The sequence below is a fragment of the Nelumbo lutea genome, chromosome 8 (assembly GCF_056320005.1).
Source record: "Nelumbo lutea isolate HS-2025 chromosome 8, American lotus-T2T, whole genome shotgun sequence".
Lineage (NCBI taxonomy): Eukaryota > Viridiplantae > Streptophyta > Magnoliopsida > Proteales > Nelumbonaceae > Nelumbo > Nelumbo lutea.
The window spans coordinates 1,263,465-1,324,412 of record NC_142691.1 but is presented as its reverse complement, the minus strand read 5'-3'; the positions used below and the strand labels follow the sequence as shown (position 1 = coordinate 1,324,412).

Genomic DNA, 60,948 nt, shown 5'->3' with positions numbered 1-60,948 from the left:
AAGGGTTTGTTTGATTTGTTGTTGGAATTGAAATTGGAATTAGAATGGTCTATTCTTATAGCCTATTTGGTTCAGGCAGAAATTGGAATTAATAGGAATGGGATAGGAGGGAGAGGGAATCACCATCTATATCTATATTACTTATAAAAGTGTGAATAGGGTCTGATTTTCTAGAATTTTCATTTGACATAAATTACCCCTTAATCACTGAATTTTTTGGGGATAAATGTGTACTTTGACAAAACACCATAAATAAGACATTTAATATCGTAATAGTCATTGTTGAACCATATATAAAAACCATTTATGTGGATAGATGCCACTCATTCTCCCGTTAAAATTCACCCTATCAAAAAGAAATGTATCCTCACCTTCACATACACCATTGTAGGTGTAAAATTTTACTTTTATTCAAAATGAACAAAGTTTATAAACAGAAAAATTAATTATAAATATATAACAGGAAATAATGATTAAAGGAACCAAATCTAAATGTGAAAAGTTACATAAAAATATAACAAAAATATAAAAAAAGATAAAGCACTATTATCATCATCATAAAAGATTACCACGTGCAAAATACGTGTACATTTACTATTCTCTCAAATAGGGGAATGACATCCCACCAAGAATGGGAATAGAATTCCAATTTCGCCAAACCATACAGTTGAAATTGAAATAACCCATTCCAATTCCACTTCTGATTCAGATTCCAAACCCCTATTCCCATGAATCAAACGGGCCTATAATCGGACTCTTATCAATGAAGGCGATATCATAGATTATTTGTATACTCCTATCGGAGAACAATTTGATTCCTTCAACCAACCTGACCTGGTCGGGTTACCTTAACTTGAAACCAAAACTGACCTGGTCGGTTTGAGTCGGTTTGGGTCAGTTTCGGTTCTAAGTTCAACCATGCCCCCCATGTGCCTGTGTGGTGCAAGTTTGGGTTGTTAGTTTGAGAATTTATTCTCGCTAGAAGTGAAGACGGAAAAAAGAAGACAAATTGATAATCATCTGGGATTAAATATTAGTTTCATCACGAAAACTGAAATCATGAATTTCAAACATTATATCAACTTGTATGCACTGCACAATGGATTATGAACAACTAAACAATGTATACAATAACATGCTTCTTTAACTAAGTCGGTTCGTTTTGGGTTGGTTTTGATTTTCACACAAGAAAATCAAAACCGACCTGAACCATCGGTTTATGATATTTTACAATCCAAAACCGACTGGTACTGAAGATAACCCAGTCGACTCGAGTTGGATTGGTCGGATTGGACCTTCTTATGACCAACCCTAATGCCGATTCAAGTTAAGAGGGGAGCAAAGAAAGCCAATCATAAGCTTGCTAGATTTGCATTTTCTTGGTCCACGCCTCTATTCCCCTTAAAAGGCATGATAACTAAGAATTTTAGTGAATAGAGCTGATAAGTTAACATTATTATTGGGGTGATCATAAAAAATCAGAGGAATCGAAAACTAAACTGAAACCAATAATTCAAACTAACTGAACCAGTTTGTTTGGGTCAGTTCTGACTTTTTATTTTGCAAAATTTTAGTTTTTCGGTTTGGTTTCTATTAATCTATTAAAAAATATTAATTAATTAAATTGATCGGTATAATAAATAATATAGAAGGTATAATAAGTAAAGTAAAAGATAATATTTATAAAATTTAAATTATAAAGATAAGCTTTGACCCATATATTAATATATTATGATAATTTATATATTAAATTAATAATTTAGTCAATAAATATAATACAAATTTTAAATTAATGTTGTTGTTATTATTATTGAAAGTTAAAATTTTAAATAACATGTTACGTTATTTTGTATAAAGAAAAATGGATTCAACAAATAAGCCTTTATAACCAACCTTGAAAGATTGCCAAATCCAAAATTAACCTTAGGTTTCCTCAAATTTTGAAAAATCTATAACTATAAGTAGGGGTGTTCATGGGTCAGGTTGGGTCAGTTTATTGGGGTTTTCCCAACCGACCCGACCTGATCGGGTTACCTGAGGTGGAAACCGAAACCGATCCACTGATTGGCTAAATCGACTTGATCGGTTTGAATTGGGTTGGGTCGGTTTCAGTTTTGTTCCTATACAAAAGGATACCTAATTGAATTCTAATTGTAATTGCCTAATGAATTGCCTATTTGGTGTAAAAGATTATAGAAAACTATAAATTATGATAGATTGTCTATTTTAATTGTAATTGCCTAATGGGCCTTTTATTATAGTAGAAGACTAGTTATAATCAAGTAGTAAACTACTCAAATAGAAACTACTAACTAGTAAAATATTAATATTGATTTATATATTTTCCCAACCCGAAATTGACCCTATAACGTAAATTTCAGATTTTGCATCGGAATTGAACCAAATCGATCCAATCTTAATAGCACCCCGGGCTAGTAAAGCCAAGGCAAATATAATAATAGTAATAAAATAATGATTATTATTTTTTCCGCATATTCTCATGTTGCTCGCTGTAACCAGTTCAGGATTTGCTCCTTACACCGCGTGCCTCACACCGATCTTACAGACACATCTCACCATGTATCAAGAACATCTTCCGTAATTTTTATTATTCATTGGAGTAACAGATCTAGTTTCATTGAAGGGTTATCGTGCACTTCTTACTTTTTATTTTCCATTTTCTTCTCTGTCCAAGTACTGTTTTCTTGCTGCAATAAAATGTCGTGAGATTTTTTTTTTTTTTTTGCATTGTAAAAAGAAATATAGCTTGGTTTTATTTTTCTGGTTGTAGATCCTCTTGTATTGTTACTCTCTCTCTCTCTCTCTCTTCTTAGCACTTGGCACTGTTCTGCCTGAACAACTCAGATTTACGAAAACTCCGCCATTTAGAATTGCTTTTAATCGATGATAGCTTCGATTTCTTTGGTGGGTTTGCCTAAGATTGAAAGCTACGAGCTTATTCGTCTTGAGAAACCCAGAAAAACGCATCTCTTCTCATCAATGGAGGTGGCGTTTTTCTTGGTATAGACTATAGATCGCATTTTCCCGAGCAGAAACCTCATATATCTTCTTTAACCAATCTGAGTTGCTGATTCCTGTTCCGCTTTATCATTTGGCCTTCTGGGTTCGTCTCTATTTCTCCAATGGCGGCTTCCTCTGTTTCTTCTCCTCTCTGTACATGGTTAGTCGCTGCTTGCATGTCAGTTGCCTGCGAGAAAGATCACTCTCCGAAGCCTTCTCTATTTATGTCTTCTAAGAGATTGAGCAGGTGGGCTAGGAGGAGGAGGGTTGTTTCGAAATGCAGTGGTGGAAGTGATGATTTACCGAGAAATTTGATTTCGTCGTTCTGTGGGTCGAGTATTCAAGGTCTCATGAGCTCTTGCTTGGCTTTTGAGCCCTGCGAGGAATATTACAGTTCTAAGGGTATCTCTTCTTTAACACTTTTTGGTGATAATGGCTTCTCGCTGTTCAGTTCGAAGAATGGGCCGATGACACGCAGGCAGAAGCGGATAAACCGAGCCACCCACTCAGGTAATCGGTTGGGAAATTACGTTGGAGGCGACTGGTATAGTGATTTTTGCATCCTTACGGTTCCTTCATTTTAATTATTTTCGCTTGTTATGTTTGGAGTAGCTATCATGTTTGAACTTTAAACGATTCTCTACTGCTGCTCCCAGATTTGGCATATATTATCTATTTTTCTGTCGTATGCTGTACTGCTAGGTGAAGCTTAACTTATTTATTTCATGCCTATATTTCAGTTAATTTTTATGTAATTTGTAGAAGTCCAGCATTCGTTTTATTGTCTTTAACTCCATGTGGTATTTGTTACCCAAACCTTAAAAATTTCTCCTGTTCAGTGTATCTTGTACTTATTACCGGAATTACCTGGGTGCAACCGTGCAGGGCTTGAGATGCAAGTGTTCTGTGTGTCCAATTTAGTTTAATATCATAATAGCTGGTTTATTGGAAGTAACCAAAAGCACTGCGATTTAGGTGGTTTCCCTTCTCAGCTGTGTATGAAGTAGCATTGCTGTATCACCTCGGTTGCTGGCAATTTAGCATGTTTTCAACTAATTGATGGGGATATTTTCCACTATAATGAAAAGTAAAAAGTTAACAAATCACCTTGACTAATATCCCATGAACTTCTAGGAAACATGTCTGTGATCAATTAACCAATGGAGAAAAAGAAGTTAAAAAGCAGATTGCATTTTTTGTCCACTTTTGTCACTTTTACCTGAACCCAAGCTGGTTTAGGAGGTTTTGATCCATATGATTTGGTGGACTTTTCAAATTGATCTAAGAACATTGGTTTCCTGCTCTTTAGTTAAAATGTGAACATGATTATTTGTTATCTGCATCTTATCCTTATTTTGTGAATTCAAGCTGGTTTAATAGGTGATTCATCTTTATCCTTGGTGGGAGCCTCCTGCACTGGGCTGCCCTTAGATGGATCTACCTACCCCTGAGTAGCAGGTCCTACATAGTCCTTACAACTAATTGTTTTTAACCTTTACCTTGCTAAGGCATTGAGAAAATTTTACCAATCATGTAATTAACATGAGCGATTTGTTACACATTGAAGAGGCTAGAAGAGCTCGGAGTAGACCAAAAAGGACTTGGCTAGAAGTAGTAAGAAATGATTTAAACACTCATAATTTAACAGTGGATATGGCTTTAAATAGAACAGATTGGCGAAACAGGATTCATGTAGCTGGCCCCATATAGTTGGGATAAGGCATGGATAATGATGATCTTATTCACTTGATCAAAATATTCAGGTTTCTGGCCGGAAATCTACTTCCTTGACTTGAGTCACTCTCCACTTCCAGCTTTAGCATGTTTATTGATTAGCAAATCTTAGGCCTTGAAGTGCTGATAAGAGTTCTGCCCCAATTGAGTTGCCTACATCGATTAGCCCTAATTACATGATGATGACTTAACTATGGTGATCCCTCAAAGCACCCTCCCAATACCTGGATTTCCAAGGCAGCAACCATTAAAATTCAATTTGAAAGTACTTTCTAGAATGCCAATCTATTTGGGATACCCCTCTTCTTAAAGGACGAGAAGAAGCCATCACTTGCCAATTTCTGATGATGTTCTTTGTAGAAAAAGGACCAAATTCTTTTCTTGTTTTTATTCAATGCCAACCAAATAAGGATGAGATCAATCAAAGCCTCCTGCATATTCTCTTTTTTATTGAAGATTTGGGCATTCCTCTCCTCCCAATTAGTCCATTGAATAACAGTGGTCTGAATAAGGTCTTTGTATTTTCATCTTTCTCACTAACTTTTTCCTTCCCAATCATTAGTTTTTGTTTGATGAATAACTCATCTTCTATTGAAAGAATGAATAAAATATAATATTTACAAGAAAGAAGCCCCTCTATGATTTTTTTGACAAGTGAATGAATTTTATTAATTAGTGAATAGCAACATTACAAGTAGACAATAGTATGCATATTATCAATACAAGCATCCCTAAGAGAGGCACAAGGTGCGATCTCTTCCAACATAAAGAAAGAGTTACAACTACAACCATGCTTAAAACTAGGGCTAACTATTTTGACCCTAGCCCATTTGAACAACCCATACTCACCCATTTGAGTAGTGGGCCAATATGGGTCAAGTAACCCATTTGGATTAGGGGAAAATGGTCAGGATGGAAGTAGATAGGAAAACTTAGGATTACGTTATCAATGGAGGAATAGTGCCTAGAAGTGGTGTATTCAAGCTCCCAAACAGAACCATTCCAATATTTCTTTGATGACGTTTGATGACGAGGACTGAACTAGAGTTTAGCGGTGGAAAGATTTGGCTCAGTCTAAACTTGAATTTTGAGCTGAGCTCTGGCTCAATATATAGGCTTGTTTGCTAATTGAGTTAAGCCTGAGCCCAATGAAGCTCAGGAGCCTAATTGAGCTTATGTTATATATAATGTTTTTAATTTTTGATGTTTTATATGTATAATTCTTTTACTTGTATAATTGTTTATTTTGTATGAAGCTTGGCTCGCTATTGAGCTTGAGCTGAGCTGAGTTCGAACATATGAGCTTTTGAGTCGAGCTGAATTTGAGCACATTTCTCAAGTTTGAATCGAGCTTGAGCCCGAACTCGAGCCTTTCTTTCATTGGCAAAGAGAGGAATGCAATGAAAAGAGTAATCCTTTCTTTAATCATGTTTCAATGAAAAGAATAATCCTTTGATATAAAACTAGATGAGCCCTACCATTTATCTTTCTGCCTTATTCCTACATTCCCTTAGCGAGTAGACCTGGCACCAACTAATATTCCTCTAAATGGCCAATGTTTTAAAGGCTTCATTCAGCAAGTGTCCTACTATGTCTCTTTCCATGGACATTTCCCTCATTCTTCCTTCTCATTCACCATTTTGGTTTCTGATGGTAGCTTGGATGTGTGCCAATTTTGCATTGGTTTTCTCCCAAAATGCTCTCTGTTCCATCTCTTTAACTAAATGTCTCCATGTTCAAAGCCTTGAACTTTTTACAGAAAAACATAAATGACATGCCCTCAAGACAAAAATGCTTCATCAAGAAGTGAGGTTCACAATACTTGTAGCTTCCAAACAAATGTTCTTGAAAGGTTCTCCTCTTATCAAGACGGCACAAAATCTAATAAAAGAGCATTATCTAACACAAGTATTAAGGGTCTTATATTAAGATCTGAAAATGTCCCTCCTGTCTGGCTGCTACATAAACTGGAATATTTTTGTTTTCATTCATGCATGCACTACCTCACTCAAAGGAGATACCATTAAGGACCTGTTATCTATCACATCAAAGTTTCTTCCAAACACCAAAGAATCTACTATCTACTTGATACACCATTCAACTTCTTACATAACTCTACATATTGGAAATTTGGCGTCATTTTTGGTACATATTGGAGATGGGATTTCCAAAGCAAGTATGAAAAGGGCATCTTTGTATCGTGAAAGCTCAATGTCTCTAATACATAGTTGTCAAGGCGGCACCTAGGTGACAAGGCACCCTTGGAGGCTCGCCTCACCTAATTGCCAAGCAGTTTTGTACATTGTTTTATAAAATACTTTTATATTCTTATTTTTTTTTTGAGATTATAATTATAAAATAGACATTATTAAACGAAAAATATTCATTTTGTGTTTTTTATACTAATTTCTTTTTGTTATTTTCTTGTTTGTTAAGGTTTAATCAACATAGACATTGCTAAATGTTGTATTGAACCCTCAAAGACTTCAAAACCTGAACCAATAAGTAAGGAAGAACTTAAATTTTATCTTTTGATAGGAAACAGTAACTTTCATTAATTATGAGAATTATAGAATTACAACTACCACCTTCAAAAAGGTGACCCTCATTGGATAAAGTGTCCCTATTGACCCCTTGCTTTGCTAAAACATCAGCCAACACATTTGCTGTTCTCCTAACCCAGTTAAACTGTGTTCCTAACTCCAGTGTCAAATTAAATATTTCCCTTATATGCTGTTTAAGGAGCCAAGCGACCACATTCCTTGTTTGCATCCAGCCTATGACTAATCTTGAATCCCCTTCCACTTTTAATAGTTGGAAGCCCAACTGTTTAGCCAATCTGAGCCCTTGAAGGAGCGCAATTACTTCTGCTCTTAGTGAGTCACCCTCCCCTAAAGGGTCAGAGAAAAGGGCCAAAACTCTTCCTTCCGTATCTCTAATCACACCCCCGATTCCAGAAGGACCAGGGCTTCCCATAGAACTGCCATCAAAGTTCAGTTTCACAGAAAAAAGTGAGGGTGAGGTCCACTCCTCATTAACAATAGTAGGAAGATGGAAGAGCTTGCTTCTATGTTCCAACCTCTAAGCAAGTCATCTGCAGAAAAATACTTGAAGAGGTCCATAGTTTTCAGCCAATGTATCACCTTGATGGTGATGCCTTCTATAACTTGAAGTAGTGATTTTTCTTGGCCTTGGAAAATCCCGTTATTTCTCTCTCCCCAAACTGCCCACACAATAGCTGCTCTCGTTGTTCTCCACATCACCTTTCCCCACTTCTTTGGTTGTCGGAAAAAACTAGAATCAAACAGCTCCGCAACTCTTGAGGGGGGATTCCACCTGCAATCAAAGAGAGAAGAGAGCCATTCCCAGATATGAGTAGCAAAAGGACAGCATAAAAGTATGATTTATTATCTCACCACTATTCAAGCAAAGACTGCAAACATGTGGGGATAAGCACCAGTTTAGTCTCTTTTTTTGAAGCACATCCAAAGTGTTAATTTTTTGGAGTACCACTTCTCAACAAAAAGCCCTTACTTCGGGGGTATTGGAGCACACCACACTTCTTTATCCGGAAAAGAGTTAACCACATTGGTATTAGTCAACAAAGCATTGAAAAATGAGGAAATAGAGAAGCAACCTGGTGAAGACTTTGACCAAATTCTACTATTGGGACAGGACTGATCTAAGAAAAACTGAGCTTAGAAGAGAAAGGAGCTCATTTGCCGAACCCATTTCTGAGTCCCTCAAACCTCTCCTTGAGCCTAAACGCCAAGAATCCCTAGAAGCACGGATGGAAGAGATGTCTTTAAGCTTGTTCAAGGAGAGGGAGTAGATAGTCGGGAATTTGTCCTTTAGAGGGGAGTCCCCAAGCCACGTATCCTCACAGAAAAGAATTTTATTACCTGAACAAGCATCAAATCTGATGAATTGAGAGAACAAGGGTAAAATATTGACAATAGCTTTTCACGGGGAGGAAGAAGAGGCCCTGGGGTCTAGCCTTGCATCCCATCCATTTGCTGCCAATCAATGGATACTCCCCACTACTCTATGCCATAAACTTTCCTGCTCCTTGGGAAATCTCTACAACCATTTGCCTAGCAACACTGTGTTTCTTGCTCTAATATTTCCAACCCCCATCCCCCCTTTATATTTTTCTCTGGAAACCACTTCCCACTTTACCAAATGATCCTTTTTTGAGCCTCCTGGTTCCCAAAGAAAGTCTGTCAGTTTCATTATCTTCTCAATCTGGTTTCCTACCTTAGCAAGTACTTTGAAGGTAGACAAGAAATACACTGGCAGTTTTGCTAATGCAGACTTAATTAGGGTGATTCTACCCCCAAGTGAGATGTACTCTTCCAACCTACTAACTTCTTTGTGAATCTTTCCAAAATTGGGTGCCAAAAATTCTCTGACCTTGGATTTCCCCCCATAGGTAAATCTAGGTACTTTAAAGGCCACTCACTTACCTCACAACCTAAGGTACTAGCCAAGTTAGACACCTCCTCCCCTATCCTATTTATTCCAGCTACCTAGCTTTTGTTCCAATTTACCCTCAAGTTGGAAAACCTTTCAAACTGATCCACCAACACTTTTAAATTTCCAACTCCTCTGGTTCTCCCTCACAAAAGATAATTAGATCATCTGCAAATTGTAAATGGATGATGACTACTTCTTGTCTTTCCACTCTCCACCCTCTAATCAAATTCCTAGAATTAGCTCTAGAGATCAAGGCACTTAGGATATCCACTACTAAAGTAAAGAGGAATGGGGAAAGAGGGTCACCACTTACCAAAATAGAGTAATGACAAGTTCTGTACTCTCTTCTTTCTCTAAGTAATAAAATTTGATTTTGATTACTGATAAAAAAATAGAGTAATGACAAGTAGTCACATATCCTTTGATCCATTTACACCACCTCTCTCCAAGCCCTCTTTTTTTTTTTTTTCAAAACTTCAAGCAGAAAATCCCAATTGACTAAATCATAAGCCTTTTCTAGATTAAGTTTGCACACCAGCCCCTTCTCCCCTCTTCTTTTTTTGTAGTCCACACACTCATTGGCAATGAAGATCTGATAATGATTTGTCTCCCCAAAATAAAGGCTCCTTGATTTGGAGAAATTAGGGAAGGAAGAACCCTTTTGATTCTCAAAAGTTAGGGACGGAAGAACTTAAAATTTTGTCCAATCAACACATTTTCTTCTATTTTCTTCTTTTCCTATAACAAAAATAGGGGTTCGGCCCCTATAATTTTTGAGTTTTCTGTTCTTTCTTCTTTTTCTTCTCATGAATATGTTGATTTTCTATACTTTAACATGGAGTTTATACTTTTCTTATGAAAATCATGGATAATTATTAAGGAAATATGGTTATGTAACCTAGGGAACTACCCTAGGATATATGTTTTTTCCATTGCCTAGGTGACCAGGCGACAAGGCGCTCCCCTGTTGTCTAGCCTCACCTTTGGTGCCTTGAAAACTATGCTCTAATGTTTTTTTAGATGATTGGGTTGTATGGGAAATATCATGTACAATATTGTATATTGTCTTGTCTACAGGCTCTTAAATTTTTGATTAATACAATGTGGTTTAAATTAGGGGTCATAATGCCGTTACTTGATGCAATGGTACAGTCTTGGGCTGGCAAGTGTGAGAATGTGGTTTAGAGTCTGGGGTTGGTCACTTTATGTGAAAAAAGATGCCAAAGGTTAGGACTATACCCAATCTACCCCTCCTAAGACCCCAGATAGCTCAGACCAACATTGGGTAATGGTCTTTTTTACAATGGTTAAATTCTCAAAAAAGAAAAGAAAAGAAGGAAGAAAGACATACTTCTTTGTGAATGCCATTTTATTTTACATTTCTTCATGCTGCCGACCCCATATGGTTGGGATAAGGCTTGGATGATGATGATGATGAGTTATGCTGGATGTGGTTTTAGATCACTTGTTAGTTATGTGCTGTTTATACACAGTCACCAATTGGACCACTTTAATTTTGATTTTGAACTTTACAAACATGTGAATGTGATTATCTAGGAGCCACAATCAATTAGGTTCTAAGTTCTAGCAGATTAGGCCAAGTCCTTGGACATATGACATTTGCTCATTCAGTGCAGATTTGTGAAATTGATTTGGTCTTTCTTTTTCTAAATGTACTGAAGATTGATTTTCAGTTCTCATCCACCTGATATTCCAAAATTACTCATTTCTTTGTAGTTCTATGTTCCATTTTTATCTGATGGTAATTATAGGAGAAGAGAAACAGAAGAATCTTTGGTGGGGAAAGAAGAGATAAGAAAATTACTATTGATATTGGATCATTTATATTATTTTGATCAATGACAGTAAATATTGGATCTTTTGTTGTGGACTGATTAATTGTTCTTAAGTTTGAATAGATATTTCTAAATCTTCTTTTGGATTTGATTTATGGTCTATGTTGGGCACTATTGTTGACGATGTATAAAAATGATACATATTCATCTATGTTCCGAATAGGGACTGAAGTTCTGTTAAGGTGTTACTTGACATTCTTCTTGTAAACCTATTTTTCTTCAAAGAAAAATTCTCTTGATTTTGCTATTACTAAAAATCAAAAGATTAAAATTCCTTGATTGACAGTTTGACACAGCTAACTGGTCCTCCTGAAGGAATGAAACTCAAAACTAAATATATTGTTCCTATAATAATTTTTGCACAATCTGTTGCAGATAGTGGTATCTGGAAGTTATTTCAATTAGTAATTTTGATTTGATGGTTAACTACTTGCTTTTGCAGGGAAAGCCATGGCTGTAGCTGTACAACCTGCAAAAGAAGTTGCAACCAAGAAAAAGCCTCTAAAAAAACAAAGGAGAGTTGTTGTAACAGGGACGGGAGTGGTGACCCCGATTGGTCATGATCCAGATATCTTCTACAATAATCTACTTGGGGGGATAAGTGGTATAAGTGAGATTGAGGCATTCAATTGTGCCCCTTTTCCAACGGTATATCTTCACAACTAATTTCTCTTATACTGAAATAAGCAGCCTTGTTTAGGTTTTGATGTCAGTTCTTATTATAGAGAATTGCTGGAGAAATCAAGTCTTTCTCAACAGATGGATGGGTTGCACCTAAGCTTTCTAAAAGGGCAGACAAATTCATGCTTTACATGCTCACAGCTGGAAAGAAAGCCTTGGCAGATGGTGGGATTACAGAGGAAGTCATGGAGGAGTTAAATAAGGCTAGATGTGGTGTTTTAATTGGCTCTGCAATGGGTGGCATGCAGGTTGGCTTCAACCTTTCTGTAAATGTAGATATGGATTTCAATCTTGGAATGGATAATGGAAAACAGGTTTCTAGGGTTGGTAATGTATCTGAGGATCTTGCAAGGTGCCCCAACCAGCGGGTTGGTAAGGTCTCCTGTTGGTCATAGCAGAGACTTGGGATCAAATCCCACCTTCACCTGGGTTGGTTGGGGGGGGGGGAGTTATGGGTTGGGGGATGGGCTACAAAACCAACAAGCAACTCCATGAGCGCTAGGTGCTCATTCTGTTGCTTGTTTCTTTACTTGCTCAAATATGTTATTATACCTTTCCCTGTAAGTCAGTACGATGGACTGTGCATCTTTCACTCGGCAGGCTGGAGAAAATCCCTGTTGCTGATAGTTCTTTGAGTCCTGTGATCCGATGAATCAGATCTTGACTTGCTTCTCAAAGAGAAATAGTGTTTCTATAGTGACTGTAGCATCCCTTCAAAAGAAATAAAAAAAAGCATTTGAGGATCTTTGTCTCTATGACTTTGGAAGGTTTTCTTTCTGAAATTTTGAATTTAAGGCTGCAGCATGGAACTTGATTTTCCACAGCAATTGGCTGCATGCTGTGCATGCAGATTGAGTGCAGAAGGAGCATTCTGGTTACTTGCCTTTTTTTCAAGGGCGCTTCCTACCTGTGAACTACAAACTAAATCACCTTGGATGAATTCTTTGGTTGTCTCCCTTCTTTTTCCTTATTGAATCTTTGAACTTTTTATCAGGTTTTTAATGATGCAATAGAAGCTCTAAGGGTTTCATATAAGAAGATGAATCCCTTCTGTGTGCCTTTTGCTACTACGAATATGGGTTCTGCCATGCTTGCTATGGATCTGGTAAGATATGAAGCTGATACTACGGAAATATTAAGGGGTTAATAAATTTTGAATCCAACCTTTTAAGTGTTTCTTTAATTATGTTACTGCAGGGATGGATGGGTCCAAATTATTCAATCTCAACTGCTTGTGCAACAAGCAACTTTTGTATACTTAATGCTGCAAACCATATTATCAGAGGTGAAGCTGTAAGTGGCCAATTTCATTTCACAGACTTCATTCACTGGAGGTCTTATGCTGGAAATGCCTTTTTATTTTTTCATTTTCTTGTGTTCAATTAAAGTAAATATGATAATAATATTCTGATAGTTGCAGTTTGGGCAACTGATGTCAGTTATTGAGGGAATAATTAGAGATGAGAGGGGAAACATTGTTCTGAGATTTTCAGGACCATCGGGGTTAGAAATTCTTTAAGAGTGAGTTTTTAGCAGTTCTATAAGGACTAAAATTTGGCAGCAGTCTATACAGGAATACAAGTTGAGTGAGACTGTTAAGTTGCCGTTAACTGATTGAAAATGGGGATGATGTGCCATGGACACTGCATTTTCTTGTTAGACATGCTAGAGCTTTGGGATCTAACCTGAACTGCTCATTCAATTGGGTTCCTAGATCAACAAATAGTATGGATGACTCATTAGCTAGGTTTGGTGTATCTTGGAAAAATTTATGTTGGGGTGAGCCAGAAGTAGGGGGATCACTATAGAGAAATTAGTTTAAAAGGGAGAAAGAAGCTGACCAGCTTTATACTGTATTTTTGCTCTGTATGACAACTTGTACAGATTGAGCATTGTTCTTATTATTAATAAAATTCTATTTCTGTTGCATCTAAAAAAAGTTTACCTTATAAAATGAATAATTTTATTATTTGCCATGAGCCTGCAGGACATGATGCTTTGTGGTGGCTCTGATGCAGCAGTCATACCTATAGGTATCTATTATTCTTTTCTCATTCTTGATGTGTATAAGGGTTAAGCTTTGTAAAGAATAGAATCATTATTTTCTTTATGGTGGTTGTCACTGCAGGCTTGGGGGGCTTTGTTGCATGCAGAGCACTTTCACAGAGAAATAGTGATCCAACTAAAGCTTCACGCCCTTGGGACATTGTAATATAGTCAACTTCCCTTATTCTTTTCATTTCAAGACATTAGGAATTAATTATGGACACTCTTGTCGAAGACATGAATAAGTCAACTTTGAAAGATAGAGCTTTTTTGTTTGGTTGTATGCCGTAAGAAATCAAGTTTGATGCAAGAGGTTTAAGTGAAAACTTATAGTAAACTTTAAGTTGTGTTCAAAACTCAGGAAAGTGATATAATTGGGCCTATCCAAAAAGAAAATAAATAAAGAAATTTTTGGTACATAAAAAATATTTTAAGAATAAATTAATATCCAAGAAGAATCTTATTTACTTCTGTGGCTTATGGATTCCATCAAATTTCTTCCACAGTTTGTGAATAATCAGTGTCATCAAGGTTGATATTCCCATAAGCCACTATCCACTTTCATCCATCCATCCGTCCATCCATATTCTTCTGGTGAAGGTATTTTATGAAAAGAATATACTTTTTTTAATCAATAACAGAATTAAAAAAAAAAAGAAAAGAAATATAGCTTACAGAGGAAACTAAGGGGAGAGATACAAACTTTTAACCCTCCCCAAGAAAGCCAAAAAAACAGTTACAACACTGCCCAAAACAAATGTTCCCTTCCCACCCCTTGTTTAGCCAGAGCATCTGCAAAGGAATTTGCAGATCTCTTCACCCAATGAAAAAAATATACTTTTTGTATGCTTAATGTGAGAAACGATTTATGGACAGGATCGTGATGGATTTGTTATGGGAGAGGGAGCTGGTGTCCTGCTTTTAGAAGAACTAGAACATGCTAAGGTACATTTTACCAAGTGTTGTTTTTATGAATAATTCATTAGACTAAGTTCCTTAAAGAAGTGTCCTTTTTGGTTATGAATATTTTCCATTTGAAAATCCTATTTCTCTCTGCAGAAAAGAGGTGCAAATATCTATGCAGAATTTCTTGGTGGAAGCTTCACTTGTGATGCTTATCATATGACTGAGCCTCATCCTGATGGTATGTAATAAATCTTATGCCAATAATTTTCTGTGTTTGAAACATTTGCTACGTTGAGAAGGGGTTGTGAAGATGCACTTCTTAAATGATGAATAAATAGGAGAGACAGGCATGGGTCCTCAAACTTCCACTCTTGTTCTCTTGGCACTTCTTCCTCTTCCTTTTCTCATCTACAAATAAAATGTAAGTTCACAATAAAGCCATTCAGATAAGACATGTGAAGATGCCTCTTACCCTTTTCCATTGGAAAAACAGGGGCTGGTGTTGTTCTTTGCATAGATAAAGCCTTAGCTCAGTCTGGGGTAGCTAGAGAAGATGTCAATTATGTAAATGCACATGCTACATCAACACAGGCTGGTGATCTCAAAGAGTACCAAGCACTTATTCGTTGCTTTGGCCAGAATCCTGAGGTAATGTGAATGCATTTTATTTCTGTTTCCTTTTCTTTCAGTTATATAATGAGTTTTCACAATCACCATATGGCATGCTTGGCTATACCTTGATTGTTGCAGCTAAGAGTAAACTCCACAAAATCAATGATTGGTCACCTACTAGGAGCTGCAGGTGCTGTTGAAGCTGTTGCAACAGTACAGGTGATCAGTTATATGGTTTTTGATATTTCATACTTAAAACTAATGAAGGTGCCCTTGTAGTTTACATCACACCAAATTCTCTAATTTGTGTATTTAATTTACATGATGGACTTAATGGATATTCAATCATCAGATGCCTTTTATGAGAAATTACAATAAATTGTAGTACTAGACTTCCCATGTTATATTTTTGATAGTAAAATAAAATGAAAAATTTATTAAAGAGGAGTAAATATCTGGATAGGGTGATGAGACGGCACTCCAACCAAAAAGGCCTAATATCAAAAACATTTCAAACACAAGTACAATCAGAATATGAGCTATCTGAATACAATTCTAAAGTGGTCCAAAAGGAGGGCTCAAAAGTTCCACTATTGTACACATTCTTACATGACTCCTTAGCACCTTCAAAAATTATTGTATTTCTCTTCTTCAGATGCACCAAACTACAACAAACATGATGCAACTCCAAAATGTTCCTGGATGATAGGCCAAGATTGCAAGTTTCATTGGGTAGAATTTCATGCCAGCCACTTCTGAATAGGATAGGAAAAAAGCTACAAATAAGTGTAGATACATGTGATGAATAGATGACATGTACCCTTTTCATTGCTGTTACACAAACAGTGTAGACAAGGTAACTGAAACCCTCTTCTTTTCAGGTGGTCCATTGTAAGTACACTGTCAATGGCAACTAGCCAGGTGAAGGCTTCCACCTACTTGTAAAATGCCAAAGCAGGTTTCTTCAAATAGCAGCAATAGAAATCAATAAAAATAGGTAGAAAAGAACCAGAATAAGAAGAAAAGAAGAAGAGAGAAAAGGAAGAAAGAAATCAGTTTGGGATAGAAGGAACCTGGGGCCTATCTGCGGCCCCAATGTCTTATAATCCTAAAAATGTTTAACCAAGAGAGTGTATGGAGTGCAACGTTACTAAGGACATGCAAAGGATATCAGGAGACATGCTTGGTGAGAATGTCTATTCTGTCGGTCCTTTTATATGTAGAGGAAGAAATTGAGGAAAATGGAATACAATGATTTCAGTGGAAGATTTGTTACAACCATGATAAATCATGTTGGGGGGGTTCATGTGTGATATGTTTATGGGTGTATGCTCATAAGAGGTTCTCCAGCCATTGGATGGTCTTAATGAGGGGAGCATCTTTGCTATATGGTTTGATTTGGTATCAGTATTATATTTCTTTCCTAACCATGTTATAGGATATGTTTGCCAATAAAAGTGATAAAAACAGTGAAACCTAGGCCTCGTAATAGAGAAAAATAATTTATTTCTTCCTCTTCCCTTTTCCTTTCTGTTTGTGTCCATTACAATTTCACACTTGTCACCAAATCATTGACACATATACAACTTAAATGCATCTGTATCCTTTTCTTGGCTTAACCTGAACTGGGATACCTTCTGCAGGCTATACGGACAGGGTGGATCCATCCAAACGTTAATCTTGAAAACCCTGATAAAGGCGTGGTATGCTTTCTTCTATGGCTTATCTCTTTGTATACATTTCAAAAATGTATTGCTTTATGTTATATATATATATATATATAATATGTTATAATAATTATTTGTTAGCATAGGATTTAGAACATTCCTGATTACACTTAAAATCATTGTAATTTCTAATAAATAGGCAATACTATAAGAAACTATTATATTGGATTGGGTAAACATTGGAGCATGTTTGTATTGGCTATGATCTAAGAATAATTCATCCTCAGGAGATGATCTTATCTGCCAGTTGGTTGGCTTTCTTTCTCTTTCTCTGGTAATCTTGGTGGTACAGGGAAAAAGGTCAATTATTTGAATAGTTAAGCCAGCTTTTGGGCTGTGGCCCATTCAATAGTTGCATGATATGACAAAAATTTGACACTGGAATGTATGAAATCAGGATACAAGTGTGCTGGTTGGCCCCAAGAAGGAACGGCTGGACATAAAAGTAGCACTATCTAATTCATTTGGCTTTGGCGGCCATAACTCATCAATCTTGTTTGCTCCTTATAAGTAAACCTGGTGGGCAACTCCAACTTTGGCTCGAGGGTGAGGGTATGTTGTCTTGGCATTCTCTTGGCTTATTTTCATTGTCCAAAATTTGAGAACAGGAACAAGCCAAGATTTGTGTATTGTAGATGGGAGTCCCCAGAGAGCTTTTCAGCTCTATTTCTCCTTGGTTGCTTTATAAACCTTTACATGATTAATGATAGGAACTACAGATTGATTACGCTCATTTTGAATTCTTAAAGAAAGAAAAGCGAATTGTAAAAAATAAAAAAGAAAATCCCTTTCAGAAATTTAACTTACTAAAGCAAGAGGTCTGGCATTCAAGTCACTTGGGATGATTTGAAGAGGTAGAATATCGTTTTGGTTCTCAGCTGTCTAATAGGTGTGTCCATCTTGACCATTTAGTTGGTGGTGCAAATTTTGGATGAATAGGTAGTCTAACGGTTTAGTTTCTCAGCAAATCCTGTTGGGTAAATGCAATCGGTTGCCCACTTGTATGGTTTTGTTTTTGCTGATGTGGCAGATGTTTTAGATTTCTTTAGCTGTGTTTGGTTTGATAGAAAAAATAAAGAGGAACAGAAGGTTGAGAGAAAGTTTTATTTATTTATTTATTTTTGGGTAAAGTACAGATAGCCACCTGTACATAGGGATTATTGAAACAAAGTTGAGAGATATTTCAGAGTTGTGATTTCAGAAAAACTGAGTTAAAAGGGTAGTGTAGGGTTTTAGAAATGTTTAATGGATTATTTCATGAAGTTAACTGATGAAATGTTAATAGTGGGGGCAAGGCATTGCCTGTTGGAATCCACAGCGAAGGTTCAAAGTATTGATACTTGCAATAGGAAAATTTGATGTATTCAGAGTTAATTCAATCGATACCTTTTTTTTTTTTAATTCTTTTTTTTTTCTGATTTGATAATCAGTGAAAATCGTTACACCAATCATTAACGTATAAAATAATAAAAATAACCAAATTCTTATAACTTAGCGTATTTGTGACCCTGAAAACTGATGCATATGGTACAATACCCTGCGATACGTGTTGATACTTTGAGGCTTGATTCAGGGAGGGGGGTTGCCACGAAACAAGGTTTGATGGGCTATGAATTTTTCATCCGCTTCAATTTAGAAAGGTCCTGTTTGTTTGCACTGCATTCATTTGTTTGTAACTATGATTTGTACTTTTACCTGATATAAAATTTGTAATCTTTGTCAGGTTTGCACTCTTCAACGGTTCAACTTTTGTATCCCAAAAATTGATGCAAAATTTGCACCACATTCCTCCTGTCTTAATTATCTCATATAAAGTGTGGATAACGTAATATTGCATCCTACTTCACTCCCAAATAAATATCCCTCCTCTTATCTCCATTCTCTTTCATGTAAGATAATTTAAAGCAAAAATAAATAGGAATTTACACTCAACCTGTTTGCATTCAGCATTCCCATGCATTTACACTACAGTGTCAGTGTGCAAAAGAAATTTGTACTGAAAACAACAAACTGAGCATAAGCAAAGATTAGTGCGTTGCGTGGGTGATTGGATGGTGGACACTGTAAGTTCGGGTTAGCATTATAATTAAGTGCAAGCATACAAGTTGTCAAGTTGAGAGGGGGTTAGGCTGGGCATATTACATATAGGCCGACCGATCTATTTTTTCGATTCCAGACATGGGTTTGGTCGGATTAGGCTCGGATTGCAAAATTGTACAAACCAAAAGGGGATTAACAGTTGAAGTTTCATGAATGGATTTGTGGGGATGTTGGAAAATGCGTTCGAGTGCTTTTGACGATAAATAAAACAAAAGCAAAGCATACATGATCAATGACCAATTCAAGGATGATCGTCCGTTATACCTGTTACCTGCTGATGTTGCCACAGGGCATGATCACAGGGCACATCAGGATAGCCAGGTGGCATGAAAGATCATGTTCATGCCCAAGGTTCAAAGTATTGATACGTATCGTATTAGAGCCTTCCCGATATGCCCCTACAGGCGGTGTTTTGGGTCGGCAAGTGGTTCAGGGCATAGACCAGCTTTAAACCGGATCCTTTGAATGAGATTCGAAAAAAAAATAGAGTACCGATACAGGCTGATATGCCCTACCGGCGTATCACCCTGTATCGATACTTTCCTTGTGTTAGATTGGTTTTTTTATTTTTTAATTATTATTATTATTATTTTTTTTTTGGGGTGGGGGGTGATTAAAAAAGCGATTGCATCAGATTGGATCGGTTAAATTGGGTTGCAACCTACATACATGCTTGACAAGTAGGTAGCAAATGGATTGGGTTTGGGTGGTTGGCGAGGGGTTGGCCTTCAAGCTTCACTCAAGCTCACCTAGCTGACATTCCCACTTGGATCTGGATCCAATAGGCAAGATCCATATCTGATCCAGCTTAACATGGCAGTTGGCAGAAATCAGATCTCAACCATATATAATCCAGAGTGCGTTAATTGAGTTGGGTTTGGTTATAAATCTGACACATTTTTAAATTTACTAATTCCATATTTCATATAAAAATTTAGCATCACCATCATCGTCATAATGGAGTGAAGACTTATAATACGAAATATTGAGATTTATAAGCAGTTACAATCTAGTACTTGAAGCCATAATAGCATACCAGCAGCTAATCTAATATATAAGATATTAGGTCTAATAAAGACATTCAGATTCAAACATGTTTTACAGCCAAACCATATGCTTCATATCCAGTCTAGGTCGGGACAAGATTCACAAAATTCCAGTGTTTTTGAACCATCATTGATCCAGACAGTTGGACTGTTCGGCTTGGGAGCTATCTAGACAACCATTTTACCCTTAAAATGTTCTTTGGCCATAAGTCAGTTTGCTGACCCAGGTGGTCAAACTGGTGTACGTACAACCTGGATATGGTTTTGATCATTATTTTGTATTTTAATTTTTTTTTAAATTAAAACAAATCATCCATTCAAACCGAATGATCAAACCACTAACCTAAAAACCAGTGGCCAAAGCGATTTCAATTCCGAGTCGTTGCAAATTCTAACTCATTTTAAAATGGGTCATTTAATAGCCCAAATCCAATACAGCTAATTGGCCAACCCGCTCAATCACATACCCCAACGTCAAACTGATGTTCCCGATGCATCTATGCAGGATCAAATTTCATTTTTGTACAAAATGAACACCAAGCATACATTTTTCCACTATGATGTGGCTAACTGTGAACATGCAATACAATAAAAAAAAAGAAAAAAAAGAAAACAAAAACACGGGGGACAAACATCTTCTGAATCAGAATCGACAAGCTTCCAAAATCTCCTATCAAAGACTGTCGGCAGGGCTGATGCATTTTGTATTTTGAACTTTTAAGCATGTTTTGTAGTTAAAATAACCCCCAGCATAAAACGAACTCGAGAGTGGGACACGACACCACACCACATGTGGCTTGTAGGGCCCCACCATTCTTAAGTCTTACATTGCATTGCGAATTTGCGATTGAATGAATGTCGGTGCGAGGGTCAGGGACTCGGGGCCTGCAACTGCAACATCAATTCTTTGGAATGATCGATGCCAAGACAAAACATAATGGTACATTTTGCTACACTTGATCATTCATTCATAAAAACCATAAATCAAAAATCAAAACAATACATTCAGATTCCATACATCCCTTTTTTTATTAGTTCAGGCCTTCAGGGGGTACGCCGATTATGATACCGGAAAAACTTGTAACAACTCCGTCTCCGTACACGTACAATTGCATACTATATATATATATATATATATATATATATATATATATATATCTGCCTATATATCATACATAGAATTGAAATCAAACCCATCCATTTTCAAGGATCAACGACAGCCCTCGCAGGGGTCTCGTCGAGAAGATTAATAAAATAGAGTGCATTGCTCGTAATCCTGGCTACATTGTTGATCTTCTGCTTCACATCGGATTTCACCTTCCCATCAACGTTCTGAAATCCATCAAGACACGTGTCCTCATTTGTCAAAGCAGCGCTGACCCACGTCTGGGCGTTACTCATCTGCTCCCGGAATGTTCCGCGGCGAAGGTGCCGAAGCTCTGAAAGCGTTTGCTGCAACTCGTCAACCGAGTCGGATAACTGCTCGACGCAGTCACTCACTGCACCTTGCTGCCTTTTGCTCCCATTGTGAAGCTTTTGGAGTCGGGCGAGATACAAGGAAACGCTTCGAGCACGACCGAGGCTGATGGTTACGGCGGCTTGGGCGAGATCATTGGGGGTGTTAGCGGAGCCAGCGTAGGAGGAGAGAGTTCGAAGGCAGAGGTTTGGGTAACTGGCATGGATGCATGATGAACGGACGAGATCTTGTTTAGCACCGGATTTTGTCGTTGCAGCCCCGTAAAATGTCGCGGAGGAGAAACAGAGGAAGAAAACCAGGAATGTAAGGAAAGAGAAGAATGGAAACACCATTGCTACTGGCTACTGGTTTTTAGAGGAGAAAGAAAAACTAACTGAACGATCGAGTGGAGATAGGCGACTGCTGAGTGCTGATTCGAAAAGAGGAGAGGAGACGTCTCCAACTCTTTCAAGTTTCAAGTTTGAAGCAGGGGGACCGGAGTGAAGTGAAGACTGAAGAGCATACTCACACTGATTACTGCATAGCTAGGGTTGGTCGTCACTTGTATTATTATTATATATATCAACCCAGTGGCCACTGGCCAGTCCCAACGTACCACGCAAGTGCGTAGAGGATAAGCAATAGATACATTTGTGCCAAATCCTGAACGCAATTACAGAACTGCCATTCTACTTCTACTGGTTGATTTGTTGGATTATTTCGGGCTTATAGTCGGGTCGTTCAGAGTTCAGTCTTCAGTGTGAGTAGGAGTGTACTGTACACGACCAACGAATCTTTCACGTGGCAACAGAGTTCGGGTTACTGCTGCTATACTGCTATTCTGCTATTCTGCTAATGTGGGCCACGTAATCCAACACGTGACCAAACAATTCTGCTAATAGGAAAACCCCTTTTCCTATTGGGTCAAGTACAGCGAGTCGCCCATGGTCTGATGTGGCTAAATTTGACAACTTTTGGAGGTTCAAACGTCGTTATCTTGTGAACACGTGTTTAACAGGGACGAGGAACTTATTCAGACTTGAGTATCAGTGTACTTGGTACTTACCGAGAGTTCGTACCAGAATCCAGATCCGGTTTCGTGTTAATTAAAGGGAAAATTCTACTTTCCCTCAACTTTGGGGTGGTGTTGAAGTTAGTATTCGAACTATCAAATGTAAACGGGCCTGAACACAAAACCTAGGCCCAATACCAATATTATAAGGATGGGATGAAAATAATCACCACTACCAGTGTGGTTCCGATTCAGAATCTGAAACGTTTTTCTCAGTCTTCATCTCTGCAATTTTGCTCTTCGCTTGCAAGAAATAATGGCTTTTTATATGTCCTAAATTATTGATCCTGGCAACACCAATCAAAATTATACTTTACTCCTTTGCAGCAGACTACGCCTACATCTACCAAATTAATGCTTCCTTATACCTACAATTAAGCATCTGGATTTTGGTGGTGTTTGGTAAGATCGAATTTGATATCTGATTACTTATAAAAAATCCTCCGAATTTCAAGAGAACAAAAAAAATATCTGTGTGGTTCTACACTCTCAATGGCCATAATTTTCTCTCCCTCTTTCTTTTTTGCTTTTCTTTTCTCTGGATGCAGTTGGGTTTTTTGAAAATCTAAATGCTATAATATCTGAAAAAGACATCTGAATTCATGTGTTTTTGATTTTTTTTTCTGATAAAAAGGAAAAGAAAAAAATCGTAAAATTCAACAGTTTGGATGAATCATGCTCGAGAATACCTGTTTATGATTGGGCTCGGTTTTACAATGCTTTCTTTGGACAGGGTCTATTCAAATTTTGGCATTGACACATGAACACTATGTTTTTGTTTTTCTTATTTTTGATAATGCATCATTAACAAAAAAAAAAAAATCTTTTTAGTGAACTTCAACGTGTTGATAGAGCAACCTTATGGAAACACAGCCCTTGACTCCTACAAAAGGATCTAATTTTGAGCTTTTCTCTCTTCTGTTTTCAAAACGAAAAATTTGATATGATGATGCTCTTGGTCATTTCAAAATTTTCGTATTCTGTATTCTGTATTCTCGTATTCAGTTTGAAATGAGTACAAATATAAATATAAATATAAAATAATATAAAATATAAGATTTTGCGCTCTACATATTTGTATTTGTACACCTTCCAAATGGAGCCTATTTGCACTCTATATATTTGTATTTGTACTCCTTCTAAACTGAACTTAAATAAATTTTGTTTTATTGCTTTCAAAAACCAGAATAATAGAACACATTTTTTGCAGGGATGACTCGGCCCATGAAAACAGAAAAGTTGAATTAACCATGCTTTGAATGTAATAATACATAGGGAACATCACCACAGAGCACTACCACCGTGTATTGAGAACATCTCCCATGAATAACAAGAGAGATCTTGTCGTGGGTAGAGATGTGAAAGTATCTCGTAGGTAGCAGATCCGAGCCCAATAATCAGGAGTTGTAAATGCCGCAAAATCGAAACCAAATTGATGCTTAGTTCTATTTTGGCTACCTGATGGAAATGCTAGGCTATTCTCCAATCTCCACTATATGTGAGGATGAGGCTTACTGATTTGTATGTTTCTATTTCGTGGTTCACGGAGAAAACAATATGACTAATGGCAGGGCGGTCACGGTCAGATCAGCTATCGACACATGATCCAACAACATCCCAAGCTGCCAATGCCATTGCAGCCACACATTAAATATCTTACCATGAATCCCAAGAAATATTTCCAATATGGGGCTGCATGGCCTGTTGGGACAGTGTTGGAAGTGTTGGTGGTTGCAGATTCATACCCAATGGAAGGAGGTATGTGTTTTATCTACCCGTGATAGAATGATGGGCCTCCAACTCGAATCTGCGTTTCTGCTCTTTGTCGTTTTATTGATTATATAAAAGGGGAAAAGCTCGTTTTTTGATCCATTTATCTTGATTTTTATTTTGTTTATTTAAATCTTTGAGTTGGCAAGAAATCAAGGAGTGCTTAATGAGATGACATGAATTTTTTAAGCTATTTTAGATAAGAGATATATGAACGATAGAATATTTTAAGGAGTACAAATACAAATTTATGGGGTACAAAATCTTACATTTTATATTTTGTATGTATAATTGTATATATTTGTATGTATACTCCTTCCAAACTGAGATAAATTAAAGGAGAGAGGAATTTCCATTTTTCCTTGAGCTCTATTTCTTTATTCTACATACAAAAAGAGGAAGAAAATATCTCATCCCACACTGGTAAAAACTTTGTTTTGCATCATTCAAACAAATAAATGAAGAAAAACTGTAATGTTGTGTTTGGATGTAAAGAAGAATTTAAATTGAAAGAAATTGTCTTTCCTTGGTTTTGCCCCCACAAAAATAACAAATTGGAAAACAAGTTTACACAAAACAGGAAGGTGCAATTTCTCTTTGATGTATATTGTTTTCTCTCTCGGAAAGCTAAAAGAAAAGTGAAAACCAATAATGGAGAGCGAGGGGAATCTCCTTTTTTGTATTTTATTTTCTTTTTTCATTTTGATTTGTAGTTGGAGAGATCAATATAGAACTAGACGTAGCTTAATCTTGTGAGTGTAATACCTCTTAACAAAATGATTTTAAGCGTGGATGCATGGCCTTTTCTTTTCTACTGTTTATCTTTGTTATCAAAATATGTCCTTCAATGGATGGAATGTTAAATTTGTGAGACTTTAGCCCATAACTTGACCCATTATTGGCCCATTCGTATGATCAATTATTCCCTTAAAAAGGAATAATCTTCCTATATAAATGATTATTTATCCATAAACCAATGAAGCCATACATACACGTGTATTGTGAAGGGTGGGAGTCAGATGTATTTATTTCCAAAGTAAATCTAATTATCATCATCCAAGCCAATTATAGGAGAGTCCCAATCACCTGCCAACAAAATACATTCCAACCCTCTACAAATATAATCTTATATCACACATCTTATACATGGTGGGTGGGACCCAGTCTCATGGTTAAAACAGGTCCCTTTGGATGATCACAGAGATATCTATCTATCTATCTATGCTATATTATAAAGCGATTGGGTCCCACATCAGCAGCCCTCTTTTTCTCCCATTCCCCCATTCTCTCTTCTCTCCTTAAACCTCTCTCCTTTCTCCCTTACCCCTTCTAACATTTTCATGTAGCCACGTGTCAACCCTCTCTTCTACACTAGAGTGCCACTCCAAATCTCTCTCTAGACCTGGCAATTGGGTTGGGTGGATCAGGTTCGGGTTGGGTCAAGGTACTTTGGGTTGATTTCGAGACAGGTTGTCAAATGCTAGACCCTAACCCTAAATGTTCGGGTTAGGTTTGACCCATGGGTCAATTTGGGTCATCCCAAAAAATAATTGAATTTAAAAAAAATAAAGAAAAATTACATGAAAAGGTCAAAATTAAAAGAATTAACCTTAAAATTCTAAATATAAAATAAAAAACTTGAACATTAACAATTTAAAAAGTAAACAATAAAAAGTAAATGCTAAATAGAAAAAAAAAATTTTAAGAGTGGAAACTTCTAACAATGCATAAATAATCCCAATTAGACTTGATAATCTGGTCAGCGGGTTGACCCATGACCCAACCCAAGCCAACCCAGTTTTTTCTGGTCGGGTCATTTTCACATTCGAGTAGCTGAATATGAGACCCTAACCCTGTTTTTTCGGGTTGGGTTGGGCCAACTTTTTGCTAGGTCTATCTCTCTCTCATGTTCTCAATCACATAGCCAACCCCCTCCTAAAATTTCTCCTAAACAATTTCTCCCATATTAAATTCCTCATACAACACCTCTTAATGTGTATTATAAACCATCTAAAAACCAAAAACATGGGTAAACTAATTTGGATAGTTAAATTAAATTGTGAAATATTTTTTATAGTTTCAATAATTACTGATATTATTGAATATTATTTAGTAAATATCAACACCTAAACTATAATTTTTTTTGTAATTTTGGTAAATTAAAAATTTTAATTACTAAGAGTTACTTGCTGAAAATTACGGATTTTGGTAGTTTAATTTCAGGTTTTTTTGAAAATTAATTGTTGAAATCAATAATTACTAAAAAGTTAACAATTAATTAATATATTAATAAATACAAATTTAATAATTAAAAGTTAGTAATTTTTAGCAATAAGTAGCTATTCATATTTTTAGTAATTTTGGTCAATTTATTAATATTTAATGATATTATCAAACAATAATTTATAGTGGAAAATTAATTTCAATAAATATAAATTTATTTTTACATTTTCAGTAATTTTGATATTTACTATAATTTTTGAGCAATAATTAGTGATTTTTTTTTATTTAGTGAAACTTAAATTATAAAATTTCCAATTTTCAAATAAATAATTGGAAAAATTTAATAATTTTCATAAGTATTGGATACTACATTTATAATTACCATAATTAATGAAACTATATTTATGTGTTTGGGGGGTGTTATAGGTTTAGGTGATGACCCTTAGGGTAGGAATGGCAATGGTCAGGTTTTGGGCAGGGACCATACTCCCCATCCCGACCTCGAGTTGTAAATTAATTAATGTAAATAGCATGCATCCCCGATCCTCAATAGAGAGGGCTTCCCCATTGGGGACATGAATCCCTGATTTTTTTAATTAAAGGTTTGTTTTTAGAAAGGTATTTATTTAAAATAAAGGAAACATTAAAATGTAAATAATATTTCAAATATATTTTGATATATATAAATATATAATATTATAAATAACATAAATGATATTATATATTTAATATAATATATATACACATATGTTTAATATATAATCGGGGTTGGGGAAGGGTGTGGACTTCACTCCCCGTCCCCAGTCAAGTATTCCTATTAATTCCATCCCCACCTTATCCCTGCTACAGAAATCTCCATCCCATCTCTACCTGATTAGGGAGGCTGGGTACTTGGTGGGGATGGAGAAAATTGGTACCCCTACCTCCCGGGGTTGTATAGCTCCATAAAACAATAAGCTTTGAGTCCAACTCCATGCATCACACAGGGGCCTGCATATATATATATATATATATATATATATATATATATATATATATATATATATATATATAATGTTTAGCCAAGTGACACCACTTTCTCCTAAATTGTCTCTAACTCCTATTTACTCCTAAATTATCTCTAACTTCTATTTTTCTCATAAATTATCTCTAATTTAGTAGAGAGAGTCCCTCATAAACTATCTCTAAATCCTATTTATCCTCTCCACCACTTTTTATCTACATCTATTTAAATAAAGTTTAAATTAAAAAAATTCAGAATCATTTAAATATTATAATGAAATTATATATATAAAAGACAGTCCACATCGCCATACCTTTCCTTCCTCGAAACCCCCTTCCTAATTTCCTCTTTTTTGATTTTTTTATTTATTAATCCCACATAATTACCCATTAAACCAATAAGGAAATAAAATAGGCTTAACTATTTCTAACAACCATAAAGAAATAGGGATTTGCTTTTATGACGTTGAGCCAAGTGGCACCACTTTCTCCTAAATTGTCTCTAAGTCCTATTTATCTCCTAAATTATCTCTAACTCCTATTTTTCTCGTAAATTATCCCCAATTTAGTAGAGAGAGTCCCTCCAAAACTATCTCTAATTCCTATTTATCCTCTCCACCACTTTTTATCTACATCTATCTAAAGAAAGTTTCAATTAAAAAATTTTAGAATTATTTAAATATTATAATAAAATTATATACTAACTTTAAAATATTTATTCAAATAAAAAAATTATTTATAAAAGATTTCATAATATTCATATTAGTAATAATTCTATATTTTTACAAAATTCATCATGAAATTATGTAGTAACAATATAAATTATAATTTTACCAATTATTCAATTTAAATGTTATTCAAATAATAAAAAATTAACATTAAAAAATAAAACATTATTTAAATATTTCAATAACTAAATACCTTAAATAAAAAACATTAAAAATAGCTAAATAATTTTATAACAAACTATTTAATATTACGTAATACCATTAAAATAAATAAAATTTCAAAAATTTTAAATATTATTTAAGTATTTAAATAACGAAATATTTAACATGACTTAAATAGCTAAAATAACGAAATTATTTAATGAATAAAAAATTCTTAAAATTAGAAAAATAATTATAATAGATTTCATAATGTTCATATTAATAATAATTTAATATATACTTAATATTTTAAATTCAATATATAATTAATATTTTAAAATTTTAAGTAACAATATTATTTAAATAACTAAATAATATAGTAAATAATTAAATTCACTTATATAAATTAATAACTATAGAAAATAACTTTCAAAAAAATAATATTTATTAGTAGCAAATTTTACAATAATAGTGTATATTCATTATATATTTATATTTAAACATAAAAAAAAAGACTTTTCTTTTCAGTAATTATTTATTGTATTTTAATAAATATAATTTCAATAATTACTTATAAATCTATTTTTGTTTTGTTATTTACCAGTAAATTGTCAATAATTATTGGAGATTAAATATCTATTATTTAACCTTTGAAATTTAATTTATCATATTTATTGTATTTTTTATAACTTATTTTTAGTAATTATGTATTTTATAATTTATTAAATAATATTAATTAGAAAATAAACTATTGAGTACACTATTTATTAACTAATTTAATATATTTTTAGTATTTACAATATTTTTGTAATTATTATCATTTTATTAGATATCAATTGTATTTTCATTATAAATTTATTTTCAATAATTGTGTATTTTTGCTATAAATTTTTAGTAATGATTGAAGATTAAACTATTCTTATTTATTTGAGATTAGATCATTAATTTAGGTGAAATTAGGAGTGTTCAAGGATTGGTATAGTTCGGTTGTAGGCTATTTCGCCAACCAAATTGACCTGTTTAGGTCAGGAGTTTGCCACCCAAAACTGATTGACCATTAATGAAAAACCGCCAACTCAGGTTGTATCAGTTTGGGTCTATTTTCGATTTGGTTTGTTTGTTCAAAATATTTAAACTTAAAAGTTAAATTTAAATTTAATAAATCACAATGGTATTATTAAGAAATAAATTTATGATACAAAATATTTTAGACTAAGAAATATGAGAAATTTTCCACTTTCCCGTATTAAAAAGTTATATTTAATTATATATATAATTGGGTCGACTTAGTTTTAGTTGGTTTATAAATGGCCAAATCAAAATTGACCTAACTTAGTCGAGTTGGAAAATTGCTAGACTAATGCCAAATGGAAATATTAGAAAATTGATCAATTCGAGTCGAGTTTGTTGGGATTGGTTATTAAAAATTAAAATTGAAAACAATTATATACTCTTATGTATTTCTATTGTTTAACTTTTGCTTAACAAATCCTATGTATCACAAATGTCACCACTAGTACTATATAAAACTGATAGTTACCTTTGTTTTTGTATAGACCATAAAAACTAAATCAAAATACCATGAATTATATGTGGTTATTATTTATTCCTTTTTATTAATGATGGTTAGTACTTATTTGAACATGTGAGTAGCATGTGATATTACATTAGTTTTTTTTAGCCCCAAACTTTACTCCAAGTAGAGGAGCAACCACCTTAAAATTTTATTAAAAGCAAATCACTATCAAAAAGATGCAGGAAGGACATAGCTCACCTTGCCCCAAGCCCAAAATACAAGGAACACTCCTTAAACTCTCGAAAAGAAAAAAAAACCTTCCCACAAAAAAAAACAAAAAAAAAAGAAAAGAAAAACATTACATGTAAATTATCTCCAATTTAGTAGAGAGAGTCCCTCCTAAACTATCTCTAATTCCTATTTATCCTCTCCACCACTTTTTATCTACATCTATCTAAAGAAAGTTTCAATTAAAAAATTATAGAATTATTTAAATATTATAATGAAATTATATAATAACTTTAAAATTTTTATTCAAAATAAAAAAATTAATTTCAATAGATTTAATAATATTCATATTAGTAATAATTCTATATTTTTACAAAATTCATCATGAAATTATGTAGTAACAATATAAATTATAATTTTACCAATTATTCAATTTAAATTTTATTCAAATAATAAAAAATTAACATTAAAATAAAACATTATTTAAATATTTCAATAACTAAATATCTTAAATAACAAAACATTAAAAATAGCTAAATAATTATATAACAAACTATTTAATATTACGTAATACTATTAAAATAAATTAAATTCAAATAATAAAAATTTCAAATATTTTAAATATTATTTAAATATTTAAATAACTAAATATTTAACATGACTTAAATAGATAAAATAACAAAATTATTTAATGAATAAAAAATTCTTAAAAGTAGAAAAATAATTACAATAGATTTCGTAATATTCATATTAATAATAATTTAATATATAATTAGTATTTTAAATTCAATATATAATTAATATTTTAAAAATTTAAATAACAATATTATTTAAATAACTAAATAATATTGTAAATAGTTAAATTCACTTATATTAATTAATAATTATAGAAAATAACTTTCAAAAAAATAATATTTATTAGTAGCAAATTTTACAATAATAGTGTATATTCATTATATATTTATATTTAAACATCAAAATAATACTTTTCTTTTCAATAATTATTTATTGTATTTTAATAAATATATTTTCAATAATTACTTATAAATCTATTTTTATTTTTTTATTTTCCAGTAAATTGTCAATAATTATTGGAGATTAAACAACTATTATTTAACCTTTGAAATTTAATTGATCTTATTTATTGTATTTTTGTTATAGCTTATTTTTAGTAATTATGTATTTTATAATTTATTAAATAATATTTATTAGAAATTAAACTATTGAGATTACACTATTTATTAACTAATTTAATATATTTTTAGTATTTACAATATTTTTGTAATTATTGTCATTTTATTAGATATCAATTGTATTTTCCTTATAAATTTATTTTTAATAATTGTGTATTTTTGCTAAAATTTTTAGTAATGAATGGAGATTAAACCATTCTTATTTATTTGAGATTAAACCATTAATTTAGGTGAAATTAGGAGTGTTCAAGGATTGGTTTAGTTCGGTTGTAGGATATTTCGCCAACCAAATTGACCTGTTTAGGTCAGGAGTTTGCCACCCAAAAATGATTGACCATTAATGAAAAACCGCCAACTCAGGTTGTATCAGTTTGTGTCTATTTTCGATTTGGTTTGTTTGTTCAAAATATTTAAACTTAAAAGTTAAATTTAAATTTAATAAATCACAATGGTATTATTAAGAAATAAATTTATGGTACAAAATATTTTAGACTAAAAAATATGGGAAATTTCCCACTTTCCCGTATTAAAAAGCTATATTTAATTTTTTATATATATATATATATATAATTGGGTCGACTTAGTTTTAGTTGGTTTATAAATGGTCAAATCAAAATTGACCTAACTTAGTCGAGTTGGAAAATTGCTAGACCAATCCCAAATGAAAATATTAAAAAACCGATCAATTTGAGTCGAGTTTGTTGGGATTGGTTATTAAAAATTAAAATTGAAAACAATTATATACTCTTATGTATTTCTATTGTTTAACTTTTGCTTAACAAATCTCCTGTATCACACAGGTCACCACTAGTATTATATAAAACTGATAGTTACCTTAGTTTTTGTATAGACCATAAAAACTAAATCCAAATACCATGAATTATATGTGGTTATTATTTATACCTTTTCATTAATGATGGTTAGTACTTATTTGGACATGTGAGTAGCATGTGATATTACATTAATTTTTCTTTAGCCCCAAACTTTACTCCAAGTAGAGGAGCAACCACCTTAAAATTTTATTAGAAGCAAATCACTATCAAAAAGATGCAGGAAGGACATAGCCCACCTTGGCCCAAGCCCAAAATACAAGGAACACTCCTTAAACTCTCAAAAAGAAAAGAAAAAAAAAAAAACCCTTCCCACAAAAAAGAAACAAAAAAAAAAAGAAGAAAAGAAAAACATTACGTGTACATGGGAATTGGTAAACCAGAGTTATCTTCGTGGATTAAAGGTCTACCTTGTATGGATATTTGATTGATTGAGTAAAAATAGACGTTTGAGGACTATCTATTCCAAAATTCGCAAGATAATTTGCCACACAATTAGCCTCTCTGTAGATATGATTAAAAGAAATCCTAAGTTGGGCTGCCAATCAAGAAATTTCTTTACTTAGTAATACACACACCAAGGAGTCATTAAACCTGAATTTAAGAGGTTCACTAAGACCATGTTATCACTCTCAGCCAAAATATTATTCAAATTGAGATTTGAGTATAGTTGAAGACCATCTAGAAGAGCTTTAACTTCCGCTTCCAAGGAGATACAATGATCACAGAAACAAAAGAAGTCATCAATGAAATTTCCTTCGCAATCTCTAATGACCCCACCACCCCCACCCAAACCTGGGTTGCCTTTACATGCTCCAAGAGGTGATATTTTTAACTAGAATATGAAGGCAAGAGGCCCAAGAGATATTATGATCAGCAACACTAGGCGATGGTGACATATTATTTAGTTGATTAAGCCAACACGATTATTAGCCCAAGAGGTGATATTACATTAATTGAATTAAAATATTTTAATTTTTATTTTAAGGAATACGGTAAGAAATCTTTTAAATTTAAATATATTTTATCTTTTCATCATTTTACTTGCACACGTACGTGCGGCCATGCGGAGCACTTACCCTTTACAATAATATAAACATTTTTAATGAGATCGGCTTCTATTAGGGCAAAGCTGTGCTCATGCCATTTTCACAATTGCATTGAAAATATCTCCTCATAAAATACAACATACAAGCGTGGAGATATTCTCAATGCAAAGCAGTAAAGAGTGCTCTCATTTTTAATACGTACCAACTCAGATCATATCTCATATGAACGTACGGTCTAGATGAAGAGCTGAGGCTTCGAAAGAGCAAAAAATGCAACATGGCTTCTTCAGACTTGAAAAGCATACATAATCCCTACTTCCAAATTTTAATAGTATACACTTAACACTTGCAGCAAAAAAATGAAAATTAATAATAATAATAATAATAATATACACTTTACAATTACGCAATCTCCATTATGCCCCTAACAGTCTAACCAGCTACGAACCTGACTGACGGCGACTTCTCCGTCTATGATTATCCCATAACCTAACAACGCTGCCGTTTAGCATCGTTAAATCCTGATAATGGTACCAACCCAAATCTCCTGTATTGGTAGTCCCCAGTCCCACCCAAATGCTTCCAGTTCCACCCCGTCGCAGCTGCTCCTCAACGCCCCATGTTGCTTCCCACCAAACGCCACCGTTGCCATCAGCACCCTGGTCATCCAAGCTCTCCGTTGGCGTAGATTCGTCGTCGTCGAGATCCTCGTAATAAGAGAGCGTAATCTTTCCTCCTTTTGTCCTGTTGTCATCTGCATCTGCAACGGCGCAAATAGCCGTTGATAGCTGCGTTGTTGCGCAAGCGCTAGCTAGAGATGGCTTATCCACCAGCAAAGATGGTTGAGACGATTGTTTAGAGAAGTCTGGGTTTGAGGGCGTTAATTCTGAAGATGCTCCATGGAGAAGATTGGGAAGAGAAGAAACTACTTGCAATTTTGGAGGGTGAGAATGGGAACCGGCTGCTCTGATTTTCCAAACACTAAAGGCAGCGGTTAAGACGGCAACCCAAGCCAATAAGTTGTGAATTGTTGATAGGAAACCGGCACTGACATAGTTATAGAGCAGAGCTTCTAAGGGAGACCCCAAAACGTCCATGGCCAACCGCTTGAGAAATGAGATTGATCTATTTCTCTCTCTCTCCCTCTTTCAGAACCAACTTTCGTGTTCCGACCAGAACCTGCCTCTCACTCGTTAGAGATTTTATATATAAAGCAGGGGAGAGGTCCAAGATTTTAATGGCGGGCGAAGGAATCTGATAGAGAGATGCCGGGAATCGAGAGCAGAGATGCTCGGTAGATCCGAAGGTTATGCCGAATTTACAATTTTGGTGACTGAGTTGCGTCAAATGTCAGAGTGGGGCCCGCAACAGTCTTCAGGAAGCGGGATCTGCTCGTAAATAATAAGTACGGAAGATGTTACCTTCTTTCGAAACACCATTCAGCACTCAGCACTCAGCACTCAGCACTCAGCACTAAAGGCATGTATCATCTTCGAAACACCACTCACAAATAAACACGTCAGTGATAAAATATACTGTTGACACTTGGCAAATATATAATTAACCGGCGTGTTTAGGCAGTTTTTATATCCAGGTTTCCTCATCCTCGATTGTAGGGATGTTGACGGATCGGTTTGGATTAGTTTACTAGTATTTTTTCAATTGATCCGACCTGATTGGGTTACCTATAGAGTAAATCGAAATCAATCCTCTATTAAGTAAAATCGACCTGGTCGGTTTGAGTCGATTTGGGTTGGTTTGGGTTTCAACCAACTCCAAGCTTGCATAATGCACATGAAGTCAAAGTGCTAATATTATATATAATATTTCAAAATATATTTTCTGAAAGTATATATTTAAAACCAAAATATATATACAAATATATCAAAATATATATTTTCTAATTTCTGGAAATATATATCTGATATATTTCAGAATATATATATTTTCAAATATATATTTATTATTTAAAACCAAAATAGCTATATTTAATAGATATTTTTTCTGAATAGATATTTTTTCACATAACTTGGTTTGGTTTTGATTTTCACATATGAAAACCGAAACCGAACCAAATTATCAGTTTGTTTATCTTTACAACCCAAAACCGACTAGTAGTAAAGAAAAACCGGCCAACTCTGGTTGGGTTGGGCCGAGTTGGTCGATTTGGATTTATTTGTGCAAAACCCTACTTGATTGAGAAATATCTACTGTAGCAATGGGCGTAGCATTGGGCTAAAACCTGTGAATCACACACACAACCTTCAAATTTCAATAATTGATATTAGAGGTGTAAAGTGTGCCAGGTCAGGCCGTGCCGTGCTGGCCTGCGGGCCATGCCGCCCTCCCCAGTGAAAAATTTGGGGGTCAGCCTGGCATGACCACCCGTGGGCCGAGCCTTTGGCCAGGTTGGGCCGTAAACCAGGCCAAAGATATTTATTTAAAAAAAATTGACACAAAACTTAAAATTTTAATTTTATATGAATTTTGTGTATAAAATTGCTTATATATATACATTAATTAAATAAATTAGTACAATAAAATTAAAAAAAATATTTATTTTATTAATATATTATATACTATATATTATTATATAATTATAATTTATATAATATTATATAACTATATGTAAAATATATATATGGGCCATATCGGGCCGTGCTGGGTAGGGCTGCAGGCTGGGTTGTACCGTCCCACGAACCTAAAACCCCAGGTCCTGCACGGTCCACATAGTCATACCGAACCTAGCACGGCCTGTGGAACCTCGTACCAAGCCATGGGCAACACGACCTGATTTACACCTCTAATTGATATGAGTCCACCTTAAATTGGGATGATCTCAAAAGGCCGTGATTTCAAGTTCTAGCCAAATCATCATGTGGAGTGGAGCATGTATTGAAGTCCGGATTCACCTCCACCAATTCATGTTGGGGGCTGTTGGCCGGTTGGCACTCAAAAGCCAAAGTTAACTCACTAACGAATTAACACGTCAGATTCTGATGCAATTGTGAATACGAATTATTGATATTATTTTTTTTTGTAAAAATATGAATCACTGATATGTTTAGCGTATATTTGACATCGATGCCGTTACTATAAAATCAATGACACATTAGTGTTACATTGCAAAAAACAGTGCACCACTAAATGTTTGGGACCGGTTTTTTTTTTTTTTTAATATAAAACAGTGCTCCAAGTTGTGCCTTGAAAATTGAGAAGGCATAGTTTGGAGCAATATTAAATTCAACAATTTTTCAGATTAAAGCTTGTTGTTGTCAACGAGAATATGATGTAGTAGTGATGTAGACTTTCTATAATGGATATTAGTGTTGAAAACAGATATGAAGCACTGGTACTAAACAAAAGGTGTTGTTGTTCTTCTGGCAAATGTCTTATCCGATAGAAATATTAAAAAAAAAAAACAATATTTTTTCAGAAAATGATACTTTTAACACACATCAACAACACCATTTTCAGTCCGATTCTTTAATTCAACTGACGGGTGGTTTTGATTTAAGAATAACCAGAAGAGGCGAAAGGGAACTCAGCTTCACTCAGTGCAAGGTCCATTCGAACAGACTTTATGATCTTGCACTGCCCATGAAATAAAATATATAGGCATGGAGATACTTCCAATGATTATAAAGGCTGTTCAAACGGGCGTTACATTGACCGAAGCCAATCTTGGCAAAAGAGATAAGGGGTAATCATTTTCTGACTCGGCCTGGACTTTGTTATTTTTTGTTCAAGCCCAGCCCTTAAAGTTTGTCCTGGGCCTGGCCCATGATCACCACTGCAAAGAAAAGAAAGGATGTGCTGCATATAATGTGGCTTCCTATAAGAATAGGGTGAGTTGATCCAATAATTGATGCATGGAGAACCTATCCTTGTATGGATTTGAAATCAGGACTGCTTAGAGGGAGAGGTGCTGAGTGACCAACTATAAGTATTGGGTCATTGGTTAATCTGAAGATTAAATTAATAGAACTATTGACTATTAAGACAATACCTCATACGTAACTTGATAAGCTGACATAACTTCATTATTATATTAAATTATTTGTATATGTCATATGTGTTTTTTACGGACATTATATATATATATATATATATATATATATATATATATATATATAGTATTACTTTTATTTTCTAGTAGTAATTAAGTAATTTATTACATAAAAATAGGGTGTGAACCATTGAAAATTGGGTGCCTCTGTTTTTATCTTTTCATGGCCACGTGATTCTCAATATGACGATGACAAAAATTAAATTAATTGTTACCGTAGGCACTTATTTTTTCTATATTATTATTATTATTAAGAAAAAAATGAGATTTGATGAAAATGCAGTACAATTAAATATTAATTTCAGGTACTAATAAGGATTTAGGTAGCGTTTGATTGTAATTTTCAGACATTTGAATCTGAAAATGTTGTTTTTTAGACACCACTTTGTTTGGTGTTGCATTTGAAAAAGGGTCTGAAAAGTTTTCAGATATTAGCGCTCAGACGTGACCTAAACTAAAAAATTTGACTCTCCATTCGACATCTCTCTCACTTATTCATACAACTCTCTCTCTCTCTCTCTCTCTCCCCTGTCTTCCCGCCATCGCCACTGCAACTTGCAACGGCGACACTTTCTCTCCCCCCCTTCTTCCCGCCATCGCCATGCATGCTCCTAGTTCAGTGCACTGGGCAGCTGTGAAACGTCACATTGGATTATGGTCTTCATTTGCATTCAGCTTCTTCTCTTGCTCTTGAAACGTTTTTTGGTGCTGAATGGGCAGGATGCCTGGATGATTGGCGCTCGGTGCCTATGTTATCTATCTTGGGTGTAATCTTATTGCTTGGAGTTCAAAAAAATAAACCACCATAACACGATCCAACACTGAATCAGAATTTTGGTCATGTGCTAATACAGCCACTGAAGTGTTGTGGGTGCAGTTGTTGTTACGTGACTTAGGTCATCTTCTTCCTCAATCACCCATAATCTGGTGTGATATGTAGGAGCAACCTGCCTGGATTCAAATCCAGTTTTCCGTGCCAGAACGCCATGTGTTGAAGTTGACTTTCACATTTTACGGGATAATTCTTAAGAAGTCCCTCCAGGTTCAGTTCATTTCTTCAGGAGATCAAGTTGCAGATTTGCTTACCAAACCCTTTAGTAGTGCACGATTTACTGAACTACGGGCCAAGCTTTAAGTGCTTCTACACCTTTTCGCTTTCTAGTCATGCTTCAACTGTACTGTTGTAATCCTTTTTATCTATGACTCTTGTAATCCTTCTTGGACTCCTATCATTGTAAATCTCTACTATTATAAACCACCCAGAACCTTTCCTTTGTCGTTTCTTGCATCTAGTTCTCTAGTTAGGGCTGGGCTGGGAGCCAAATGGAACCCTTGTGATCAGTTTTCAGCATTGATCTCATCGTAGACGACTAATTAAGCTACGTCTGGCTCTGGGATACCAACCGTTGCTGGTGAAAACGAAAACAAGAAACATATGCTGTGGAAGTGGAACTAGTACTATACTACTTCTACCTCTTAATTTGTAGTCAAATATCACTCCAGTGTCATTGTACATGGTCATGGTGTACCAGCCAAGCTGGTAGCAATAAGTCGAAGCTTCTGGGAGTTTTCGTTCTTTACTGCCGCCGGCCGGCCGAAACAAGCACACCTCGCTTCTACTCCGTTTCCACCTGATCTGACCAGGCCATCTCCAACCCATGGAATTAATGGACCATGTCCATGTGAAAAACAACTTAAACCAATCATTAAGGGCTCCACCACCAGTCGATCGAGTAACAGTGCTAGTACGATCCCTTGACAGACCAGACCAGATGATGCTGCGCTGTGTGTGCCTCCATGGTAGGTTGATAAGATTCAGTCTTCATACTCGTCTTTGTCATGCACGCTACCGACAAACTCCATCGTGATTAATGAGAATGAGAATGGATTGAGTAAAATTCTATTACCTGCCCGCAGGTAAATGCTAATAATGTAGGTTTGTTTTCTGTTCTCGGTTGTTGGCTTTTTTGCTATTGTGAAATGTGAATTGTGATGCAAACCTTTTATTGCTCCAATAGGCAATAGCCCATGGGTGGTTGATAGGTCCACTTTTGTTATTTTGAATTTTGAATTACCTCTTACCATTAACCAAAGTAATGCTTACGCCGGTCTCATTTCTCAAAATAAAAAATAAACAACAAATAAGAATGGCTTTTTTTTTTTCGTTTTTTCATAGCCTTTAAATCTATACCACTATTATTAAAAGTATGAATAATAGTATGGGACTTTTGTTTCATTAAAATGTTTCAATTTTTTGAATTTGGTTTCTTTTTTATTGTGAGTCACAAAATGAAATTTTAACTACTACGATTCTCCTCATTTAATTTTCTCTCATTAACTCTTATATTTAGGTATTAACTCTTATTATTTTATTTTATTGAATCCTACTAAAGAAAATAAGTGTAAGAGAGAATAATTATTTTTTATTGATGATAGAAATAAAATACAAATTTAATATCAGCCAAAAAATGTAATTGTTATCATGTTTGGTGGTGAGTTAATAGTTCAACCTTTCGAGTCAAATGTGTCAACCTTGAATGTCATAATTGAATAATAATAAAAATTAAAAATATGAAAACACACAAAAGTATAAAAAATACAATAGAAAGAAAAAAAACATTTAAGCACATTTCTAATATTGTATATTCATCATATTAAACAAAAATAAGTGTGGCAAATAAGAATAATTTTTATAAACATGAAAATATAAAGACATAAAAAATGTAAAAAATTTTAGAAGCATGATATTTACTATCATCATCATTCGTCACCTAGGCTCCGTTTGTTTGCAATACAAATGCCGAACCGGGGCATTTATGTATTGCAGCTTGCATTTGCGAGTGTTTGTTTGACATGTAAAAAAGTAATGATTATGAAATAAAAAATGTATTTTCTGACATTTTTGTACCCTGTAAAGAGAGCATTACTATACCTATTTAGGCATTGGAGCGTTTAATGATAGGGGCCACCCTTAGCACCGATTTCAAACAAACAAGATGAGTGCAAAAATGGTTTAAAATCTGAATCGTGTTTGCATTCATGAACCGCAAAGAGGACAAATATATAGTGTACATATTTGTGTTTGCATTGCAACAAACAAAGCCCTATTTTCACACTTTCTAGTTCTGAAAATGGTAAAAAGACATTAATTATGTGTGGAGGGTGGTGCTAGTTTCCTCTGGGATAAAGATGTGCCAACACTCTACAATTACTCTTTCTATATCTTATTCGTTGTGAAAGTGAAAATTTCTTCGATGCATGTTGCTGAGATGGCCTGTAGGGCAGTCAATTGGACTCGATTTAGTCCAATCCAATTTTGGTCCATTTATAAATGGAGTGGACCAAATCTAGTCCAAATCCATACAAACCAAGTCCAATCCAAGCCCAAAATAAAATGCAAATGCACTGGATTGGGTCTAATTCAATCCAAATTTAATCAAACACCAAAATATCATGAGAAATCTAGAAAATATATAAAAAAACTACAACACCTAATGCAATCCAATCTAGTCCAATTAAAATGCAAACGGATCGGATTGGGTCATACCCAATCAAAAGTGAATAAGTAAAAGTACTTTTGTAAAAATGATCTTTATAAAAGTGCTTCTGTAAAAGTGCTTTTATAAAAGTACTTTTGTAAAAATGCTTTCATAGAATCACTTTCGTAAAAGTAATTCTGTAAAAGTGTCTTTATAAAAGTGCTTTCATAAAATTGCTTCCATAAGTGCTTTTCGTAAAAGTACTCTTATAAAAGCGCTTTTGGAAAAGTACTTTTATAAAAATACTTTCATAAAAGTGTTTTTATGCCGGTTCAGCTTTGATCAGTTTCAAATTGGACAAGGGTTTGGCCTCATGATTGGATTATAAGGAACAATATTTTAAAAAATGACTCGGAATCAGAAATATTCTAGCCATTGGTTTCTGGGTCGATGGTTCAACTGTCTGGTCCAAACAAATAGATAATGTTAACAAAAAAATTAATTAAAGTAAAAACAGTCAAATGGATTGACGATTTGACCACCTGGGTCAACGGATCATTGACCAATTCAATGCTTTTGGCCAAGGACCGGGTCTGGTGTAAAACAGAACCAGTTACCTGAACGGTTTCCGAGCTGAACGATCCGATCATTCGGGTCAATAATGGTTAGAAAATATTGATTGTTGAATTGGTCAACGAACTACTGACCCAGGTGGTCGAACCATCGACTCGGATAACATTTTAGCTATTTTTTATATTTTTTTGTTAGAGTGGGCCATCTGTTTAGACCGGACTGTCAGACCATTCGACTCGGGAACTGGTCCCCATAATGATTCCCTATCCAATTCAGTTTTAGAAACCTTGATTGACACTGCTAATATACCTAGCAACCTGGTGGTGTAGCTAGAAACAACCAGTTCAGCATGCTCTCTCTCTCTCTCTCTCTCTCTCTCTCTCTCAAGTCCTAAATGGTGCTTAAAAAAATTTGGTATCAAACTGTAGAATACAGTAGGTCTCTCCCTAATCTATATTATTGAACAAACGATTGAATGGACTTGGACAATATCCATTTCGGTCTGTTAAAAAACTGGATGATCAAATTTCGGACCATCTATACTGATTCGATTCAATTAGTTAAGGTTCCGGCGGAGTCCAATCCGAACTCAGTCCATTGGCAGCTCTAATGGCCTGAACCATCTTTGCATTCACCATTAGCCGGGATCCATGGAATTTAGACAACTAAAAAGCCGTCCATCCTCAACATAGCCCATCTGGGCCCAAATTGTTTTGGGATGATTGAAACAGTTTCATTTTCCTTACAGTCCTACGAGACCCAACCTAACTCCATTTCCAAATTTTCTATTCAAGCCCCAGAGGGCAGAGTCACATATTGAGTGAGGTGATGTTTCTTTTTTCGTTGCATAGACTAAATTGTTCTTTTTTTTTTCTTCTTCCTGAAGCACATTATACTAATTTTTGAAACTTAAAAATTTAGAAACTGAAATTTTGATAATTATTGATCATTTGGACGGAAATGAAATAAAGCAAAATAGTTAGGGATGGAAATTCCTATAAAATCGAAGCCCCATCTTGAATGAAGCGGGTTTTTTCTAATCGGAGAATATTTTTGCTCCAAATGAGAGACAAGATGGGAACAAGGTGTGAATATAATTCTCCAAACCCATCCAACAGCCCCAAATGATGTGGGTTTTTCCCCAATCTTAAAAGGGGAACAGGAAAAATATTCTGTGCCAAACCGGGGATGGGGTAGGGAAAGTGAAAATAGTTATTAAAATTTTCTTAAATTTAATATTAATTTAAAAAATATCACTGAATTTTCCCAAATTCATAAAACATCTAGGATCCCAAAATCTCAATTCTAAAATACCCTTAAAATTGCATAATCAAATTTTTGTAATAGCCCGAATTTGCACAATTCTATTTCTAAAAATTTAATATAATTTTAGATGATTGGCTAGGGGTAAAAAAATTTAGGAATTCGTTGAGGAAGTACCGTGCCTTGAACCCAACCCGCCATTGAAGATTTGGCTATGGTGCGGGGACCGGGAGTGGTGCCCCCACCCTGAACCCGCCACATCGCCATCACCAAAATTAACATTACTTCAGCTATTAAAAGGACAACAATATCTTTTTTAATAATCAAAATTATGAAACAAATTCTGTTTAAAACCAAAATTTGCAATTTGTGATGCAACAGAATTCAAAAATATTGAGTAATGTTTGGTATGGGTTAGTGAAACCAAAAAATTTATGAAGATTAAAAAATCATTCCAGGGACCCGGCCCCAAGCCAATACAAGGCTCTTTGTTTAAGCTCCCATGCCCTAAAAATAAGTGAAATAACAATTAATAATGCATGCACACACCAAAAGTTTAAAAGCGTATAACCCTTTTCAAAAATTAAAAAAGTGGAACGCAATTAACCCAATCCACCAAATCAAATGTAGCATTATTGGTCCCATCCCCAACCCGAAAGCCGCCTCCCCGTCCAACTGCCCAACTCCCCCCCCCCCCACCCACCCCCCCCCACTTGACCATCAGATCCAACCAAAAATTCGCCTCAACAATTACCCACATGCCTTCTTTTATTGGCGGCCCAAATTTGGATGGTGGAGGAGCAAAATACTGTACTTCATCCCTCCCCCCACCTGTGTAGCCCATTATTTGTTTATATTATTGCCCTATAAATGTATAAATTTATTTTTGTTTCTTATCTTAGGGTTATTTATTAGAATATTCCCTATAGTTTTATAGATTTATTTTAAACTTAATTTATAATTTGCATTTGATTAAAACACTCCTTATAGTTTACAATCTATTTATTTAATCAATCTTTCATTAAAAATTATTTCTTTTGCCATATCAAAATAGTAATATGATCACCTAAGCTAACTGAAAAAATGTTCAAGGGCATGGACCCAACCCATGATTGTTTATTCCAAAAGTATCCCTAAACTGGGTAAAAAATGTTCAAGGGTATGGATCTATGGTTGTTTATTCTAAAAGTACCCCTACCACTTTTTTTTTATAGAAAACAAAATTGACCCAATAGAGAAACATAGAGTGGTTGTCCTTGTTTTATTAGAGGCAAAAATGGCATTTTTGTTTTTAGTTTCTTTTGACTAAATTTTTCTGAATGGATATTAAGTTAAAAATATCATTTTTTCTATTTTCATCTAATGAAAGATCAATTAGATAATTTGATTGCAGAATGTAGGAGATGCTTTAGTAAAATACAAACTATATGATAGGTTTTAGTAAATTCATGAAACTATAGGGAGTGTTTTAGTAAATAAAACTTTATTTTATAACTTTTTTTTGACAAACATACACCTATCTATAATTGTATTCACAAAGATACTTTCTTGTGTTAATGTGAGTTCAAATAGGACATATGTTATAATGGTTAATATGTACATATTCAACCCTATATATTGGATTTTTTTCTTAATGTATTAGGGAGTAATATTGTATATTTCTTAGGTTACTTCATTCAAAAAAAAACACACACACACAAACTCTTCACTTTCCAATGACACTATAACCCACAAGCAAGGCTTTAAGTTTCCCTCAGTTGTCTACTTCTCTCTTATTTTCTATAAAATCAAACACAACTTTATCCTCTCCCACCCCACCCTAAAAAATAGAAAAAAAAAAAAAAAAAAAAACCTCTTCAACTCCTCCAAGGAAAACAGGAATGAATAGGAAATATGAAAACATAATCCATAAGACAAATACAACTTTTTAAGTTTCTACTTTTGGTCAAAGTCATCCATTTGGGCAGTCCTTACGTCCACCAACTTTTGAGCATGCATCATCGGAAGCAGCCCGGCCAAAACCCATTCAAAGTCAAACGCTTTTCCACCCAGCAGCGGAATCTGAACAATCTCTTACTACAAGTCCACAAATAGGTTAGATTATATTTTGTAAGAGTGTCCTATACGCAAATTAGACTGTTAGGTTTAGGACAACCCATAATTTGTACCTGTTTTTATTTTAATACCTATTCTTATTTATTTGTATAGATTTGGTAGATTTATACTAAGCTTTTGGATATAGCGGTGGCGGTGGGTGGAATTAAAATTGGACGTGGAAACTAGGCTGCTAAGCCGCTTGTCATTTAGTAAAGGCCATGGCGAACATGAATTGGGAGCTTGATGGTGCAAGATTTGACTATTCTTAGTTAGAGGGTGATCTGAATTCTAGATGGACGATAAATTTGATTGATCTGCAAAATAGTCTATCAAATAACCTGGGGTATCTAATCCGGCGAGGTCACTCTGATGTTTAAATTATTAATTATGTTGTAAATGCGAGTCAAATGCTTGAGAGCTTGACTGCTAAAGGGTAGAGTAATCACACGTACCTTTGCCTTGAGATTTCGAGTTTTTATATATTGAAATTGCCGTGGGCTTCATGAAAGACCTCCAGGTTCTCCGGGCTGTAGAGATAAGGTTGGTTCTGTTTCTAAAGGAGAAAAGGGATGAGAGATCCATCATATGGATAGCCGAACCCTGCAGGTAATTCGGGCAAAATTTCAAAAAATTCTCTCTCTCCCATGTGGGAATCACATTCTCTATTTTAGAAAATCTGCATTTTCAATGATCAGTCTTGAACCTAAACCGGACCAGATCTGAAACCAAAAGGTAGGAGAGGGAGGTACCTGATACGAAGATACATTATCTCCCAATGAAGGTGTTCACACCCAAGGAAAACTCTAAACATTGCTCCCACTGAAGATGACACAGTGTAGGGTAGAGCAGAATCAGCAAGTTCTTCACAAGAACAGAATCCTTCAGCAAGAATTCGATGAAGGGTATGTGAGCATGACATCAAATCAGTTTTTCTCCAAAAACTAATATCAAGAACTCTTCTTGATCGCTCCTACAGTGGAGAATGAACTGGCACTGGCGGCAGTAGGCGGAGGGCGCAAGAGCAGAAGATGGCGTAGTCTTATTGTAGTTGTCTGTTCTCTTTTTGTGATCTGAAATCTGATCTAATGTGTCTAGAATGGTTCGCCCTCCTCTTCCTTTTATAACCTTAAAGAGAGTTCATAATCTCATTAGGAGTTTTTTAATCCAAATCTGTATTTGGATCAGGAGTTCTCTTTAAGAGATAAGGATAAGCCCTTATCTTATCTGTAGATTAGATCAGTCCTCCTAATCTTATTAGGAGTTTCCAAATCCAAATCTATATTTGGATCTAGACTCTCTGAGTGGATAGAGGTAACTCTCTATCCTATCTGCTGATCCTAATCCCAGATCCGCCCCCTTCTTTAACTAATCAAATTATACCAGTTCGAATTGGGCTTTAGGCCCATTAAGTCCATGTGCTCACTAACCTTCAAAATTGTTGCTAAGTTGGGTTTCCTTGTGTGGCGTAGGACCCAAACATTGATCTACACATCGGCCACATGGGTTCAACCTAGCCTCTGTTACAAGGCCTGTCCGAATTCACTGTTATGGGCAGTGAACCCCTGAGCCCATCACCATGGGCTCTTAACGGGCCCAACACTTGCACTAAGTGGTCCCTGGGCCAAACAACCATATAAAAACCCAGGGACTGTGGGCAAATGCAAGATTAGACCATTAGGTATTGCCCTCAATGGTCTTACACTTAATCTCTCAGCCCATAATGATCAAACACTGCCCGACAAGAGATGACCTCTACCTCGGCTACAAGGAACAATGCTGCACACTCTACTCACATGGATCCCGGGAATTAAAACATTTTGCAAACATTTTGAAACCATAATATATATAACTTTATTAAAATATATTTTGTAAAAACAAATTTCAACGATTGAAATCGGTTGCCGGCAGATTTGGTTTCCATCAGAGAGAGTGCATCCCCGATCATTACCTTTGTCTGACAAAGGGGCTGATCTTGTCACTATGATCACCCACTCAGATGAATTCTCAAACTGTCCAACATACTCAGGTTTTGACCCCCTCTAAAGATCTCCCTGATTGGCATATCAAAGACAGTCCAATCCGACGCCTAGTGCAGTATCACAATCGAGTCTAGGGGTCAGGTGTAACATTCCTGTTTTTCCCACTAATCACCAAGGTCTAAGGCAATAATGGAATTCTGGTCTGGTTCAGGGTTTCAAGTAAACTCACACCGCATGCACCTCAGGTCTCACCCTGGCAGCTGAGACAAGCCACCCCAACCAACTTGGCGGCACATCAGTGCCAGCCTTGGCAGGATAAATCTCCCCAAACTTACCCAACGGCTGTGAAGATTCTAAACTAACACAAGTCTCATATGTGTCCAGTTTAAGAGTATTACACAGAAACACACCATAATAACATGAATCAAATATGTACTTTATTCATTTATAATAAATGTCATAATGTACATCATTCCGGTTGGAGCTAAGGGTATACACTATCATAATGTACATCATTCCAGTTTTCCAAGCTTGACTTCGGAGCTGTTTCCGTCAGGAGAGGCAGGCCGAGAGGACGAGGAGGAGAATTTCATGGAAACCAACCTACTTGGTAGTTCGAACGTATAACCTTGCCTCTTTTCGTGCAATGTACATCCTGGGCCTCTGAGCTCGGTTATAGTAGTTTTTTTTTTTACTCAAAATTCTATATTAATGAAATATAAGTCTTTTGGCAATCTTCGTGTACGAAAATTTTTCTAAGTGTAGATTACTCCCGAACTGGCGAGCGAAACCAAATAGGAGTGAACTTTTCCTAAGTATAGGTTGTTGTCGAGCTGGTAGCTTGACACTATTAAGAATGATATAATTGTCATTGCATGCCAGGGCGATCAAACACTATAGGGTACATATGCAAACTATCTTTGTCTGGGTCGCTTGTTTGCCTAAGTGTTGAGCTAATGAGCTCGGCTCTGTGTGGGATTAACCTTACGTTGTTGTAAGTTGAGGTGAATTAAACATCGTAGGGTTTGCACCCGAGTTGTCTATGCCTCATAGGCGACTAAGACTCGCCTGCCTATGCTGAAGAGGCGACTAGGACTTGTCTGCCTATGCCGAAGAGGTGACTAGGACTTGTTTGCCTATGCCGAAGAGGCGATTAGGACTTGTCTTGGCGCCGAGGTCTTCTGTCAGCTCGGCGTCGTAGCCCATAGGCTTTTGAGAGTGACTCATAGTCCTCTCTCTAGTCTGTCATCTTTGGGTTGCAAGTTCACAAGTACTACCTTCTTAGGTTATCAATATTCCATGCTCGTGGTACCTACTTCCCTTCTAAGGTTTTAAGCTTATACGTTCCTTCCCTGAATACCCGTTCAACTCGGTACAGTCATTCACAGTTCGGTCTGTGCTTTCCAACGCCGGGCTCTAGTACCATAACCTTTCGAAGAACGAGGTCGTTGACGCAAAAGTGTCATTTTCGAACCTAGGCGTTATAGTACCGAGCTACTCTTTGTTGGTAAGCTATGGTTTGAATGTAAGTCAGGTGTCGTACCTCTTCTATCAAGTCTAGGTTGGTACGGAGCTCGTGATCGTTCGTCTCCTTATCATAAGCCTCCAACCGTAGTGTGGGCACCTCGATTTCCGTTGGGATCACCCCTTCTATGTCGTATGTGAGGTTGAAAGGGGTTTCACCTGTGGTGGTCTTAATGGTAGTTTGGTAGGCCCAAAGGACACTGGGTAGTTCGTCCACCCACAACCCCTTGGTTCGAGCTAAGCGAGCTTTTAGTCCACGAAGTATCGCTCTGTTAGTGACCTCTACTAGCCCATTCACCTGGGGGTGTGCCACCAGGTAAAATTCTATTGGATCCCCATTTCGGGGCACCAGTTTTGAAACTTAATATCTTCGAATTGTTTCCCATTGTCGGATATCAGCACCCAAGGTAGTCCGAAGCGACATACTTTGTTTTTCCAGAAGAAGTTTTGTACATTACGAGCTGTGATCATTACCAAGGGTTCGACTTTCACCCACTTCATGAAGTAATCTACTGCTACATCCAAGAACCTCATTTGCCCTATTGCTTGGGGGAAAGGACCGAGGATGTCGATTCCCCAATATGCAAAGGGCCACGGGATAGTGAGGTATTCCAGTATGTTGGCATGCCTCGGGCACCTGTCACATTTTTTGACGAGCTCGAGTGCATCTGCCTTCATCGTGGGCCAGTAGTAGTAGCCTTGCCTTAACACTTTCTGTGCAAGAGCACTTTCTGTGCAAGAGCCCTTCATGGGTGTCGCGAAGTACATGTTCGACTTCTGATGGTCGCAAGCAGCACAGGTAAGCCTCCTGTACAGTTGTCCGTCTATGATGACGTATTTAGCTAACTAGCGCTCTACCCTTAGGGCTGCATTACATTCTGCAGGTAAGGTCCCGTGGAGCAGATAACTCACAAGTGGATCAATCCAGGTCGGTTCCGCTCGTGATATGGGAGCGACCTCTCCTGCTCCCCCAAGAATGATGGGCCGAGGTAAGTCTTCTATATACATAGTTTGCATGGTGTTGCTACTCGTGTCGGCTAGTGACAAGGCATCGGCCTTGTCTTTCTCGGACCTCGGAGTCTGTCAGATGAAGTAGGAAATGAAGCTGCGCATGATCTCTCTAACTTTGACAAAATAAGCTACCATAGTAGGGCTGTGGGCTTCATACTCACTAGTGACTTGGTTAACCACCAGTTGTGAGTCACTGCATACAATGAGGTACTTGGCCTTCATTTCCCTCACTAAGGTTAACCCGACGACCAGTGCTTCGTACTCCGCATCATTGTTTGATGCCTCGAATCCGAACTGAAGAGCATATTCCAGTTTCATCCCACTTGGGCCGTACAGTATTAGTCCTGCACCGCTCCCCTACTGGTTGGACAAGTCGTCGACGTGGAGGATCTAGGGCTCCTTGTCACAAGTCGGTTCTGCATTGATCGGGACCGGTGCCGCACTGGTTGAAGCTCCCATCGTACAATCGAGCTCGATCAGCTCGGAGGATCAGGACTCTCTCTCTCTCTCTCTAATATATATATATATATATATGGATGTTCAAATTTAAAGGAAAACGCATATATTGCTTAACGTTTTTGAATCATATTTCAGAAATGTATACAATAATAATGTAAAGATGGGAAACTTTTGGGTTGAATTTGAAATTTCCACGAATCCAATTCGATTCAATAAATTCCCAAGTATTCTTAAAATCAAAACTACCTACTGGAAAGGAAGAAGAAAGAAAACCCCATGAGAAATGTGGAGAAGCTTGGCAATATAAACTCTCTAGAACATTTGGTCTCCTTCACCAAGAATTGGTCAAAACAAGCTACCTTCCACATAAATGGAGGGAGAAGAGAGATCCAACAATGTGCCTAGAGAGCTTGAATGGTTAGGTGGGTCGTCGCTGGCTGGGTATCTCGGGTTTTCATTTCTCATGCAAACTATGAAAATCATTCAATAAAAAAGGGCCGGCCGGTTCAACTGAATGGGCACTGACATTGAAACTTAGTAGGAGGGAGGAGGGAATTGGGAAAGGGCAGTGTGTAATTGGACTTGGGGGGTTAGGTTTTCTAGCACGAGAACGACCCAAAACCTAGATACTAGATTTTCTCAGAGGCAACTGGTTTGAACCGGAAACTAGAATGTGAAACACTGTGGGCCTTGAATACAAGTCCATGTTTCAAAACTTTCTATGGGCATTTAATATATAATACCTAAAAAATTCAGCCTTAAGCAAAACTGTAAGACCTATAGATTATTAATTAACAGTTGGGTCATCTATGCCCGATTAAGCCCTCTTTCAGTATAATGGACTCCATGGAATTGAAGATTGAGTAGAATTTTCTTCTTGGTTTTTAAAACAGGGTTGTCAAGTGCAAGGACCAGCGGTCTACTAACTAGCAACCGCAGCTTGTCAATGACTCCTAATTACTCAAAAAAAAAAAACAAAAATTATATAAAAATCCTTTGCCATGGCCCATGTATATACTATGCATGGATCAATTCCAAATCCAATTGGGCAATTATTAGTCATGTTGGCCTCCAGCCTAGGAAATTAATTGGACCAATTACAGTAAGCCTCAAACAAAATAGTATACAATGGCAACTGTGAGAATAAAAATTGAAAACTATTCTACCAAGAATAAGAATGGATACATTGACATTGATTGATTTGGGGTACACAAACATCCGCAACTTCCACTACACTACAGGCCCCCAAAATAATGCCTAGATTAGATTCGCCGGTTTAGGAGTCCCCACGTGATACTGGTTTTGGGCATATTCATTTTCTTAGTGGGACTGGGACAAGGGACAAGGGACAAGGGACAATGGACCCATCCAATTTGAATATTAAGGAGGGGACACTTGACAAGTGATTTAAGTGATGGATGGTGGATGGTTCCCCCCAGACCTGTCTCTGGCTTCTTAGCCCATGCATGTATGGTTGCTTTTGAAAGCTACTGTTTGTCTTGGATCTACTTTTTCCTTTTACAATTTCTTTTTTAATGCTTTTCTATCACATAAGACAAGTCTTGTAAATGGAGAAAATATTGCAATTTTTTTGTTCCTTTCCTCAACTTTTATTTAATTATTAGCTTTGTAAAAGAAAAAAAAAATAGTTAACCAAACTAACAAATTAAAGCACAGCAAGTAAACACAGACAAGGCAATACAAGCTGCATGATATTCCTGTTGAGGTCATGGATGAGGTGGTAAAAGTATTAATTGACTATTTAGCTATGTTTGGTTTGAAGGAAAAGGTAGAGAAAGCCGGGGAAAGCTATACAAGGTTTGTAAATGTTTCCCTGTCTTTTCCTTTCTTTCCCTGCTATTTTCTTCAAACCAAACACAGCCTTAATTTCTTGATCGACGAACATATGTGTCCTAATGGTTTTTAAGGATCTCACCATTCTAAGGTGGCCGCTCCTTCACATGGAGTTAGGGGTGCATGGTTTTGTTTTTCAGTCTTTTGGTTTTTTATATTTGCAACAGTCCGATGCACAAGGCTCCCACCAATGCGGGGTCTGGGGAGGGACAGATGTATGCAATCTTATCCCTGCATATAATCAAATCAATACCATTGTTTAAAAAAAAAAAAAAAGCAGAATTGATTATTGATTGGTTTGATCAACTACATTTTTGGGTCCAATATCTTCATTTTGGTTCAGTTGGTTTTTGTTCATCACCCCTATCCTGGAGTAAACTTTGGGGTTAAGAAAACTTCTTTATTAAATTCTCATGTACTAAGGACCTTCTAGAGCTCATCAAGTTAGAACACTGTACCTTTCAAACCTAGACCAAACTGATCAATCTTTGGCGACTGCTTTCCCTTTAGTCATTTCCTTCTTGGTTACATATTCTCTAAATTGCCCCATGAACTCGACTGCCAATCAACTATTTATAAGGTACTAGGTTTTCTGGTGCAACCACAAGTCTTGATATGACTTTTTATGTGAAAATGCAATCACATGGATTAATGGTAATGCAAATTAAAGTACTATGAGTACTTTTTCTTTTGTAAGGGATACAAATCTACCCTGCAATGGTACACATCAGGGACATTTTGTTAGTGAAGGTGAGCCCCTTATCTGTGGTTATGGGTCATACACAAAATATTTAATGTTTGTGCTATTAGATGGAGTAATTTTTATCTCAATAAGACTGCATTTTCTTACTAAGGCTCAGTTTGAAAGGAGTACAAATGCAAATATGTACAGCATAAATACATACAAAACATAAAGTTTTGCACTCTACATATTTACATTTGTACTCCTTCCAAACTCAGCTTAAGGCTCTGTTTAGAAAGAACAAAAATACAAATATATACAGTGTGAAAGGGGAATATGGAGACAAATAGAACCCAAAACATGGTAGAATGGTCATAGTTTCTAATGGAAAATAAGCAATGGCCAATAAAGACCCAATTTCTCGATTGATGGGGAAATTAAAAACCCCAAAACAGTTTCTAATTAATTTATGTATTAATTAACTTGTTTAAGATGTTTTTACTGCCATGAGTGTGACCTGTTAATTAAGCAGCACACAGCAGTGCAATTGTGAGCATGCATGTGTGTTAATTAGTTTTCCCGATTTCTCGTAGAATCCACCCATATATATATATATAGGACGCCATGACTCCAAAAGGGGAATTGATAGAATGGCATGATAGTGACACCAAGATGATCATCATCAGTGTATCTCTAGCTATCCTATCTATCTCTTCATCAGTCTTCTCCTCCGTTAATGTACATGCATGGTGATAGTGCAATTAAGTAATTAAAACCATTAACCATGTAAGTGGCCACCCATTAATTGGCCAGGTGGGCCCATCGCTTTAATTTTCAACCCTGAAACAGTATTGATTAGTAGAAACTCAGCTAATTAATAATCTAAAAAATAAATAAATAAATTAAAAAAAAAAGCGTAATGACTAATGAGAAAGGAAAAACATATAATATATATAATTGAAAAGCCAACACAAATGCATAAAGTTTAAATTTACCAGGGGGTTTGAATTTTTTATGCACGGGGGGTGTGGGATTAGACCGAACTAATTGGGACGAATTGGGATGGAGAGAGAAGAGATCTAGAGATCCAAATTCCAGAAGGAGAATGGAATTTTATGAATTTGTTCTCTTTTCAATTTTCATATGCAGTCCCTTCAATTTTAGTAGATAATTAGTCAGTCGTACGCCCTTTTCAATAATGGACCCAGCACCAGCCAGCAGCAGGCTGCCCAAGAAGAACCACAAATGCAAAATCGGTTCTCCTTTTGCCTTTTTTTGTCTTCCCGTTCAAACTTCCCTACTATCATTCAAAATTCTAGCCTTCTCTATTGCTCTTACTATAATATATGAAACCAAAAGAATTTCGAAGTCCCCATCAGAAGCATGTTCCTCTGTGTTTATCTTCCTTGCGTGAAAATTTCTGAGAAGTTGCCGCAATTGATAATTAACTCTCTTGAGACTTGGAGAGAGAGAGAGAAAGAGAGAAGAATGTACGTAGCTGACCAATATGATCAGGCAAAGTACATTGATTATTCAATGTAAAAGTGCAGTACGTAGATGTAGATGTACATACTCTACAAATCAGCTTTAGATGTATAGTATATATGTGATCTAGAATGATTTGGATTTGGACCATCGACAAAAGAATTGGAAAACCAAAATCGTCCCTTCAGCAGGTTCTAGTTTGTAATTAGCATGCAATCTGAATAAATAGCCCAGGATAGATAGTTCTCCTCTCTCTCTCTCTCTCTCTCTCTCTGGTATACTGAGAAAAAGATGAAAGAAAATATATACAGAGATGTATTTTTCCTAGCTCCAAATAATGCTACTGAAATTCAGCATGAATATATGTTTCTTGAAAACAAGGAAAAGAGACAGGATGCATGGAAACAACTTACCAAAACAATACAATGAATCAACAAAAAGGCCAACATATTTTGGTCGTTGGACAAAGACTTTTTATTTCTACAGACGTGCACTCTTCATTTTCCAGTAAATGTTCAATTGTTTGATCCTAATTCAAATTTCCTCGTTTCTTTCTAGTTTCGTCTATGCTTCATGGATGCTTCCTGCCATGCACAGAGCCATGTGTGTTTTGTAAGTTGTAACTTCCTTTCTGATTCCATGCACAAATATGATATATAAATAATATTTATTGTACTTAGCCATACATACATATATAATTAAACAAACAAATGCATAAATACATATAGAAAATCATAATATATAAATTAAACAGATAGTTTGGTAGGGTTAGGTCAAAGCGCGCGTGGAGCTAGCACCAGCATTCACACTTCATGGCGGGGGCCATTTTTACCAAAATTAAATTAATTGTTATTTCATGTACAATATATATGACTCGGAAATAAAGATGAAATTTACTAGCTCTTGACCTGAAAATTTCTGATTAGGATGTATAGTTGTTGGGTGTGGAAACACAAACATGAATACTCCCATATTTGATGAATGATCGATTTTGTTTATATGTTTGTTGTAAAATGAAAACGATACAAATGGATTCAAGAGCTTTTGAGGCTGTCTCTCAGCTCTCTGTCTTTACTCAGCTAAGTCAAAGCAGATTTATTAAAACCACTCTATCGGGGTACTATATATTCATATCCTCTTCATCTGATTCTGAGGTAACTACCAAAAGTTAATGACTTATTATACACATAAGGCTTACAGAGTTATATAAGAAAAAAAATTAAAAAAAAAAAGCAATTTAACTTCTAAGATGATTTGACTTGTAAGAAAACCAATAAATTCCCAGCCTCATAAAAGAAGAAAATAAAAATAATGAGATCAAGCAAGAGTTCAAATACTTACAAAATTATAAAATTAAATAATTAATGAGTATTTCTCTACCAGAAAAAAAAATCTAACTACCACCTTTGAGGCTTATAAACATCAGACTGATGAGAGGAAACCATGGGGATTGACTCAAGTCGACTCCGTAACCCACCAGCCTTATAATAATAATATTAAACATTAACATGATAACTGAACTTAGACTCTAATAAAGAAATAATTCATCAAATAATAAATGTTGTAAATGGAAATAGTCATCGTCTCTTTCAACCTTCACTGGTATACGATCAAACTTCTCTCTCTCTCTCTCTCTCTCTCTCTCTCTCTCTCTCTCTCTCTCTCTCTCAACAAAATTTCTTAGCTTCCTTCTCAAGTCTAACTCACGTGCTTCTTAGTGTTTAGATGATCCACCCTCCCTCTCGTCGCTATCTATAAATACTCCATATCCTACACCTTGAGAGGCATCAGACACAGTATCTCGCAAAGCCAAGCTTTCATGTCATCCCAAAAGATAAAGCAAATGGCTAGCGGGAAGAACAACTGCCTTCACGTCTCCAAAGTAGGCATTATCGGGGCTGGTATCAGCGGTATCGCAGCCGCTAAACAGCTTTCCCGTTACAACCCCATTGTTTTCGAAGCTACGGATTCCATTGGGGGTGTCTGGAGGCATTGCTCCTTCAACTCCACAAAACTTCAGACCCCTCGATGTGATTACGAGTTTTCGGATTTCCCTTGGCCAGAAAGAGATAATTCTAGTTTCCCTTCTTATAGTGAGATTTTGGATTATTTGCATTCCTACGCTACGCACTTCGACGTGTTGAAATACGTCAAGTTCAATGCAAAGGTGGTGGAGGTCCGGTTTACCGGCCATAGGGAAACCTCCGATTTTGATCGGAAACCCGGAGAGTATGGGAGTCTGTTGAGTGGTCAGCCGCTTTGGGAGGTTGCTGTGCAGACCAACCAGTCGGATACCATTCAGGTCATTGTTCTTCCTCTCTTATTCTACTGACCACTTTCTGTCTGATTTTCTTTTTGTTCTCTATTTTTCCTTCTACAAAATTCCATTTTCTTTAGAAATCGTTTCATGGTAATTACTTTAAATTACCCAAATGTTGTTCTTTTGGTTAATCGTTTTGAGCCACCCAATACCCGGTTTATACACATGACCATTTAATTAAAATTCTTCAATTCGATTGTTTCATTTCTCGAGTCTTTTCCAAACAAAAAGAGAAGAGTCAAAGTTTGAAAAGTCGTAATTTGAACTTTTTTTTTTTATTTATATGTATACATGATAGCTGTGTTCGGGCTGTGTAACCAATAATAGCGCCCCACGTCAGCCACAAAGTGCTTAAGCCCCACAACCACTCAAGCAAAGTATCTGTTGACTGTTGTAGAGGTTCCCATATACAGCCCTTGAGCTAAAAAACGAAGAAAGAAATACTCTCTCTCTCTCTCTCTCACTCTCTCATCATCACAATGGCGGTTAATTATATATAACACCTCAATGTATTTTTCTTGTTCAATTCTTTCCATTAAACAGCCAAAACCAAACACGTTAAGTGGATCTAACAAACAATATAGCATTATATTGCAATCACACACTGATCACTAATTTTCTATAACGTAAAAAAAAACGATCATTAATTTTGTATAAAATGAATGATTAATCCAAAAAAAAATTATCAGCAGCATAGTTTCTGGGAAGTTCATATATTGATGCGTTGTGCCATGTCCGTGCAGTGGTATGCTTTTGAATTTCTTGTGGTGTGTACCGGAAAATATGGTGACGTACCAAAACTGCCAACTTTTCCGGCCAACAAAAGCCCAGAAATATTCAATGGTAAGGTCTTGCATACGCTTGATTACTCCAAGCTCGACAAAGAAGCCGCTTATCAACTACTAAAAGGAAAGAAGGTTGTAGTTATTGGCTACAAGAAGTCAGCCATTGATTTAGCTGTTGAGTGTGCAGAAGCAAACCAAGGTATTTAATTACAACTATTTTTCCTATTTTAGCGCTTTCTTCCTTCTTATATGATTAACAGATAAAAAATGGTTTAATTAATTAGAATTCATTACATAATTAAGATCTTTATCAAGATAAGACATAATGTAAATATGAAATTTATTAGCAAGTAACCCAACTTTTTTTTTAATTTAAAAAGTTGAGTTGATATTATTATTAATTTTAAGTAGTAGACAATCTGGGGGTTTACGTTGTTGGTGTAGCTTTTACTATTGATAACAATTAACAAGCTACAAGAAATGATTGAGATCATTATCAGTACCATTATATATTATTATTAATGTACATGTTCACTTAAATATGTTTTCCCTTTGCTTATTTTATCCATTTATTTTTCTCTTTTTCAATTTACTTCTAAGTATTCTATTGAATTTGATTATTTTAATCTGGGACACAATTATTTTAGTTACTAGTATACGTATTATATATATATATATATAGGAAACTGAAGTGATCGATCTTTCTTTGTTGTTATTAGGTTGTTGGTTACTTTGATTGATTAGAAAGAAGATATTAATTATAGATGAGTATATAGCATCCGTTTGATTAATTAATTAGTTGAAGGTTTTGTGTTTTGGATGTTGGTAATAAATTAATTGCATGGTTTTGCTTGCTGGCTGAGTTGTTGATCATTTGATGCTCTACATGGAAATGTTCCGTGGGTCAAAGCTTCAACTGACAACAGCTGTGCTGGTAATGCACAGTTATTTTGTGAAACTTGACTTGTTGACGTCGCACGTTTTCAATGTTCTGTGTCTCATGAATTAGAATTCCACGTTTTTGACGAGTATATATAAACGAGAAAAGGGAAAGTAAAGATGGATTTGGGAGTTGGGACCCAACCAAAACAAAAAGGGTTCGGGTATATATTTCCAGGAAAATGAAATTTGAGTTCGATTTGAAATAGAAAAGTCAAATTAGGTACATGGAAATATGGAATTGAAGGGGTGGGACTCAATATTGGATCAAGTACAGACCCTTGGATTAACCCCAACCTCCCAAGAGCCAAGAGAAAGAAGAAAACAAAAGAAGAGAATTGGTAATAGAGATCATCAGATTCTGTCTAGCTAATTAATAAATATCGATGAAATTAAGATTTTTCTCACCTCTCCTTCCCCGCTCTCTCAAAATAAAAAAGAAAAAAGATTAATAATAAACATATTTCCCTTGTGTACTTATAAGCTAGCGCTTGCTTTGATTTAATTTGTTTGGAACGTACAAGAGTACTGAATTGCATTTCTGTGAAATTGATTACTTGTATCTGGGGTTGTTGGTTGGATTATTGCAATTGAAGGACCAGATGGGCAACCATGTACTATGCTGATAAGGACCCTCCATTGGACTGTTCCCTCTTACTGGATTTGGGGCTTGCCCTTTTTCCTGTTTTATTCAACAAGATCGTCTCAGTTTCTCCATGAAAGGCCTAATCAGGGCTTTCTCCGAACACTCCTTTGCCTCCTCATGTCTCCATTGGTAAGTCATGCAACAACCATTACCATGAGTAGTCGACGTGCTGATTGCTGCTAATATTGTTGATTTCGTCTAGCTAGCTTGTAATATAATACATATATATACATATAATTTGTGGTGTTTGGACGATGGACGTACAGAGAAGAACCGTTTCCAAGTTCATCGAGTCGTATCTCGTATGGAAGCTTCCGTTGATAAAGTATGGGCTGAAACCGGATCACCCGTTCGTGGAGGACTACGCATCTTGTCAGATGGCCATCTTGCCAGAAAATTTCTTTTCAGAAGCCGATGAGGGAAGAATCAAATTTAAAAGAGCGTCGAAATGGGGGTTTTGGAGTGGGGGAGTTGAGTTGGAAGACGGCACCAAGTTGGAGGCCGATGTTGTGGTTCTTGCAACTGGTTTTGACGGGAAGAAGAAGTTGAAGGCAATACTACCCGATCCCTTCCGTAGTCTGATAGAGGATTCTTCCGGCATGATGCCCTTGTACAGGTAGTTGTTTTATTGATTAATTTAAGCTAGCCAAAACTCTGGCTCTAGCTCCCTCCCTGCACAGTGCACACTACCTAGTAGTACGTACGTACATTCATTCTTCAAGGTTAGATATAGATATATGATAGCTAGCTAGCTAATAATGCAAATGTGTTTGATGTCGATCGACACAGGGGTACAATCCATCCTTTGATTCCTCACATGGCATTTGTTGGGTACATTGAGAGCGTTTCAAATCTGCACACTGCGGAGTTACGGTGCAAATGGTTGTCTCGCCTCGCGGATGATCAATTCAAGCTCCCCAGCGTGGAGCAGATGCTGGAGCAAATAAGGAAGGAAATACAAGTGATGAAGAGGACAACTAGGTTCTATAAAAGACACTGTATTTCGACGTACAGCATCAACCACAGTGATGAGATATGCCAAGAGATGGGATGGAGGTCATGGAGGAAGAACAACTGGTTCTTGGAAGCCTTCAGTCCTTACAATAGCCAAGACTACGACAAAGATGAATGATCAAGATATCAACCAACTTACATTATTAATTCCTAGGAGGATAGCAGGAGTACGTTGCTGGATCGCTTGCTGCTTGTAGAAAATTCAAGACAAAATATAATGCACGCAGTAGCTAGTAAGAAAATGTCCTGTTTTGGGGTCCTATAAAATAATACTATTTAAAGTTTAAATGCGTGTGAGAGTGTCACTAAATTTCAACTAGGGTAAGAAATTAATTAAGTGGGATTATTTTAACAGTAATTAATGTCTCTGGCCTTAACTCTCAAGGCTTGTAATAATTCTCCATATATGTCCAAAATGCTTTTGCAACAAGAAGGCTGTTTTTTTTGTCTCCCCATATTGACCGACATTTATATATATTCAACTACATCTGTGCATGTATACTGGAATCTCTGTTACGTTCCTCCAATTCATCACCATAGCCAGAGGCCCAGAGGCCCAGAGCCAGAGGTACTAATTAACTATATCAACTATGGCTATAGGGTATGCAAATTAATGAACAACCACAGGCGTCACCACCTGGTTGTTCATTTCCCCCGCCATTAATGCAGGTTGCTGCAGCAGCGTCGACCCAAAGGAAAACGGTGGAGATCATTGACAAATAACGTAAGAGACCTGGGATTTTGGAAACTTGGTGTATGACTATGACCGAGAAAATTAAAAGCATGAGAAATTTGAAGATTGAAAGCAAGCTGTAGAACTAACTAAAAGTTCCTTTTCGATCTTCTTTTTTTTGGTCAAATTCTAAAGGACTTCAACAGTTCTTTTTCCACTGTAAGAACTTAGAATTCTTGTTATTGTATTCAATTGCCATCCCGATCGACAACCACAGCAGAAAGCAGAAGCACACCTTACGTGATTGAAACTCCCTGCTAAGTCAAATGCAAGTGGGGGTGTTAACCCCTTTGACCTGATCGGCCCATTAATTTTCCGGGCATAAGCTGACAGCTGACTTATTCCTTTCTTGGTCAAGTGGCAAAAGAGAAACTTTGGTGCATTCTCGAGGAGTTAATTAAATATACGTTCAAGGAAACAAGCATTGAATTTTAATAAGAGGCTCCCACCAGGAAACAAATCATGTCCCCCTTTTTTTTTTTTTTTTCTTTTTGTCTAATTAAACAATGTCTCTGCAAATGAGTGTTTCGCAATTAGAAAACTGGAATGGACTTAGCAAGCGAAATTGGAATTCATTCTTCCATGTGGGAAGGTAGTTTGGGCTCAAAATGGGCCCATTGGTT

General features: G+C 35.8%; 4 protein-coding genes across 6 annotated transcripts; 2 read left to right on the top strand and 2 right to left on the bottom strand.

Annotated features, from left to right (window-relative positions):
• The first annotated feature begins 2,523 nt into the window (after nt 1–2,523).
• Nucleotides 2,524–18,991, top strand: LOC148842098 (3-oxoacyl-[acyl-carrier-protein] synthase II, chloroplastic-like). 3 transcript variants are annotated; one of them, XR_016103225.1, is made up of 15 exons: nt 2,638–3,531; nt 11,530–11,735; nt 11,813–12,016; nt 12,763–12,873; nt 12,966–13,061; nt 13,756–13,801; nt 13,897–13,976; nt 14,691–14,759; nt 14,874–14,958; nt 15,214–15,368; nt 15,471–15,551; nt 16,976–17,035; nt 17,457–17,611; nt 18,633–18,699; nt 18,783–18,991. XR_016103225.1 is itself a non-coding variant. In XM_088957543.1 (14 exons), the coding sequence occupies exons 1-13, from the start codon at nt 3,144–3,146 to the stop codon at nt 17,571–17,573; spliced, it is 1,698 nt and encodes a 565-aa protein (XP_088813669.1). In that variant the 5' UTR covers nt 2,638–3,143; the 3' UTR covers nt 17,574–17,611; nt 18,783–18,991. The 3 variants fall into 3 exon arrangements, 2 of the variants coding, with proteins under 2 accessions (XP_088813668.1, XP_088813669.1); XM_088957543.1 differs by lacking the exon at nt 18,633–18,699; XM_088957542.1 differs by lacking the exons at nt 18,633–18,699; nt 18,783–18,991 and having other exon boundaries at nt 2,524–3,531; nt 17,457–17,792.
• Nucleotides 18,992–21,268: 2,277 nt separating this feature from the next.
• Nucleotides 21,269–22,225, bottom strand: LOC148842097 (pectinesterase inhibitor 3-like). Its single transcript, XM_088959665.1, has one exon. It carries the CDS (start codon nt 22,012–22,014, stop codon nt 21,409–21,411), a length of 606 nt encoding a protein of 201 aa, XP_088815791.1. The 5' UTR covers nt 22,015–22,225; the 3' UTR covers nt 21,269–21,408.
• An 11,477-nt stretch (nt 22,226–33,702) lies between these two features.
• Nucleotides 33,703–34,919, bottom strand: LOC148842096 (uncharacterized). The gene has a single exon (XM_088959653.1). It carries the CDS (start codon nt 34,508–34,510, stop codon nt 33,854–33,856), a length of 657 nt encoding a protein of 218 aa, XP_088815779.1. The 5' UTR covers nt 34,511–34,919; the 3' UTR covers nt 33,703–33,853.
• Nucleotides 34,920–55,731: 20,812 nt separating this feature from the next.
• LOC148842095 (putative flavin-containing monooxygenase 1) lies at nt 55,732–60,022 on the top strand. Its single transcript, XM_088959868.1, has 5 exons — nt 55,732–56,190; nt 56,952–57,192; nt 58,529–58,707; nt 58,845–59,194; nt 59,368–60,022. Exons 1-5 carry the CDS (start codon nt 55,732–55,734, stop codon nt 59,708–59,710), a joined length of 1,572 nt encoding a protein of 523 aa, XP_088815994.1. The 3' UTR covers nt 59,711–60,022.
• Nucleotides 60,023–60,948: the final 926 nt, after the last annotated feature.

Excerpts from the sequence above, each read along its gene's own strand:
- LOC148842098 (XM_088957543.1), top strand. The coding sequence starts at position 3,144 with ATGGCGGCTTCCTCTGTTTCTTCTCCTCTCTGTACATGGTTAGTCGCT. Across the intron at positions 3,532-11,529 it reads AAACCGAGCCACCCACTCAG|GGAAAGCCATGGCTGTAGCT; the intron begins GTAATCGGTTGG and ends TTGCTTTTGCAG. Across the intron at positions 12,017-12,762 it reads CTGCAATGGGTGGCATGCAG|GTTTTTAATGATGCAATAGA; the intron begins GTTGGCTTCAAC and ends ACTTTTTATCAG.
- LOC148842097 (XM_088959665.1), bottom strand. The coding sequence starts at position 22,014 with ATGGTGTTTCCATTCTTCTCTTTCCTTACATTCCTGGTTTTCTTCCTC.
- LOC148842096 (XM_088959653.1), bottom strand. The coding sequence starts at position 34,510 with ATGGACGTTTTGGGGTCTCCCTTAGAAGCTCTGCTCTATAACTATGTC.
- LOC148842095 (XM_088959868.1), top strand. The coding sequence starts at position 55,732 with ATGGCTAGCGGGAAGAACAACTGCCTTCACGTCTCCAAAGTAGGCATT. Across the intron at positions 56,191-56,951 it reads ACCAGTCGGATACCATTCAG|TGGTATGCTTTTGAATTTCT; the intron begins GTCATTGTTCTT and ends ATGTCCGTGCAG. Across the intron at positions 58,708-58,844 it reads GCCTCCTCATGTCTCCATTG|AGAAGAACCGTTTCCAAGTT; the intron begins GTAAGTCATGCA and ends ATGGACGTACAG.